The 72,089-nt window shown below is 43.6% G+C and overlaps 1 protein-coding gene across 5 annotated transcripts; it reads right to left on the bottom strand.

The window, feature by feature from the left end:
* Window positions 1-23,641: 23,641 nt before the first annotated feature.
* Window positions 23,642-66,259, bottom strand: LOC140908504 (serotriflin-like). Of its 5 annotated transcripts, XM_073335743.1 has the most exons (10): window positions 66,003-66,259; window positions 65,495-65,526; window positions 61,118-61,187; window positions 36,072-36,130; window positions 32,201-32,323; window positions 31,032-31,122; window positions 29,610-29,755; window positions 28,773-28,867; window positions 26,058-26,146; window positions 23,642-24,270 (listed from the first exon to the last, which is right to left on the bottom strand). In XM_073335743.1, the coding sequence occupies exons 4-10, from the start codon at window positions 36,126-36,128 to the stop codon at window positions 24,143-24,145; spliced, it is 729 nt and encodes a 242-aa protein (XP_073191844.1). In that variant the 5' UTR covers window positions 36,129-36,130; window positions 61,118-61,187; window positions 65,495-65,526; window positions 66,003-66,259; the 3' UTR covers window positions 23,642-24,142. The 5 variants fall into 5 exon arrangements, with proteins under 5 accessions (XP_073191844.1, XP_073191843.1, XP_073191846.1 ...); XM_073335742.1 differs by lacking the exon at window positions 61,118-61,187; XM_073335745.1 differs by lacking the exons at window positions 61,118-61,187; window positions 65,495-65,526; window positions 66,003-66,259 and adding exons at window positions 41,915-42,009; window positions 59,018-59,063.
* Window positions 66,260-72,089: the final 5,830 nt, after the last annotated feature.

Below are 72,089 nucleotides of genomic sequence, written 5' to 3'. Positions count from 1 at the left end.
GCAAGATCTCTATCAAGCGTTCTTACAACTACAATACCCACCTGCTGAAGTGAAGAAACAGATTGACAGAGCCAGAAGAATACCCAGAAGTCACCTACTACAGGACAGGCCCAGCTAAGAAAGTAACAGAAAGCCACTAGCCATCACCTTCAGCCCCCAACTTAAACCTCTCCAGCGCATCATCAAGGATCTACAACCTATCCTGAAGGACGATCCCTCACTCACAGATCTTGGGAGACAGGCCAGTCCTTGCTTACAGACAGCCCCCCAACCTGAAGCAAATACTCACCAGTAACCACACAACAAAAATACTAACCCAGGAACCTATCCTTGCAACAAAGCCCATTGCCAACTCTGTCCACATATCTATTCAAGGGACACCATCATAAGACCTAATCACATCAGCCACACCATAAGAGGCTCATTCACCTGCACATCTACCAATGTGATACATGCCATCATGTGCACCTCTGCCCTGTACATTGGCCAAACCGGTCAATCTCCATGCAAAAGAATAAATGGACACAAATCAGACATCAAGAATTATAACGTTCAAAAACCAGTCAGATAACACTTTAATCTCCCTGGTCACTCAATTTCAGACCTAAAAGTCGCAATTCTCCAACAAAAAACCTTCAAAAACAGACTCCAATGAGAAACTGCTGAATTGGAATTAATTTGCAAACTGGACACCATTAAATTAGGCTAGAATAAAGACTGGGAGTGGATGGGTCATTACACAAAGTAAAAACTATTTCCCCATGTGAATTCACTCCCCCCCCATTACTCACACCTTCTTGTCAACTGTTTGAAATGAGCTATCCTGATTATCACTATAAAAGGTTTTGTTTTCTCCTTCTGATAATAGCCCATCTTAATTAATAGGTCTCATTACAGTTGGTATGGCAACACCCATTTTTTCATGTTCTCTGTGTGTATATATATCTTCCTACTGTATTTTCCACTGCATGCATCTGATGAAGTGGGTTTTAGCCCACGAAAGCTTATGCCCAAATAAATTTGTTAGTCTCTAAGGTGCCACAAGTACTCCTCGTTTTTTTTTTCTGATTCAGACTAACACGGCTACCACTCTGAGACCTGTGATTGGTATGTTTCACACTTTATGCTGTACAAGCCCCACTTTTTTTTTCAAGCTGGATCTTGTATATGAACTTTTTTGTAATGTCTGTGGCATTGGTGAAAACTTCCAGAAACTCAGTGATGATTCCTAGCTGTAGCCTATCCTATATTTGCAGGACAGGTTCAGTACTGTTTGGGTCTAATATCATGTAAAGATCCCTTTCATGATTCCATTCTCATCGCCAATTCATTTTGTACCTGAAACCATGTGAGGAACACTTGGGAAGCTAGATAACAGCAACGGTAAAGTTAATTCCCCTCAGTCCTTCACAAAGCTCACAATCTAAATTCTCCTCTTCTTCTCTCCCCTCCTCATGTTTGCCCTCCCACTTTCCAAGGTGCATCCTGGGAGCTGTAGTTCCTGGACCCAAAGCTACAGGAACCATGAAGGAACAAACTGACCAATGCAAACTGGTATAGATGCAGCTAGATAGATATAACACCAAGTTTTCTGAATACCAACCCCATTTAGGCTGCTCTGCCTCCCCTAATGATGGTCTTCAGAGTAGGAATGTTTGTGGGATAGGTGTTCAGAACTGTCTTTAAGGAAGAAAAGAAGAGAATGGTTTACTTTAAGGGATAATGATATACTACCTAATGGAAATGTTCACTTATGCCCTTTCCATCCTATTAGAAAAGGAGTGGAAGGGGGCGGGAATGAAAGGGAGAGAAATAAAACCCAAACCCAAAGGTGAAGCAAAAAATTTCCATTTGAACTGAAATTAAAATTTTGGTTGGCTTAATTGAAAAAAAAATTAAAATTTCTCATTAAAAACATTGATTTTTTTCCCAAATAAACTCTGTTCAGTACTATGAATATGTGAATTTGGCAATTCCACCCATGTGCATTAGAATGTTTCCGTCCCGATTTCTTAACTCTACTATCCTAAAAAACACGTCTTGACGACAAGGTTTGCTATTGATGTCTTAGTTAAGGAGGCCTTTGCTAGCTCTGAACACCAGCTAGGTCTCTTGAGCTCCACAGGACAGTGGCTCCACCTGTGCAGCTCTATAGCTAAGCCAGTCTTCAGCCCAACTGCTGTTCAGTGAACTTTCAAATACCATTGTGTAATGTGGATGGAGTGTGGCATTTCCTTACTTCTGTCTTCTCGTATGCAGAGTCTTCTCTACTTGCGGTTGCACAGAATTATAATTGTACCGGAGGCGTGGTTATAAAATATGACTGTGGCCCTGCAGCCCATATTCTTCATAGTGATATTATTATGATTATAGCATACCGGTAATTACGATTTACTTAATGCAAGATGAGTCACGTAAGGTGTCATTGGAAAAGTTATGATTTGTAGAATATAATCCTATTTGTATGCATGTATCATTTTTGTATCTGAGGTTATAAATACTGACGATGTATCTGTACTTCAAATGTAGTTCCACCTGGGTAACACCCACTAGACAAGATTCAGGGCAATAAGCCATTAGGGAAAACAATAGGCCTTAGAGGCTTATCTCCCACCTGGTGAGCCTTCCTGAGAACACTCCAGACAGCCTGAAAGTAATGGCTGCTATGACTCTACAAGGACATGTGACCAGGCCACATGGTTCTGGACTCCTTTTTGGGATGTCACTATTTGTTCACAAACCGGTCTGGGAACCAAGTTTTGAAACAAAGGGTTCCTGGCATATGCTAAATCTATATAAGGCAGGGACTGCAATCATCTGTTGTCCTTCACTGCCCACACAAGAGGATTCCTGGAAACATCTGAGGAACAAAGACTGAACTGGGGGAAGTGCTAGATACAGCATGTGAAGAATTTTGGGAGGACTAATTTTGTCAATGCTGTATCTGGGGGAAATCTGCCCCCACAAGGTGGGGTGTCCAGAGGCTCTGACTCCTGAGAGGGACAGCATTCTTGAATGCTGGGTAACCATGGCCACAGATAGATGGAATGTTGTAGGAGATGTCATCATTTAGTCTACATTCAGCCTTTGGCGCAGAAGTCCTTTCTCCTGAACACCATATAAAACTCCTGAGGTTCTTGAAGTTCAGCTGTGGACTATTATTGGTTTATTTTGATATTTTTGTTAGCTTCCTGTCAATAAATGATTGATTTTACCACATCCTGGATTTTAAATGTACTTAAGCAGATGAAAGCCTCATTGACAAACTCATAGGGATATTATAACTACTGCTCAAGGGTGTGTGGAGGATAATCAGTTCATGTTTATAAAAGACATGAAAGATGCTATAATTATTTTTTAAAAAAGATGTAGTGAACCCATCCTATAAAATTCTTTTTACGGAGCAGCTTCATTATATCCAGAAAAATAGTTTGCATGTGGCAGGGATTGGAACAATTCTAGACTTTTATGGTACTCTGAGTTATACAAGGCTAAAGTTCACTATAAAATAAAAGGATCCACTAAAGTTAGATATTATAAAATATGCAGGAGTTGTTTAAGACCACTAGCACAATAGTGGAGAATATATTCAGCTAAGGTGGTTTTGTTCTAAGGTTTTGTACATTCAACCTTATTGCATGCTTTATGTGGAATCTTTACCCTGGAGGATAAATTACTGTGTGTGTGTGTGTGTGTGTGTGTGTGTGTGTATATATGTGTGTGTATGTATGTATATATATATATATATATATATATATATATATATATACACACACACCTCTCCCACTCTTGAAATGCAGCCATTTGTGTTACTGATATATTCTGCTGCTATTACTTGACTGGAGTTTGTTCCCTGATTGCACAGCTCTAGTAGACAGGTACCAGAGGATGGGAGTTCTGTTTTGCAAAGGATTTCAAGATTTTAAAGTCTGGCTTACTTCGAAAGCAGAGCTAAAACTGAAAAGGTCAAAATTTTCCATGAAGGAAAATCCTTCCACCCCTCCTGCCAATTTGTCTTGAGTCATGTTTTTTTGACCAAAAAATCAAAATGTTTCGTTTTGATTTTGACTTTTTAATTTATTATTATATTGTAATTAAAAAATAAAATTCAAAACAAAAAGTAGCTTCCAAATGAACATTTAAAAGATGGCATTACAAAAAAGATGAACCGGGACATTTTGACATTGTCGACATCCCTCTGCAGGTCCCGCCCCCTCACTCCCTCTTTTTAAAACAAAATTTTGGCAAATTGACTTGATATTATAAAGCATTTTGACTTCAACAGACCTGCATATTCCAATGGAATATGGTATCACTGATGTTTCTTCAGCTCTGCTATCTACCATGATATGCTCAAATGTATCCAAAGTGGATATTTATGATCCCAAGCCTGGGATCAAGGAACTTGTACTGGAAAATATGCGGGGGAGGGGGAACCAACAGTTTTCTTTCTCAGATCATTGTTTTTTCTGTTTGTTTGATTTTTGGGTGCGGAGATGGTACAGTCCTAGGTGTATTTTAAAAATTCAAAATGCTCTTAATTGAACATAAGCCATCAGACTTGTAGGTTACTTTAAGGCATATGTTCAAAACTTGACATGTAAAATTCTTATCATTTAAGTGAGTTACTTATTTAGTTTAAGAGCCCACAAAACTTAAGAGCTCTTCCATAAGCTTCCACAGATAAGACTTAGTTTTCTCCCATACTTGCTCTTATCTCTCAGCACATGTGCCTGGTGTAAATGTATCTATAGCCAAAACAGAACTATACAGGAAAGTCTCGGTGCTATTAATTTCTTTGTTGAATCAGGGCCTCATAGGAAGCAGAATTATGTAGTTATAATTTTGACATCTACCAATACATACATCACAGATCCACATGAAAAATGACATGCATGCAGTTATTTAGAAAGCAAATACATAAAAATATAGTAGTAAACAATGAACAGAGGAAAAAAATCCCTGAAATCTAGTGTTTCAAAGAATGTTTTTTTTTTTTACCTTACCTGCCTATGGGCAACTCATATTCAAAAGTATCTAAAGCCTTTTCTGGTGTACAAACGACTCCTGTTAAATGGGCATGTTTAACTTTGCAGCAGATTCATAGTAAGTTTTTTAACAGAGCTACTGGTTTTTAAAAGATGTATTAAGGCCATTCGGTGTAAAGGTGTTTAAAATCCCATCCACAGTCCATTTTGTTTAAAAAAAATTCAAAACAAAGATGTGACTGATTGTTGGTTTAGGAGATACTATGGACTCATTTGTAGAAGGAACCTCTATGTAACTCCCAACTTTAAAGTAGCTTCCTGGGATGTCTTTGGGTGCTTGAGATTGTCATGGTGGGAGGAATGTTTTAAAATGAAACCTATGTTTGTCATGGTCCCTGGGTAGTCTTCCCCTTCTGAGACCCTTTTCCAGGCACCTAAGTGCATCCCTTTCCAGTGGCAGGCCTGTGCCTCCATTTCTCTTTGGTGTGGGTGGGGAGGAGCCTGGAGTGCAAACCAATCACTCCCCAACTGGGTCTCTGTGTTACACCTACCTGGTTGACAACTGTGTTACCTAGCAGGTCCAACTGGGCCTGAACCCTGTGGTCAGTAATAGCAAGCAGTGACACACAAGCAGTTTCTCCACAATAAAGTATGATTTATTTTGCCCAAATGGTACACAGAGCTCAGAAAAGCAGATTTAAAATAACAAGCATACCTATAGACATATTTTCTAACTGATGCTTGTCAGTCCTCTCCAGCCCCTACTTAGACATGACTTAGTCTTGAAGTTACAGCTTGTGTCCAAACCTGATTCTCAACCAGCCAGTCTACCTATCATCCCCACTGCATGCTGACTCTGTCTCTCTGTCAGTTTCCTGCTGAGCTGACCATCTCCCCCATCCCTTCCTGCCAGGGGCACCTTTTCCACCACTCATGGTCTTTTCTCTCAGCCTCAGTCTTGGAAGATAAAAACATCCTAATTTGGATGGAGCCAGGTAGATTCTTCCCCAATGGCCCAGCCATGGTGATCTTAATTCCTTTGAAACAGGGTCATCATTTACCCTTCCTGGCTTTCTTAACCCTTTACAGCTTTCTTTGATTTGACTATGCATTCATAGAGATAATACCAAACTGAACAGGGTTATACATAATATTAATAAAGAAACAATACAGATGCTTTCCCAGTTTGTCAGAATGTTCACATCCAAATTTCACAGTTGTGCCCCTATCTCCATAACAGACCAAAACATAAACCTGAATCTGAAGAACTCTGAATGCAGGGGATTTTCTGATTTTCACAGCTTCAGCCCATCCATACTACCAAAGTCACAATCCAAATGAGAGTAAAGGTAAATAAAGCAGAGCTCCACATGGACCACTTTTTGTCATTGGGTCATGGAGGAGACACAAATGAAATACTAGATTATAGAGTCCAGACAAATGATCAAAAAACCAAGGAGCTTGGAGAGAAAAAGTCACAAATTTTAGAAGCCATTAAGGGACATGAGCCTGTTAAAGTGACAGATGAGATAATAATAAAAAAAAAAATTAAAACATTCAAAACAAAAAGTGGCTTGCAAATGAAAACGCTAAATATTTTATGCCAAAAATGAATAAATGGGACATTTTGGCATTGGCGTCTCTGTTTGTTAGGCTTTTTGTTTGCTTGTAGATAACAGAGTCCAGAGAAAATATCAAAAAAACAAGGAGCTTGAAGGGAAAAAGTCAGACATTTTAGAAGCTGTTAAGTGATATGAGCCAGCTAAAATAATAGATGAGTTGGGTTTGGCCTGAATTGTTTTCTGGCTCAGTTGCTAAAGGATTCATTTTCCTGGGGAGGACATAAAATGTCCAGAGCCATTATAACAGAGAAGATAGTAGCATTTAGTACTATTAAAAGTTATCGGGCATCAGACCAACTGGAATATAGTCTGTCAGTTCTGAAGGGACTTTGCAAAGGAAAGCAAGATTCTCTTTTGGCAGAAGTTTTTCGTAGTTTGTCGAGGACACTAGCCTCCAATGTACCCCTCCCTTTATAAATGAGCACAAGGCAGAAATATCTATGAGACAGTATAGAAGAACTTACCACACAGAATACCATGATCCAGGTGCAGAAGTCCCAGTTAGGAGGCAAAAATCTCCTAGGACGTGAGAGTACCATGGTTACCTACTCCAGGCTGGCCCGCTGCACATAGTAAAATCAGAACTATAATGTGAATATCTTCACACTGCCACGGGCACTCCCAAATAGGCCCTCCTACATACAAGTAAAGATAGAAACTAGATTCTTGCACAGGAGTCCCAAGGTTCAAACTGGGTTTCAGATGGGTAGGATAATCATTGCTAAGTGTAAGCAGCATTATCTAGTGAATAGAGTCTTTTCTGGATAGAGTAAATGACCTTCAAGAAGATACATTAGCTTCAAAATAGCTGAATTTGATCAACTAGAGGGAATGAAAATAATGAACTGAAAAAAAAGTATTCCCCACTGATTGGATTATGCTGTACTTATGTAGCTTTAATTAAGCAATTCAATGCAACAAAATATTATAATCAGGTAGCAATAAACCCAGAACTTCAATTCCAAATAATAGGAAGGGTCTTCTTTAAGATACCAAAGTCAGGGAATTCCAACAAGGTTCACTCTCTGCATAACCTGCCCCCAGGTGCTTGTAGTAGGAACTGCAGCATACCAGCATAGAGAGATGCTGTGGAGATGAAACCTGGATCCCACATGCTTAGATGTTTTTGTATTTGTTTCATCATGACTGGGTTGGGGAAATGTGTTTTTTGTTGGACAGACTTTACGGCATTTTTTCACACTTTCTGGTTTGCAAAGCATGCCTCTTATGTTCCTATTCATTGTCATTCATAGTAGCAATTCATAGTCATTCAAAATGACAATGAATAGTCATTGGGCCAGAGCACACAAGTGAGAACTACTTTAGCTTGGTGGTTGTGGCACTCTCTGGCAATGTGGGAGACCTCATGTCAAGTCCCTACTCTAACGACTATCTAATGAGTTATGGAGTGCAACTGCTCCAACAGGCGAGATTAAGAGAATCTCCCCAGAAAATCCCATAACTCAGTGACGAGGACGCTCACCTATCGTGTGGGAGACCCAAGTTAAAATCCCTTTGTGTTGGGGAGACTCTGACAGTCCCCACATCCCCTGGGAGTGCCCTAACCATGGCCAAAAGTTCTGAGGATGAATCCTCCTCCCCCTCATTTTGTGAATGGCAACTAAGTCCCAAACAAATTTTGGGGACAAAGTATTTTGCAAATTCACATTTTTTTCTGTGGGTCAATGGCCTGTGACAGAAAAAAGGTTCCCCACCCCAGATTCTGCACCCCCAGCTGGAGCCCTCACTCGCCCCCTGGTGCCCCAACCTCCTGCCCCAGCCCTGATCCCCCTCCTGCCCTCCGAACCCCTCAGTCCCAGCCCGGAGCACCCTCCTGCACCCCAAACCCCTCATCCCCAACCCCACCCCAGAGTCTGCACCCACCCCCAGAGCCCTCACCCCCTCCTGCATGCCAACCACCTGCCTCAGCCCAGAGCCCCCTCCTGCACTCCGAACTCCTCAGTCCCCAACACCCTGCCCCAGCCTGGAGCCCCCTCCTGCACACTGAATGCCTCATTTCTGGCCCCACCCCTGAACCCACACTCCCAGCCCAGAGCCTGTACCTCCTCCCACACCCCAACTCCTGCCTCAGCCTGGAGCTCCCCCCCATACTCCAAACCCTTCGGCTCCACCCCTGAGCCCAGAGCCCCCCTCCTACACCCCAAACCTCTCATCCCTGACCCCACCCCAGAGCCCACACCCCCAGCTGGAGCCCTCACCCCCTCTTGGATCCCAACTCACTGCCTCAGCCTGGAGCCTGCACCCACTCCCGCACCCCAAGTCCCTGAGCCAGGATGAGCGAGTGAGTGAGGGTGGGGAGAGTGAGTGACAGAGGGACGGGGGATGGAGTGAATGAAAGCTAAGATTCCCACCTAATCACATGGCTCCAGATGCTAGGACTTCAAAGAAAACACCAAACTTTCCTAGACTCCCTATAAAATCACCACTGTAAATCTAGAATAATTCAATCCACTTCAGTGGTGCTATTCTGGATTTACAGTGGCATAAATGAAGGCAGAATTTGGGCCTATAACTTTATAGAGTAAAAAGAAAAGGAGTACTTGTGGCACCTTAGAGACTAACCAATTTATTTGAGCATAAGCTTTCGTGAGCTACAGCTCACTTCATCGGATGCATACTGTGGAAACTACAGAAGACATTATATACACAGAGACCATGAAACAATACCTCCTCCCACCCCACTCTTCTGCTGGTAATAGCTTATCTAAAGTGATCACTCTCCTTACAATGTGTATGATAATCAAGTTTCCAGCACAAATCCAGGTTTTCTCACCCTCCGCGCCCCTCCCCCCCCAAACTCACTCTCCTGTGTGGAGGGGCGGAGGGTGAGAAAACCTGGATTTGTGCTGGAAATGGCCCAACTTGATTATCATACACATTGTAAGGAGAGTGATCACTTTAGATAAGCTATTACCAGCAGGAGAGTGGGGTGGGAGGAGGTATTGTTTCATTGTCTCTGTGTGTATAATGTCTTCTGCAGTTTCCACAGTATGCATCCGATGAAGTGAGCTGTAGCTCACGAAAGCTCATGCTCAAATAAATTGGTTAGTCTCTAAGGTGCCACAAGTCCTCCTTTTCTTTTTGCGAATACAGACTAACACGGCTGTTACTCTGAAACCTGTCTTTATAGAGTAAGTTTTCTAGAATTAACGATATGTGATTTTACAGGGCTCTCTCACTTTTGCTGATGGGGACAAGCACTGCACAGGAATGATCATACTGTGGTTTATCATCTCATTTGTTTGCTTTGTATGATTTTATTTTTAAAATTTCTCCAGGCACTGATTTTATGCCATCTCCTTGTCTAACAAAAAATTGATTTTGTATTAGCATATGAAACAATGATCTCCTCTGTTTATGATACATTTCCAATCATCTCTAGTTATTCCCATTTTCTGTTGGATGGGCAGAGGTACTAACATTTCCTAGCATTGCAGATCACACACAAAAAGGGAGCAGTTTACAGTGGCTAGAAAGGCTATAGGAATTTTTCCGTCATCTCATTAAACTATATCCTTCCAGCACCTTGAATAGCACCATTAGCTTAAGATAAACACCACAGGGATAATAAAGGATTTGCAATGAGTGTAGTTCACCAGCCTTTGGCTACTAGAGAGCCAGGGTACAACCGCTGGGACACATGATTAGAACTGTGCAGAGTGGGGCTTTGGGTGGTACTATCATGTTGCAGCCAGGGCCCAGGAGCAGACAAGGTGTTCCATGTAGATTAATTCTCCCTTCAAACTCTTGGGAGGGGCATAGAGAGCGCCAACTCTCATGCTTTTATCACATTTACTGCAGGTGGCAGAGAGGCTGCCTCCAGTAAAGATGGCCACTGTCTCCCTCTTCCTCCCTACACCTATCTTGTTCTCCTTAAAACTGAAGCCAAGAATGCCCGGGAGGGGGGGCTCTAAAGTGAGGAACCTGTAAAGAGTGAGGAGACAGTGGAGTGTAAGATGCAGGAGGTAGGAGTGGAGAGCAAGAGGGAGAACTTGGTGGGACATAGGAAGATACTGAGTTGAGATGGACATGTGGGGTGCTATAAGAAACTGGGGACAAGAGAGTGTGAGGAGGACACTGAGGGGGCAGCAGAAGGAGACTGGAAAGAAGCAGCTGATGGGATAAACAAGATGGGTTGCAGGATGTGGCAAAGGGAGTGTGGAGTAGAGAAGGAGACCGATGAACACATCTCTTAAGGCTGAAGATATAGAAATCTGGAGATTTTATGCATACAATCCAATACCCTAATTTGCATAATTAATTACTAATCTGGTTTCATTAAGTAAGGATCCTATCAGTGAATTTTGCACGGAGGGGACATTATCAGGGATTGGACATATGGGGAGCAGCTGGAGACGAGGTGGGGGTTGGCTTCACGTCACTGATATACTCCAGCCCATCACACCAGTCAGAAATCTATACACTATTGCTTTGGGGGAAAAAGGACTAATCCTGTTCTCTGACAGGCCCCAACATTCTGTGTGTATGTAACCCTTCTGCCAGGCCGAGTTGATGGTGGATCACAGGTATCTCCTGAGCACTCTGCGAGCATTTGGCTTTGGACCCCAGTTTGTGGGTTTTCTCCAGTACTGTACGCCTCCGCAGAGTGTCTGGTCAGGCTCAACTGGACCCTGACTGAACCAGTCAGCTTCGGGCGAGGAGTACGGCAGGGGTGCCCCCTCTCGGGCCAGCTGTACACTCTGGTGATTGAGCCCTTCCTCTGTCTCCTCTGTAGGAGGTTGACGGGGTTGGCACTACGGGAGCCAGAGCTGCGGCTGGTCCTGTCGGCATACACCAATGATGTGCTCCTTGTGGTCCAGGACCCGGGCTACTTGGCGTGGGTGGAGGCTTGCCAGGCCGTCTACTCGGCAGCCTCCTCTGCCCTGGTCAACTGGATCAAGAGCTCTGGCTTGGTGGTAGGGGACTGGCGGCAGGCGAGCTCCCTCCCACCCGTGCTTCAGGCCATCCGGTGGAGTGCGGGTCTGCTGCTCTATCTCGGCATTTACCTTTCTGCCACGCATCCGTCTCCACCAGAGAACTGGCATGGTTTAGAGGGCAGGGTGGTAGAGCGGCTCCAGAGATGGACAGGACTACTCCAGTGTCTCTCCCTTCGAGGGAGAGCACTGATGCTTAATCAACTAGTCCTGTCCATGCTCTGGTACCGGCTCAACACCCTGGTCCCGGCCCCGGATTTCCTGGCCAACCTCCGGACGTTGATTCTGGAGTTCTTCTGGTCAGGACTGCACTGGGTCTCTGCAGGGGTTCTCCATCTACCCCTGGAGGAGGGAGGGCAGGGCCTGAAGTGTCTCCACACTCAGGTCCATGTCTTCCGCCTCCAGGCCCTGCAGAGGCTCCTTTATGGTGCAGGTAGTCCAGCGTGGAGCATACTGGCACATGCCTTCCTGTGCCACTTCCGAGGGCTCCGATATGACCGGCAGCTCCTTTACCTCCATCCGAGGGGTCTTCTGTGAGACCTCTCCGGGCTGCCGGTCTTCTACCAGGACCTCCTCCAGACCTGGAAACTGTTCACATCGACCAGGTCCGTGGTGGCCTCTGTGGGGGAAGAACTCCTCGCAGAGCCCCTGCTACACAACCCCCAGCTCCGTGTGCAGGTGGTGGAGTCCCCCTCAGTGTGCCAGAGGTTGGTCCTGGCAGAAGTTACCAGAGCTGGAGACCTCCTGGACTACGACCAGGGAGACTGGCTGGATCCCCTGATGCTCACTCAGCGCATGGGGGCTCTCCAGATCTCGTACTCCCCTGCGTGTACTTCAGGAGGTGAGGGCCGCTTTGCCGCCCGCTGCTCGGTTTTACCTCGACCGGGTCCTATGAGAGGGCACTCCCTGCCCACCCTCCACCCCAGGTCCTCCGGACCTTTTCATCGGGCTCCTGCCCCGTGGACCCGACTAACCCCCCCTGCCCCTTTACCATGAGCCGACTACGCGAGTTGCAGCCGGTCCGGTTCCAGACCGCGCCAAAGAAACATCTTTACACACTCGTGCTCCACACCCTTCACATCCTCACCCTCGCGTCCCGACCTGACACAAAGTGGCGGGACCTCCTGCCACCTCGAGAGGGTGAGGAGCCCCAGTGGGCCAGCCTATATTCCACCTTAGTCCAAAGGCCCGCCAAGGATATCAGTTGGCGGCTCCTTCACGGGGCCGTGAGCACAGGCGTGTACTTGGTGCGGTTCACCCCAATCTCGGACACCTGCCCCTTTTGCGGCGTGAGGGAAACCCTAGAGCATGTCTACCTAGAGTGCGCCAGGCTGCAGTCCCTATTCCGGCTCCTCACGAATATTTTGTTAAGATTTTGATTGCACTTTTCCCCTCACCTCCTTATCTATGCACTCCCTGTCCATGGCCCCACTAAGTCGCGAGACCTCCTGGTCAACCTCCTCCTGGCCCTGGCTAAAGTGGCCATCTATAAAACCAGGGTGAGGAGGTTGGCTGATGGAGTCTCCTGCGACTGTGGGGCCTATTTCCGATCCTCTGTCCATTCACGCTTCCGGGCAGAGTTCCTCTGGGCGGCGTCCACTGACTCTCTTGATGCCTTTGAGGAGCAGTGGGCGCTGTCCGGGGTCCTCTGCTCGGTGTTCCCATCCGGTTCCCTTCGTTTGACCCTTTGACCGCACTCCCGTCCCTGTTGTTCATTAGTTGTCCCCCGTAATTATTTGGTTTTCCAGGTCCTGTGGACCCCCCCCTTAGGCTGGGGGGGGAATCCTTTAGCAGTGGGCGGGCTTCGCCCGCCCACTTCCTGGATTCCAATAAGGCCAGGCCGAGTTGATAGCAGCACGGGCTGGGTTCAGTACATAGGGGTTCCCTCTCATCAAAGCAAATGCAAAACTGGCTTGAGCCCCCACCCAGTGACCTGGGAAAATCTTACACACACCCCTGGGTGCTTCAAAGAGGCAATACTTCCCCTCTCGCAAACACAGAGTCTCGGTGTAGCAGAGAATCTTTAATAACATGAGGTAAATGACATCAGCATTAAATTGGGAAAACACCACAACTAGGGTTCATCAACCAAACCATGCACAAAGACCCACCCCAGCAAATTGGGCCATGTGCTTTCCCTCGGGTTCTTGAGTCCCACAACCCCAACGTCTCTTGAGTCCAGCAATCCAAAAATCACGCAAAGACCAAAAAAAGTCCAACAACCCAAAAGTCCAGCCCCAGAGTTCAAAAGTTCATCTGCAGAGTGTTACTCCCCAGTCTGGGTGAAAATATGCGTTGGGGGGGGGGGAAAGAGGTAAGGGGCACCTTACGTGATCTGAAGCCAACTGCCCCGCAGCTCCATAGGGCTTCACTCCGATCTGCTCCACAAGCCGCTCTGCTCCGCTCTACCCCACCAGCCGGTCCACGAACAGCTCTGCGGCGCTCCGCGTCCCACAAGCAGCTCCCGCTGCCCCATGAACTGCTCCAATCCGCTCTAGATCTTCAGGCTCCCCACTACTTAACACAGTGCTCAGTGATTTCAGCTTGTAGTAGTGGGTGCCTTAGTGCTGGTGCACCATAAGGGCAAAGTGAATTCAGCTCAGCACCTGTAGCTAGACTCTTAATAGACCCAAAATTAGCTCTGATAGTTTACAGTGGAGAGAGACAGAGGTGCAATTGATGTTTCAGACCCTCACAAAGGGGCCCACATCACCAGGTATTAATACCTATCTCCAACCTCTCTCAATTCACAGAGTTTTGGAACCCATGTCCCTTGCCTAGCGAGTGCTACTTAGTTGATGGCGCGTCCCTCCATCATAACAAAAGGCCAAGTACCGTTCCACTGTCCTTGATTCCCATAATCAGGGTAATAACAATTTATTCTTCCTGCCCCAATAACAGGCACTGGGGATCCCACAGCAGCCATTTGGGCAGCTATAGCCTCATTCTAGGCAGGGTGGGTGTGCCTATGCAAATGAGATCAGCCCCTGAAGTTCTTTTCCACAACTTGCCACACCTCACCACCAGATGTCAGGGTGGAGCTCATCCTGACTCTGCTTACATGTACGTGCACATATTTTGGGTTGAACTGACTATGGAATATCAGGAATATGAGTTGGAATATCCTTTGTCATTCCTAATTCTCCAGTTCTTCAGAAGTCTACGCTAGGGTCTCAGTTTCCTACCATGTGAGCTGTTGTCTTAGTCTGATGTGCTTTGTAGCTGTGATTAACCCATCTTCTGCCTACGTAGCCATGTTTAAGGGAGTTATTTTATGAGGAAGGCTGTTGCTGTAGTTTAGAATCCAATTCCTGATTTGATCAGCTAAGTCCTTAGAAGTGGCTCTCTCAGCAATAGGACATATGAAGAGAGTTGGGAGGCATGTGTATTTCCTACTCATCGTCCATATCCTTTATTACTGCACTTTATAATGTGATATGCACAACAGTATTTTGGGGAGAGCAGAGGATTGCTTTACAACTATTTTTCCACATTCTGCTGTGTGTGAGTGTTTTGGGGCAAACTTCTTTGGGGGTTGGCGTATTCTGTTTCAATCTGAAACCCTAACATCAGCATCTAAGAATCCTAGCAGTAGATTTTGCAAAAAGGTGACTTCAGGGACTGGACATCACAGGTGCCGACTTTCCAAAGTGCCAGGGGGTGCTCGACCCCAGGCTCTGCCCAAGCCCCGAAGCACCCACAGAGTCAGAGCCTATGCTGGACATAGGGGAGGGGCTGGACAGTAGGTGGTGTTGGCTGCACATCATTGTTATACTTCTAGCATGTCACTGGGGGGGCATGGATCAGCATTCACATCTCACTCCCTGTCAGTACCTGGCCCAAATCGGGGAAGCTAATGATCCAACCAGCGGTCCAAATTCAGTGATGAATCCTGGTCACGTGCCACCTACGGCACGTTGTGCATATGCTAAGAAGAATCACATCACCCCACCAAGAAATCTATGCAATACTCTTTTTTTGGGAAAGAGGACTAATCAAGTTCTCTAATAAGGCCCAAGCAGTTTACTTGCTGTGTGTATACTGGGTTGAGCTGACTGTATGGTTTCAATATCATCTGTCATTCCTAAACCCCCAGTGTTTCAAAAGTTTATGCTTCAATCTCGGGATTCTGTGGTGTGAGCTATTGTTTTAGTTTCAGGTGCCTCAGAGTTGGGAACATCCCATCTCCTGCCCAATTATCCCATGCTTAGGTGTTATTTTATGAGTTTTGGAATCTGGAGCTCAGCTAAGGATCAGAGCAGTTGAGTTAGCATGGAGGTGTCATGCTCAGCAGTACATTTAGAGAGTTGGGATTTACGTGGTGTTTCCTGCATATCACCTATTTATCATCAGCGCTGCACTCAACCAGGGGATTTACTCAATGACACGTAGGATAAAATGGAGAACTAATGTTTTAGAACTGGGTGGTCACATTCTGCTGGATGAGAATTTGTTGGGCCCTAACTTGTTTGGTGGTTGGACTATTCTGTTCCATTCCTAATTATCCCATTTTCCCACCAGCCTAAGACTAGGCCCCAACATTCTGCTCTACGTTTTTCATTTGTTTTGATTTACCTAGAGCCAGGAGCAAATATTCAGTCTCATTCCTAATTACTCGTTTTCACAAGTCTGCTAATGGACTCTCATATTCTTCTGTGTATTTGTCTTTTTAAATTTGAACCAATTTTTGCTGGGGATGTCTTGTTTCCTTTGTAATTATTCTAATTTTCCAGAAATGAATTTTTATTATATTTTGCCAGGAAAGGCGGCCCCTCCACTTTTGGAATCTTAAACACTTTGCATTGGGGTGACACTACCAAGCATTGGATGTAGCAGGAGCATGTCTGACATGGTATGCTGTCTTCCAGGTGCTAAGATACGGGATGTAGACCTGAGGTTGAAAAGGATCCTAAAGGGAGCAGGAAAGAATCCCCTAATTATCCTTCATGTGGGAACAAATGATACGGCTAGATTCTCGCTGGAAAGTATTAAGGGAGACTATGCTAGGCTGGGGAAGACACTTACGGAAATCGAGGCTCAGGTGGTCTTTAGTAGGACTCTGCCTGTTCCTAGAGAACGGCAACAAAGGTGTGACGAGATTATGACTATCAACAGATGGCTTAGGCAGTGGTGCTATAAGGAGGGCTTTGGGACGTATGGCCACTGGGAGGCATTCATGGACAGAGGACAGTTCTCTCGGGATGGACTTCATCTGAGTAGGGAAGGAAATAGACTTCTAGGATGGAGGCTGGCACAACTGATTAAGAGAGATTTAAACTAGGAATTTGGGGGAGATGGTTGGGAGATGTCCAGGTAATCTCCACGCTGGATTTTAGCATGGAGAGGGAAGAAAACGAAGTAAGAAAGGATACAGCCGTGGGTAGAAGAATGTATATAAGGAGGAAGGGCAGCGTGGATAGCAGTCTAATAGGTTATACTGGCTGTAGAATGACCGTGCCTAATAGGGTACAGAATGTGAGTGAGGCCAAACCGCAAAAATTAAGATGTGAGAAGCCTAGGTAACAAAATGGAGGAACTAGAGCTACTGGTGCAGATATTGTAGGGAGAACAGAAACAGGGCGGAATAGTCGTCATGACTGGACTACAGGTATTGAAGGGTATGTGCTGTTTAGGAAAGACTGAAATAAAGGTAAAGGTGGTGGAGTAGCACTGTATATCAATGATGAGGTAGAATGTAAAGAAATAAGAAGTGATGGAATGGATAAGACAGAGTCCGTCTGGGCAAAAATTACATTGGGGAAGAAAACTACTAGAGCCCCCCCTGGGATAGTGCTTGGGGTGTGCTATAGATCGCCGGGATCTAATTTGCATATGGATAGAGCCCTTTTTAATGTTTTTAATGAAGTAAATGCTAATGGAAACTGTGTGATCATGGGAGACTTTAACTTCCCAGATATAGACTGGAGGACGAGTGCTAGTAATAATAATAGGGCTCAGATTTTCCTAGATGCGATAGCTGATGGATTCCTTCAGCAAGTAGTTGCTGAACCGACTAGAGGGGATGCCATTTTAGATTTGGTTTTGGTGAGTAGTGAGGACCTCATAGAAGAAATGGTTATAGGGGACAATCTTGGTTCAAGTGATCATGAGCTAATTCAGTTCAAACTGAACGGAAGGATTAACAAAAATAAATCTGGTTTCAGAGTAACAGCCGTGTTAGTCTGTATTCGCAAAAAGAAAAGGAGTATTTGTGGCACCTTAGAGACTAACCAATTTATTTGAGCATGAGCTTTCGTGAGCTACAGCTCACTTCATCGGATGCATCGGATGCTGTAGCTCACGAAAGCTCATGCTCAAATAAATTGGTTAGTCTCTAAGGTGCCACAAGGACTCCTTTTTTTTAAAAAAAATAAATAAATCTGCAACTAGGGTTTTTGATTTCAAAAGGGCTGACTTTCAAAAATTAAGGAAATTAGTTAGGGAAGTGGATTGGACTGAAGAACTTATGGATCTAAAGGTAGAGGAGGCCTGGGATTACTTTAAAACAAAGCTGCAGAAGCTATCGGAAGCCTGCATCCCAAGAAAGGGGAAAAAATTCATAGGCAGGAGTTGTAGACCAAGCTGGATTAACAAGCATCTCAGAGAGGTGATTAAGAAAAAGCAGAAAGCATACAGGGAGTGGAAGATGGGAGGGATCAGCAAGGAAAGCTATCTTATTGAGGTCAGAACATGTAGGGATAAAGTGAGACAGGCTAAAAGTCAAGTAGAGTTGGACCTTGCAAAGGGAATTAAAACCAATAGTAAAAGGTTCTAGCCATATAAATAAGAAGAAAACAAAGAAAGAAGAAGTGGGACTGCTAAACACTGAGGATGGAGTGGAGGTCAAGGATAATCTAGGCATGGCCCAATATCTAAACAAATACTTTGCCTCAGTCTTTAATAAGGCTAAAGAGGATCTTAGGGATAATGGTAGCATGACAATGGGAATGAAGATATGGAGGTAGATATTACCATATCTGAGGTAGAAATGAAACTCGAACAGCTTAATGGGACTAAATTGGGGGGCCCAGATAATCTTCATCCAAGAATATTAAAGGAATTGGCACCCGAAATTGCAAACCCATTAGCAAGAATTTTTAATGAATCTGTAAACTCAGGGGTTGTACCGTATGATTGGAGAATTGCTAACATAGTTCCTATTTTTAAGAAAGGGAAAAAACGTGATCCAGGTAACTATAGGCATCTGTAGTATGCAAGGTCTTGGAAAAAATTTTGAAGGAGAAAGTAGTTAAGGACATTGAAGTCAATAGTAAATGGGGTAAAATGCAACATGGTTTTACAAAAGGTAGATCGTGCCAAACCAACCTGATCTCCTTCTTTGAGAAAGTAACAGATTTTTTTAGACAAAGGAAATGCAGTGGATCTAATTTACCTAGATTTCAGTAAGGCGTTGGATACCGTGCCACATGGGGAATTATTAGTTAAATTGGAAAAGATGGGGATCAATATGAAAATTGAAAGGTGGATAAGGAATTGGTTAAAGGGGAGACTACAATGGGTCCTACTGAAAGGTGAACTGTCAGGCTGGAGGGAGGTTGCCAGTGGAGTTCCTCAAGGATCAGTTTTGGGACCAATCTTATTTAATCTTTTTATTACTGACCTCAGCACAAGAAGTGGGAGTGTGCTAATAAAGTTTGCGGATGATACAAAGCTGGGAGGTATTGCCAATTTAAAGAAGGACCGGGATATCATGCAGGAGGATCTGGATGACCTTGTAAACTGGAGTAATAGTAATAGGATGAAATTTAATAGTGAGAAGTGTAAGGTTATGCATTTAGGGATTAATAACAAGAATTTTAGTTATAAGCTGGGGACGCATCGATGAGTAGTAACAGAGGAGGAGAAGGACCTTGGAGTATTGGTTGATCATAGGATGACTATGAGCCGCCAATGTGATATGGCCGTGAAAAAAGCTAATGCGGTCTTGGGATGCATCAGGCAAGGTATTTCCAGTAGGGATAAGGAGGTTTTAGTACTGTTATACAAGGCACTGGTGAGACCTCACCTGGAATACTGTGTGCAGTTCTGGTCTCCCATGTTTAAGAAGGATGAATTCAAACTGGAACAGGTACAGAGAAGGGCTACTAGGATGATCCGAGGAATGGAAAACTTGTCTTATGAAAGGAAACTCAAGGAGCTTGGCTTGTTTAGCCTAACTAAAAGAAGGTTGAGGGGGAGATATGATTGCTCTCTTTAAATATATCAGAGGGATAAATACTGTAGAGGGAGAGGAATTATTTAAGCTCAGTACCAATGTGGACACAAGAACAAATGGATATAAACTGGTCACTAGGAAGTTTAGACTTGAAATTAGATGAAGGTTTCTAACCATCAGTGGAATGAAGTTTTGGAATAGCCTTCCAAGGGAAACAGTGGGGGCAAAAGATCTATTTGGCTTTAAGATTAAACTCGATAAGTTTATGGAGGAGATGGTATGATGGGATAACATGATTTTGGTAATTAAATATTCATGGTAAATAGGCCTAATGGCCTGTGATGGGATGTTAGCTGGGGTGGGATCTGAGTTACCCAGGCAAGAATTGTCTGTAATGGTGAATCATGCCCACATGCTCAGGGTTTAGCTGATCGTCATATTTGGGGTTGGGAAGGAATTTTCCTCCAGGGCAGATTGGAAGAGGCCCTGGAGGTTTTTCGCCTTCCTCTGTAGCATGGGGCACGGGTCACTTGCTGGAGGATTCTCTGCTCCTTGAAGTCTTTAAACTACGATTTGAGGACTTCAATAGCTCAGACATAGGTAAGGTTTTTTGCAGGAGCGGGTGGGTGAGGATTCTGTGGCCTGCGTTGTGCAGGAGGTCAGACTAGATGATCATAATGGTTCCTTCTGACCTTAGTATCTATGAATCTATGAGCTGGGAAGCATGTGGTACATCCTACACATAACCCTTATCCTACCCAGCTCCCTACCAGGGATCCTACTGGTAAATGTACAGTCTCAGAGGTAGTACATATGAATAGAGGTGGGGAAAGAGAGAACGCTTCCTACTCACCAGCCATATTTTGTATTCCACCCTATTTCAAATCAAGACAAGGTGCCTTTCTGGGTGATATGCTTTAGTCAGTCACAGGTTACTGAGTTCCGTACAGGAATAACAAAATTCTGTGGTGAGTGTGTAGCAGAGATGCCATCCTAATGTGCCCCTTCCTGGAGTGCTGATACAGAAGATCTGCCTCAGTTTCCCTACATAGTCTTCAGCCCACTTGCACTGGAGATGTGGCTTAGCCCTCCAGCCAAGTTGCTGCAGAGAATTCAACCCCTTCCAGATTAACTGAGTCCCTCAGTCAAAAACCAACCGAGACACCAGACAAACATAATCTTGACCCCAGCCCAGCTCAGCTCTTAATCCCCTTCCTGGCAGGCAGGCCCCCAGCTGCAACAGCCTGTCCTAACACTTAATAGGCTCCTGGATCTTAAGAGGCCAATGAATCTAGGTCAGGCCCACCCTTCTACACAGGAGCTCTGGCAGGCTGCAATCTTCAGAGAGCTCCTAGACCCAGCCATGTTTCTTGGCCCACACAGGAGCAGCCTGTCTGCTCTCCTTCCTCATCAGGCCCCAACTAGTGGCCTTCCCTCCTTTTAAGTCCATCTCCCAGGCCTTATGCCCAGCACAGGTGGAGCAGAGCAGAGCTAATCGAGTCTATGTCTGGTGTTTAAGCCTTTCCTGCCTGTTTCAGGGTTTGTCAGAGTGTGGTACAGGAGGTCAGGCTTGATGAACTAATAATGGTCCTTTCTGGCCTTAAAATCGATGAATATCTTCGGTATTGTACCCTACCAAAAGCTCTACTCAGTAGCATGTGGTAAGCTGAGCAGGGGAGTAACTGAGTAAAGATGATTAGATTGGGACCAATGTAATTTCTTTCTGTTTTGGGTTGAACAGACTGTGTGGGGTGAATATCCCTTTCTTGTTCCCACTATCCAGCTTTCTGTAAGTCTGTGATTAATTCTCAATACATTTCCATGTGTGCTTTTGTTTTAATGATCAAGTCTCTTCTTCTGTCTTTGACATAAAAAGTGGATGGTGTTAAGTGTCGTGTCTTACTCCTCACCCCTTGGGGATGATTTCTGATCACGTTGGGATGAGATTTTTCATATGACTGGACCCGATGTTCCTCTTATCCCTTAAAACGAGCAGGATGGAAAAATCTGCTATCAGATTTAAGCTATTAGTTTTAGATTCTGGCCAGCATTTTCAAAAGTGACTAGTAATTTTGGGTGTATCAGTCGTTGGGTGTCCAATTTGAGTCACGTTGAAGGGGTCTGATTTTTCAGAGGATAGGTGTTCAGTTTTTCTGATAATTAAAACCTGTTGAGGGAACAGAAGGAGGGTGCCAAACACTGAGGCACTCCAAATCACTATTTGCTTTTGAAAGTCTTGGCCTCTTATCAGAGAAGGTGGCTCTCACTTACATTGGTTTTAATTCAGTTGAGGTCAGTGGAGTTGCTCCTGACCCACAGTGATGTAAGTCAAACCTAAGGGTCGAGTTCCTTCAAACAGACAAAAATCCTTTCACCATCTATTGGTTTGATTTTTGTCTTGGGTTTCAATGTGGTGCTTATCTCCTTTCTGTAGTAGAAAATGTTACTTAGCATGGGGATTATATTTCTCTGGCATCCATTTTATTGTCAGAGCAACATTTTACAAGAAGGGCTTACTTCTTGTTTGTCTGTATGTGGCTCAGCCATTGTATGGAAAAATGGTCTTGAGATTAAGGCATTGGTCTGTGGCTTGGGAGACCACTGTTCAATTCCCAAGCTCATCTCAGCCTTACTGTGTGGCCTTGGTTTAGTGTCTTAAACTTGAGCCTCTCCCACTGAAGCCAATAGAAAGGGTCTCATTGAATTCAATGGCCATAGAATTGGGCTACAAGTTTGTCTAGCCTTCAGTTCCCCATTGTTAAAAAGGGGACAATGATATTTCTTGACCTCAAGGGAATGTGAGGTTCTTGGGTATTATGGTGATGGGGACTAAGATCTCAGCTAGATTTTGTAGAGGAGCACAAACATTGTCCCATTCTAGGGAGCTTGCAGGTGCTAGTTTCCTAGATGAGGGTAAGGTGGATATGGGGCCAAGGCCCTCTCCATACCAGCTTGGACAGCCTATAAGGCACATCAGCGGCCCAGGGCCTGAGCTTAAACTTGATCTAACAATGGGCAAAGTCAATGCACATCCCTGATCTTGGCTGTACAGATGTACTCTGGAAAAGGAGGGTGGAATAACTTAATTTTATCTCCTCTGTGCCCCCTTTTCAGAACTCATGCAGCTCCCATAGCGCTCGAAGAATGTGAGACATGGCGGAAATTTCCAATTGGAAGGAGCTAATCACAGCAGAATCTAAATAACCGCCCCTCATCTTACTATACACTGCTCTCTCATCAAAATACAAATCACTGCACTGCAACACACCCTGCGTATCAGGCATTAGACCCTCAGTGGTAATGGATATTAGAATTTTGGAATACTTCATACTTTAAAAAGAAAAGGAGGACTTGTGCCACCTTAGAGACTAACCAATTTATTTGAGCATAAGCTTTCTTGAGCTACAGCTCACTTCATCGGATGCTGCAGCTCACGAAGGCTTATGCTCAAATAAATTGGTTAGTCTCTAAGGTGCCACAAGTACTCCTTTTCTTTTTGCGAATACAGACTAACACGGCTGTTACTCTGAAATCTTTCATACTTTAATACAACGTGTTTAATACCCATATGTAGGTCTGTAACCATTGCTCAGGTGTAACACTAGCGCCATCTAATGATCAACTACAATATAGTTAGGAGGTGCAGGAAGAACATGAAACATGGATGTCTGATTATTATTATTATTATAATTAAATGTATGTGAGTAATATATGTATTTGTCCTGTTTGCTATTTTTTCAATGGCTTCACATAATCTTTTCGGTGAATCAGTTGCTCTTATGAAGGAGAGGTAATTTGCATAAGTAAAGTTTAACTGAAAGCATTCTTTGGCTTAAATTCTTTGTGAAATATTACCTTCATTGTGGCAAAGAATTACAGGCAAGAATTACTTTGCAATGATGGAGTTAAACAATGCTTTTATTTAGCAGGATTACATTCATTTTATAATCAAAGGTCAGTGGCAAATCAAGTGAAATTTAATGTGCAATACAAAAAAATAGTCAAGTAGATTATGACTCTATTTCCTGTTTAAGAATAAAATTCAGCAGGAGTTCCATGCTCTGAAGTAGACTCATTTAGACTTTCAGACCAGAAGGGACCCATCATGATCATCATGCACATTGCAGGCCACAGAACCTCACCCACCCGTTCCTGCAATAGACCTATGCCCATTAATAGCTAAAATAAGATTTTTGAATAATCTAAAGTAATTATGGAAATAGTTTCAATTACTGAACAATATTCAGGACATATAACACATAATGCAGAGCGGAACTTCATCGTTTTACCCAGAATTCAAGCGGTTATGAAAACATTGAGAATTGTTTTGTTTTATCCTTGGTTCTTTTCTCTTTCAAATAAAACAATCTCAAGGAAGAGAAAGTGATGGATAGCAGGATATTATTTTATTTCAGTGGTGCATTTGCAGGAAGCATGACAACTTTCCTTCACCACAGAATGATTACAGCCAAAGAGGTCTTTTAAGGTGGCACAGTTTGTGTATTTATCCATATACTTGCAAGGGTTGGCTGAAATAAACCAAATGGTAAACAGAGTTAGATGATAAAAGGATAAGTCAGTCCTAAATCAGTTAATTGTTTTCCTTTCAAAATGTATTTTTCAATCCATTGTCTTCATAAACCTATGTAGTCTTGTTTGCCTCTCTGTTTTTAACCTGCTGGGCCGCATTCTGAGCTCAGTTAAACTACCTTCAATGGATTTACACTGATGTAAGTGAAAGTAGAATCAAAGTTGTGCTCAGGCCACGGTAGAATTTAGTCACTGGCATTCACTGAATATCACTTTGAAACAGAAGATCAGCCATATCATACAGTGTAACAAGCCAAAATCAACCATTGTACAAATCAACTGAAGTTAGTAGAGATACAAAAGGACTGAACTGTAAGGTTGTACCAAGAATAGGACAGTTTATTTTCATTTTTGTTAGGAATTTATTGTTCTGAACACAAATCATTGTTGGTATAATAATAAGCACCTTTCCTCTGAAGATCTCAAAGTGTTCTTTAAGCTTTAATAAATTAAGACCCACAACAAAGTACAGTGAAGTAGAGAATTATTCTTTCTCTCAGTTTCAGAGACTAGGGTGGGAGGGGGGTGAATGCAAACCGGAAGGTGAAACTATTTGCACACTTAACCATATACACACTTTTGCTCACACTTAACTGAGGCTTGCAAAGCTCCAATGCATATGCAGAGCTCTGTGCATATGTGTAACCCACCAGCTTGTGTGTGTATTGGGTGTCTGTGTCCCCAAGTGTATGGGGCTGAAAAACTTTAGATTGAATACTTAGTACGGAGGTCTCCAACAGAGGGCACTTCTAGCACTACCTAGATTACACAGATCACTGATGCATGTCTAACGCTATGACAGCACTGATGGGATTTACTTTACCCCTGACTGTTTTAATGTGACTCTGATTTATTAAATATTGCCCAAAATAGCACTTATATCGTTTGAGAGATACCAGAGGATTTTATCGTACAGTTTGAGGAAGAGCAGGGGAAAGTTGTATAAGTGTCTGTTTTAAGTTTCTAAGGGATTATTGTGAAAGAGTTGAGTAAACAACAGATTTCAAAGGGATGAGGACTCTCTTGACAGAACTCTCATCACAATGTTATTCTTAAGGCTATGATTCAGTCAGGAAGGTCACATCAGTCACGGATTCCGTGACTTTACCGGACCTCCCTGTCTTCTTCGGCTTCAGCTGTCAGCGGCTTCAGCTGGGCCTGGAGGAAGGACTGTGCACCCCTGCCCTGCAACTGGGGCCGGAACCAGGACCCTGCAGCTTGCAGTGGGGGCTGCAGCCAGGGTCAGCCCCCCTCCCCCCCTCGTGGCTTCCCAGGGCCGTGTGACTCTCCCCATCCCCCCATGGCTGCAGCTGGGGCTGTGAGCCTGAGTGGCTATGGCTGGGGTTGAACCTGGGATTATGTGCCCCTGCCCCACAGCTGCTGCCAGCTCAGGAGCTGGGGGCTGTGTGACCCCCCCCATGGCTGTGGCCGCTGGAGCTGGGGCTGTGCCCGCCCCAGTGGCTGGGGGGCTCAGCCTGTCAGTCTTCTCCATGGGACTCCAGCTGTCATTCCTCCCCCCCACCTAGCTCTGCCCCCTGGTTATTTTTAGTAAAGTCACAAAGAGGTCAGGGGCTCCTGTGATTTTTGTTTGTTGCCTGTCACCTGCCTGTGACGTTTATTAAAAATAACTGTGAGAAAATCTTAACCTTAGTTACTATCCAAGGTAATCTAGCATTATTTATTTCTTCAGGAAAGATTTGGAAAGAACAAAAGACCATTAACTTACTGCAGAGTCCTCGGTCACAGGCATCAGGGCAATCGCCACACGTTGGTCCCTGTTTGTATGGTTTAGATAAGTCTGCTACATTGTTTCCTCTGAAATTAAAAAGCAACCCAAACATAATATATCCCTTTAAAATAAAGTTAACATACTGTATAACGTAGAACTCATTCCATAGATTGTATGGGAAACCTCCTTCTAAACAATCCTGTTTTAGTTCAAATTATGCTTTGGATAGAGGATGTTCTATTTGAAAGGAAAGAAAGACATACATTTCCATGATTATAATTTTTTTAAATTCAATATAATAATTCGGCCCTTGTATAGAATATACAGTAACACAATTAATCCTCTGCATCTTCCATCCAAAGAGTTCCAGATATGTTTTGGGCAGTAATGAAATAACCCTTATAGCACCCCTTTGAGGTAGGTCAGTATTAGAGGTATACAAATATTAAAATACCCTCTCTCCCTCTGAATATTCATTTACAACTAAATCAAAACTTGCTTTTGAAAATATTTGTGGCCCTCTCCTGTTTGCTTTGCATGAATGTCTGAGCGCTTGAGCTCCGATTCAACTGCCCAAACCTGTTCTGCAAGGCACTTAAACGTAGGCTTTCATTTCAACATTCGATAAAATAAATATTAACAATGTGACCCAACATCAGTGCAGGACTGTTTTAGTTTCACTCCCTTTGTATCGAAAAGTGTTGAGAACATCGATGCTTGCAAATTTTTACCCAATTGAAATAGGATATTTCTAGGATATTTCAATTCTAGGAGCCACTATCTGAGCATGCACCTGCTTCCTTGTTTCCCAGTTTTTAGTCATGTAGATACCTTAGAAGTAGGGCTGTCAAGCAGTTAAAAAAATTAATCATGATTAATCGTGCTGTTAAACAATAATAGAATACCATTTATTTAAATATTTTTGGATGTTTTCTACATTTTCAAATATTTTGATTTCAATTACAGCACAGAATACAGTGCTCACTTTATATTTATTTTTGATTGCAAACATTTGCACTGTAAAAAAGAAACTTCAGTTCACCTCATTGAAGTACTGTAGTGCAATCTCTTTATCATGAATGTTGAACTCACAAATGTAGAATTATGTAAAAAAGAACAACTGCACGTAACCATAAAACAATATAAAACTTTGGTGCCTACAAGTCCGCTCAGTCCTACTTCTAGTTCAGCCAGTCGCTCAGACAAACAAGCATTCAGTGTTGGGGGAGGACAGCAGAGGGGGGAAGGAAGCAACGACTTGTGCAGGAGGAGGGTCTGGTAGGACAGGGGCTGACAACGGGGAGGAGCAAGCAATCACTTGGGCAGGAGGAGAGGGAGGGAGGTGTCTTGCTGCTACTTCTGGAAGGGTGGTTTCTGGTACTGGGCTCTCCTCCTTTTACTGAGCTAGCTGAGCTCCCTTCAGCTGAGTGGGCCCTTGCTTGCAAGGGAGGGTGGCTTTTACCTCAGGGGCTCACCATACTCAGGAGAGGAGAGGCTGGTGCAAGGAGGCTGAGCTCGCCAGGCCCACGTTCTCTATGGGGTACCCCCAGAGCGAGCGACTGGCTAGGGGCAATGGGGCACGATGCAGGGGGGTTGGTCCCGGGAGTGAGGGGCCAGCCGGGAACAATAGGGCCTGGGCTGGCTAGGGTGACGATACGTCCCTTTTTCAGCTCTGTCCCGGCTGTCCCTACTTCTTCGCCAAAACGGGTCATTTGTCCCGGAGGCAAGGCAGAGTGGAGAGAGGCGGATGCTGCCTGCAGGTCAGCTGAAGGCAGCCCTGCCCGCCCACAGGAAAGCAGAGACATTTGCTGCTGGAGAGCAGTGCTGGCTTCAGAACTGACCCCTGGGTGGCACAGAGATGGGGCAGGGGGGAAATAAGCCTCAGTCGGGGGAGGTGCGACGCTTGGGGGTGGGGATCAGGCTCAGCCGGGGCAGCGCAGCACTATGGGGCGATTGAGCCCCAGCCATGGGCAGTGAGAAGCTGTGGGGAGGGTTCAGCCTAAGCTATGGGCGACACAGGGCTCTGGGGTGGGGGTCAACCCCTGAGCTCGGGATGGAGGTCAGTCCCAGCCCTGGGTGGCACGTGGGGGAGGGGTCAGCCCCAGCTGCAGGCGGCACAGGGCTGGGAGGGGGAGACCCCACCATGGGCAGTGTGGAGTTCTGGGGGAGTGGGGGCAGCCCCAGATGTTGGCAGCACAGGGTGGGGAGGAGATAGGCATGGGGAGGGTGGCTCGGGTGAACCCTGCAAGGGGTGGGGGGTGGCCCTGGCATAGGGTGACCAGATGTCCCGATTTTATAGGGACAGTCCCGATATTTGGGTCTTTTTTCTTATATAGGCTCCTATTACCCCCTCCCGCCCCACCCCCGTCTTGATTTTTCACATTTACTGTCTGGTCACCCTATGAGTCTGGCGAGCGCCTGGCCGTCCTGCTTCTACTTAAAAAATGCGGGGATGAGACCTACATTATTTTCTGTAGCCTCTTCTCTTCCCACCCTCTGGTAGCGGCTTGCATTACTGCGCCTGACCAGACAGGTTCTTCGGAGCAGCTCATGAGGGTTTGCCATTAATGCGCGTTTAAAAAAATCCGTGCGTTAATTGTGCGGTGCGTTAATCGCATGCGTTAACGGCAGGTAATTGACAGCCCTACCTGGAAGGTTTCAAAACATCTTACAGAGTGTTTCAACTTAAAGGAAATATATATTGGTACGTACGCGGGACAGTACTGGCAAACATAAAAGAACTGGAACCTATTCTGAGGACAGTAGGCAACTCCACATCCAATCTGGTAAGAACGATACCAAACCACCTGCAGGCATGAAAATAAGTACACTCAATCAGCAAGGTTTCATTTCATTCATGGATTGTCTGAGATCCCCTTCATGGTCTCACAGAGCAGCAGCCCTTCAGTTCATAAAACCATAACATCCCTCTGGGAACTGTAGCAACTGCTTACATGGAAAAGTAATATCAAGGAAATATTTCTGTATATTTAGCTTTTAAAAAAATGCAATTTAGCAGCTGGGAGAAGGAAGAGCCTGAACCATGTGACCAACCACCTTTTGTAGAGCACCTGTATGATTTTTCAGACAAGAAAAGAAATGTTTTGTTTCTAATCAATGCTTTGAAATATGTTGCTTTGACATTTCCAAATCAACATTTTTCAGAAATGGTCATTCCACAATTTAGTATATTATTAGTAATTTAAGATACGTTGACATTTGGTCCCATTTTGGGAAGAAGAAAAATATCATAATTTTCCGCTGGAATATATCTTATTAAATATCTGATCCAGTGCCCTTTGAAGTAAATGGAAAGACTCTGAATTAGTTCAGTGGACTTTGGATCAGGCAGTGAATGACAGATAACAGTAATGATAAGTTTCTAGAGGTGTAGTCTCCTAACTTTCCTTAATTACACAGACACTTTTCCATTGACTTTGATGGAGACACATGGGTGTTCAGATAAATATATTTTATTTCCAGACTGGTATCACTTTTCTTCCTAAAACAATATTTCATTTGTTGGAAATTTGTCATTAATCCCCATACCTGAGTGTAGCCACCAATAGGGGCATTGTTATTGATTGCTCCAGTACCATATTTGAAATTAGCCACTTGCTTATACCAGGATTGGATTGCATCAGACCAAGGGAGCGGATAAGTTGCCTGTAATATATTTTCACCACAGAGGACATCTGAAAATAGAAATGAGGCAGTTTCAAGACAGCATGAGGACAACTAGAGAGACTGTAGGAATAGTGGAGGAGATGTGAGTTACACCCTACAGTTAAGTTAACCACCAGATTTCCACCCTGTGCATTGTCTCTATTCAGAGAGTCATCAATTCCAAGGCCAGAAGGGACCATTGTGATCAGCCAGTCTGACCTCCTGTATAGCACAGGCCAAAGAACTTCCCCACAGTAATTCCTGTTTGAATTAGAACAGATCATTTAGAAAAAAACATTTCATCTTGATTAAAAATGTCCAGAAATGGGAAATCCACCACAATTTTTGGTACATTGTACCAATGGTTAATTAACCTCACTTGAAAATTTACACCTTATTTCCAGTCTGAACAAAGCAGTACCTATAAGCCTGTACCTCTAAGAAGGGAATTATTGACCTGATCCAACCCCAGTGAAGACAATAGAAAGTGTCCCATTAACTTCCATAGGCTTTGGGGCAGACCCTGTATGCCCAGAGATGTTCATTTGCAGACTTTTTAAACTAGAAGCATCTCATTAAAATACTAGATGAAAAGGGCAGATTAAAAATAATAACACTGATTTCTAGTTAAAAGATACCATCTGTTCTTGGATTAACAGGCTACCATTAAATATTAGATGAAAATAGTCTCCCCCCCCCAATAGCTGATTATGGTGTACATACCACCTGTGCAAATTTCTTTGTAAAATTCATTCCTGTGCAGGAGACTCACTCAAAGCTTGTGCCTCACTCTAAGACCCACTTTACTAATTATTTGTATTACAATAGCATTTAAAGGCCCTAACAGAGATTAGGGTTTAGTTGTGCTAGGCACTCTAATGACATAGTAAGAGACAGTCACTTTCCCAAAGAGATTAGGGTTCATGTCTCAACAGTCAAGACATGGCACACAGAATTAATGGATTCCTCCCCCTGGTCCATAGAAGATGTCTGGGTTTTTTCCCCCATGGATTTTGGTGGGGGCAAATGGGAAGGAAAAAAAAGTTTGAACCAATTTTTTCCATGGTGAAGAAAACATTCACTCTCTGGAGGAGATTGTGTGTGTCAAGTTTCAACTCAGGTGGATTTTTTCCTTTATTGCATTGTTGGCCCCTAACTATATGGATTTGGAAGTGAAATCTCAACCTGTCCCATATCAGTGCTCCTGCTCTGCTAAAATAACACTTTTGCAGTAATATGGTTGTACCTGTAAGTCTCCAGATGGTTATTTCAATCATTCATAATTTATAGTTACTCTTCACTTACCATTGACAACTCTCTCACTTCTAGGACTGATGGACATTTTACACTGATCTGCCCATCTCTGAGCATTGTCCGCAGCTTCGGGACTCCAAAACTCAAGAAAACAAGGAGAGACATCATATTTACCTTTTGGTAAAACCAACCCGCAATAGTGAATGTAGAACTAAATACAGATCTGGAGATTATGGCCTGGCTATTCAAGGGGTGTCAGTCAGAATAGGCCCATGGAAGTCACTGTAGCTAGGCTGGTTTATACTAGCTGGGGATCCTGAATGTTATAATGTCCTGAAGATTTCTTCTGCCTATTTGAAGTGGATTGTTCCCTTAAATGAAAAATCCTCAGCCCCAGAGCCTAAGAGGTGACCCTCTTGTCACCATGAATGAATAAACCAAAATCTCTATAGTTTAGAGCCTAGCCCTGAAAAGTGCCATGGTTTGTGATGGTAGCAATGTTTGGACCAATGGAAAGGTCAGTAAACCAGTTTCCAATCTGCTTTAATAATGGTTTGGCAGTCATAAAGGACAGGAAACCTGTATTGTACATTAGAAATATGTTGAGGCAAACCTTTTTTGAACAGTTCCAGCACACAAAGATCCAGGAGCTGGAAATCCCTGCAAAGGGGGCCTGGAGGGACAGCATCTGCTATTCCAGGCCTAGGCACCACTCAGGCCTTATTTTGAGGGCTTAAATGGGACATAAATGGTGCAGAGCCCATGTACTAGACTCCTGCACAAGAATGGGAATTTCTCTCCTAGAGCTCCTTCCATTCAAAGATCTCAAAGCAATTTAGAAATGCTATTGATGTAAGATTCCCGGTGATCCTTGGAGGTAGGTGAATATTATTAATTCAGTTCAGCAGATGGGAAAACTGAGGCACAGAGGTTAAGGGTAGGATTTTCAATAGCATTTGGGCTTCTAAGTCACTTCAGTGGTTTTGAAAAAATTCCTCTGTAATTGACTTGCAGCAGAGCAGGAGCAGATCCTGGCCTACCAGTGCCTAGGCCAATGGCCAACCACAAGGACATGCTTCTCTCCCACTCTACTTACATTCCCACAGCTTAGCAGGAAAGTTGCACCTTATCATGGAAAGGATTCTGACGGCCAAGTTTGCCACTCTGTGACGATGGGAAACATTTCAGATCTATAGGAACAGCAATACCACGTAGCTTACCATCTTCAGCATGTTTCTGGCAGTGGGATTCACCCCTCGCCGAAGGTCATTGTGCTTGTCAACGATCATCTTTTGGTTATTCTCATTTAAATTGGACAACTCAGAAAAACCCAGACCTGGATTCTAAAATGAAAATCACAGGGAAAGTTTCGTCTCATTTTTGTTTGCCAAATCCCACCACACTCAATGCATTAACCTATGATCCCAGTTGACTATTTTAACAACCACTGTTTGATGATTCATAGAATATCAGGGTTGGAAGGGACCTCAGGAGGTCATCTAGTCCAACCCCCTGCTCAAAGCAGGACCAATCCCCAACTAAATCATCCCAGCCAGGGCTTTGTTAAGCCTGACCTTAAAAACTTCTAAGGAAGGAGATTCCTCCCTAGGTAATGCATTCCAGTGCTTCACCGCCCTCCTAGTGAAAAAGTTTTTCCTAATATCCAACCTAAACCTCCCCCACTGCAACTTGAGACCATTACTCCTCGTTCTGTCATCTACTACCACTGAGAACAGTCACAACCCTTCTGAGCAAAAGGCAATTAGTGGCCCTGCATACTTGGATGACAACAGCCTCACAGTGGATTTACCAACTCCAAATTGATTCCCCACTGACCGGTAGCAGTCTGGCATTGCAACTTTCCACACAGTGATCATCACTCGCTTCTCCACTGTCAGAGCAGATTTAACTTCAGTGTCACTGCACTACAGGGCTGAGGAGAGCTCTGCACACATTTCCTGGAAAGTAGCCTTGTGCATATGGAACTTCTGCCGCCATTGCTGCTCATCCCATAACTGCATAATCCCACCAATCAGTGGGTGTTTCTCGGGACCAGAAACGGCGCTCACCTGTGTTCAGCTGCCGCACAGCTACCAGCAGCACCCGGGAATTGTTTTGTTCTACAACTTCCTGCAGGGCTGCTTGAAAGACACTGCAATGTTCCGCCCCACGGCTTTGGAAATATTGCAGGATAAGGAGCGTGGTGTTTGTAATGCTTGCAACAACGGTGCACAACTGAGTGGGGTCCATGCTTCTTGGGATATGGCCTATGCATGGCTATGCCAGTCTTTTGGAAAAAAGGCATGAAATATTATGGGTTCCAGCTGAAATCAGGGAAAGGAGGGAGAAAGTGTTGAAGCCATGTTCCCAGTCCCCCCGGAGAGAGAGAATGTTTTGGTGCCATGGAGGCATTGCAGGCCCTTCCCAAAAACCCCTGTGGTGTGTTGCACTGTGGGATAGCTACCCCCAGTGCACTGCTCTCTGCATCGATGCCAGCACTGCTAGTGAGGACATCTCCACTGACATAAGCCATGTGGTGTGGACATGCACTACCGACTTAATTACTGTGGCAGCTGGATGTCAACTTAACTGAAGTAGACTTAAGTTTGTAGTGTAGACATGCCCTCTGGCTTCTCCAACCACCCGAGCGGGTGCTGGGGGTGCCTATCTAATGTGGCTTCCCAAAGAAGGTATGGGAAGCTGAGCCACTGGAGCCATCTCCAGGGAATAGACTTAGAGTGGAAGGAACCCAATCTGTGTCTCCGCCTCCTCTCTCACCACAGCTGTTTGAACAGCAGGCAAAAGGATTGCTCTCCTGGTATATACCCTACTTCTCTTCCTACTGGTTGGGCTCCTCCCAAAGGGGAAAGAGTTGCAAGAGCCAGCTCCTTTGTTAAAGTGCCAGTCCCAACCCCCATCTATAAAATGGGGATAATGAAACTTTCCTGAAATTCCTCCCTTTACAAGGTGCTTTGTGACCTATGAAGTAAAAACCCCATAACAGAGCCAAACATTTATAGTTTAGTCACCTTAATCCTCACACTAATAAATTCACACCCAAGTGAGAAAGTTCCTGTGGCTTACTATGGTATATGCAGCCATGATTATACTGTACTCATCATGTTCTTAGGATTTGTTTAACTGGCTCTCACTGGTGTTGGAAGCATACCCTTGGGTTATGGAGCACTGTCAGTAAATGGCTCTCCTTTTTAGTGAGTAGCAGAAAACCCATCTCGCAGCATTCAGCCCCCCACTCCTCCATTTAGTGCCTTCCCTTCTGCTTCCCCAGTCAGTAGGTACCCAAACTCCCTAGCTGTCTCTTGGTACCCCAGTCAATCTCTTCTGACTCTGCCCCCTCCCACTGTCCATCCTAATATGCATATATTTGGCTTCTTCTACCTCCCGCTTTCCTGGCTTTTCTGGCTTTCCCTTCCATTCAACCAGTTCATCAACTCCCTGCTCCTCTTTGCTCATTGCAATTTCCCTGGCTGCTTTACACTGCTCCTTTCCACTGATACTTCTATACCATCCATCTAGTCACCTCTGTCTGCCACTCCCACTGGTTAGCGTCATCCCTCCCATTCCCTTAGCATGCTATTTTCAGTGGTCCCCATCTTGCTGATCCCTCCCCTTCTACTTCACCAGTCAGTGGTGACCCATTTTGTTTTTATCTGCTGGTGAATTCCCTCTTATTCCTACAGCCACTGAAGCCCTGCCCCTCTCCCGTTCCTGTTCAATTGACCCTCTCAATCTGAGAGCTGGCTTTGGGAATGCAGAGATGGGCCTGAACAACATCCCCAGATCCAAACATCCCTGAATGTTTGGAAAGCACGGATGTCGATCCAATATTAAACTTTGCAACTAGCCTCTGTCTCTAGAATGGGCTGAACAAGCTGCTGGGGCCCAAACACTTCCCTACTTTGGAAAAGCTCATGTCTGGATCAGCACTCAGTGGATTCCTGGCATTTAAGTTAAATGGCTTTAGAGTGAAACCAACTTATGACCTGCCAGGGAAAGGTTTGTTGTCAGTACATCAGTGAAGAGAAGAGTATGGCTCACAACTAATAGGGAGAAGTATCAGAAATTTAATTTTAAAAGATGTTGGAAAACTGGAACTTTACACGTTTTTGAATTGAAATATCCCAAAATGGGACCCTTAATTCTCATAATCTCTACTGTACAGTATTTAGTATATAGCACTGAGATCAGAGCAATCAGAGATTTGTTCTGTAGCTGCTGATGTCAATGGAGATCCTGTGTGCATCTGTCTACATCAGTTTCAAAGAAAGAAAAACGTTTTAAAGGGAAAAAAAGTATTCTATTCCTGAAGGGACAGTGCAGGTAACAAAAGAGCAATGAATGAACCCAGTTTGCTATGGATCTCATTGTGGCCTGCATTTTTTTGTTTAATCTGTGATTAGAAAACAGTTTTATTGAACAAAATAGAATTGGAGTTGAATATCAGGAGGATGCTGAATGCATGCAAATGATGTTTCAGATCATTGTGGGAATTTCCAATGTAATTAATAGGTGTCAGAGGACATGTCAGGGGACATGGACAACAGGGAGTTTTGGATAGCGGAGATTCAGATAAATGAAGGTGCTCTGTATGTGAATAGCTATGAAGTGTCTGTCCTCTGTGAACAAGCAGTGCCTTTAGAAACAGCCAGCACTAAACCACCTGCTTTTCCACTTGTTTCCATTAGGATGGCAAAGTGCCAGGAAGGAGTTCCAGAAAATAATGGAATCACCACAGCACCAGCATTTCCATACCAACAAAGTTTGATTCTCCTCTTGCTTGCACCAGTTTAAATTAGATATAATTCCATTGAACTCAGTGGAATTACACCAGTATAAGACTAGTGTGAGAGGAGAAGCAGACCTTACTAGTGGTGAATATTTACATAAACAAGGGTGGATTCTTTGAAGGGGAAAATGTGGAAATGCTTAGAACACATGCTGAGGTAATGGGTACTGGTGGTCAAATACCATCTGTACTTATGGAACTCCAGGCAACTAACTATTTTGGAGGTGGCTTAGTACAAAACTCAGTCCATTCCTATTCCTCTGCATAGAAATAAAGGTACATACCTGTCCAACAGCTTGGTGCAGTGCAGCAAGGCACACGATCACAGTTAGCAAACCCATCTCTGTGAAAAAATAAACACCGTGTCATTTAGTCTCTTTTCTGTCAAAGCTTTTGGTGCACTTGCAGAAGCAGCATTTTTGTTTGTGGAATATATTTCTGGAGCAAGATGGGGTGATTTGGGATGAAGGCAACTTGGGTTCTAACATTTTAATGGGAAAAAAATCTTCTTTTGTCTCCATTTCTCTTATTTGAAATAACTTGAACATGCAGCAGTTTTCTGCCTGTCTTCTCCCCACTTTATTAAAGGAGCCTGCTTTGTTCATTGATGCAGTAGATCAGGATCTCACCACTGCCCTTCTCAAAGAACATAGCATTGAACAACTGTGTGCAGGAGAGAGGGGCTGTTTTAACAGATGCTGCACTGAGATGGATATGCTAGTCCTCAGTTCCTTGCCCTTCCTCGCCCATATCAACCCCACACTCATTCCTCCCACAGGTGACCCAGTCCTCTACCAATTTACACATAGACTCCATTCCTTGTTAATGTTTTTCCACTCCCTTCTCCTGCCCTGCTAGTTGCCTTTTTTCTGTATTGCTTCCTCACTGCTGATTGCTCAAACTCCCCACTGTTTCCCAGCTTGGCCCTAAACCATTATGTTTGACTTGCCTCCCCTAACTCTCAAGTCAGAGATAAGAAGCAGGGAGGGGGGTGAGGTGTAGAGCTGGTCAAAAATAAATCAGAATTTCTGCCCTATGGGAAGTTCTGATATTTTGAATTCCGCCCCCCCAAATTGGGTAGAAAAGTTAGAATATCAACATTTCTTATTGAACAGAAAGCTACAAAAAATTCATAAATGTTGAAACATTTCATTTTAGTTTATTTCAACACTGAACTGAGTCCACCTGAGCTTTTGCAGTGCCTCGTGGAAGTTTTAGTTCCAGGGTGTCTCATCCAGATTCTCCTCTCTGGACTGGGCTTCCTGGCTGGACTACACCTCCTATGATGCACCATGGCAGTTCAGAGGGGAGACTGGGATACATGATGAGAGATGTAGTCCAGCCAGGGAGCCCAACCAACAGAAGAGAATGGGTGTGTGCAGCACCCAAACTACAACTCCCTTGAGGCAGTGCAGCATCTTAAGTGGACATAGAGGAATGTTGCATTGACCTGAAATGAAACTATTTGATTCGATTTGACAAAGCAAAATATTTTGATTGGGGTCAACTTGACTCAAAAACAAAATGCTTCTTTGATTTTCCTGACTGAAAAAAAAATTAAGGCACAATTGATATTTTCCTGCAGAAAATGTTGATTTTGTGGAAACTGCATTTTCTGTCAATGTTTTTTTCACAAAAAATTCTCACACAGCTCTAGTTATGTGTTGGGGGGGAAGGGGAGGAGGGTGTCATATCAGAAAGCAGGCAAGAAGATCAGGTCTCTACCCTCCTTGTCTCCCCATTACTAGATATTTTCCCTGATTGCTTAATTAGCTTGCACTGGTAGGGAGACTGGCGAGATGACGCCTGCTGAATCTTTTCCATGTTTAGATTCTATGGGCCTGATTCTGCTCTCACTCTAATGCGACTGAAGTCAGTGAAATTATACAAGGGTAAAACTTGTGTGAGGAAAACCAAGCTCTTAATATCCCACCATCTCCTGGATTTGATCAGCCCTGCTACATTCACACATTAAAATATATATTTCTAGTACTGAGTAGGGATACCCTGAATACAGGTGCCATGAGTAGCACAGGTTACCAAGTTAGGAAACATAGCCTCATTTTTCACACCAGCTGACTCCTTGGCTATGCCAGGTTTCTCCATGGTTCCTGCCATGGCAGGCCTGCAGAGCAGCCGTTCAGACTTTTCCGGGAAGTTGGGTTTGGGGTTGATAACTTCTGCATTATGGTGCTGAAAGCAAGGGTGTATGTGTCTGTGTGTTTGTTAGTTTTTTGTTTTCTGTTGTGACCAGAATTGGAGTGAATATTCACAGAAGTGGTTTTTGCAGGATTTAACAAAGCTCTATTCACCTTCATATGGATGGATTATTCCCTCTGTGCATTTGTATAATACATCCATCCATACATAAGGTGAGATTATTTTTGCACTATTGCTTTTTTAGTTGGTCAATGTATTTGTTGGAACTCTTGATTGAAACTGGGTCATAAGGCCAGGTTACTTCAAACAGATAACACAGTACAAGGTCACTGTGATACCAGAACATATTCATGGGGTAAAATTGCTCCAGATGTTGAGAGTTAAATAGCAGATGCCGCTTGCCCTCACAGTGCCCAGATTATGAAAAGAGACTATTGTTCCTTGGGCTGATAAAGTGACTTCCATAGGACAATAGCCAATTGAGAGAAAATTTCAGCTCATAGAGCAATATTATATATAACAATAAATATTAGCTTCAGCCTGTTGTATAAACACAGAAACTAGGTAAAAAGAAAAGGAGTACTTGTGGCACCTTAGAGACTAACAAATTTATTTGAGCAAAAGCTTTCATGAGCTACAGCTCACTTCATCAGATTCATGTAGTGGAAAATACAGTGGGGAGAGTTTATATACACAGAGAACATGAAACAATGGGTGTTACCGTACACACTGTAACAAGAGTGATCAGGTAAGGTGAGCTATTACCAGCAGGAGAGCCGGGGGGGGGGGGGGGGGGGCGAGGGACAGGCGGGGATGGGGACGACCTTTTGTAGTGATAATCAAGGTGGGCCATTTCCAGCAGTTGATAAGAATGGTGAGGAACAGTGAGGGGGTGGGGGAATAAACATGGGGAAATAGTTTTACTTTGTGAAATGACACATCCACTCTCAGTCTTTATTCAAGCCTAAGTTAATTGTATACAGTTTGCAAATTAATTCCAATTCAGCAGTCTCTTGTTGGAGTCTGTTTTTGAAGTTTTTTTGTTGAAGAATTGCCGCTTTTAGGTCTGTAATCGAGTGACCAAAGAGATTGACGTGTTCTCCAACTGGATTTTGAATGTTATAATTCTTGATGTCTGATTTGTGTCCATTTATTCTTTTATGTAGAGACTGTCCAGTTTGGCCAATGTACATTGGCAGAGGGGCATTGCTGGCACATGATGGCATATATCACATTGGTAGATGTGCAGGTGAACAAGCCTCTGATAGTGTGGCTGATGTGATTAGGCCCTATGATGGTGTCCCCTGAATAGATATGTGGACACAGTTGGCAACGGGCTTTGTTGCAAGGATAGGTTCCTGGGTTAGTGTTTTTGTTGTGTGGCGTGTGGTTGCTGGTGAGTATTTGCTTCAGGTTGGGGGATTGTCTGTAAGCAAGGAGTGGCCTGTCTCCCAAGATCTGTGAGAGCGATGGGTCGTCCTTCAGGATAGATTGTAGATCCTTGATGAATACATACTAACAGATGAACGCATCATCAAGGATCTACAACCTATCTTGAAGGACGACCCATCACTCTCACAGATCTTGGGAGACGGGCCAATCCTTGCTTACAGACAGCCCCCCAACCTGAAGCAAATACTCACCAGCAACCACACGCCACACAACAGAACCACTAACCCAGGAACCTATCCTTGCAACAAAGCCCGTTGCAAGGATACCATCATAGGACACCATAGTTTCATGATGTGACTAACAGTAAAATCAGTATGATGGTTACAGTTCCCTGCACTGCAGACATGAGTGATACCATTGACTGTAGCATGGGAAATGCCAGACCAAGTGGGAGGCAAAGGTTTTAAATTATTTTCATTTAAAGTGCATTTCTAATATTAAAGTCAGCTCATAGGACAAGCTCTGCTTGCTGCATTTGCAGAAGTAGCTACACTGAAGTCAAAATTTCAGTTTGTATGAGTGAGGCAAGCAGGATATGGCCATGTGTTGTAGCAATGAGAAGATGTTCCATCATCACGGAGTAGCCAGGGTCTAGGCACTGGGGAAACATTGTCCCCTCCCCTACCAGCCAATGGTATATTTATGGAGCCACTCATGCAGGCTCAAGCACCTCTAGTTTAGCTTGGCTGTGCTGAGGGGAGACCAGAGGATCCACACTGTCAGAACCTCTGCCTGGGCATGCTCTATCCTTCCAAACTCCATGTATCTTGCTACATAGGGCCCACACAGCACCAAACAGGGCATAGCTCATGTGCCCCCCACACCAGCTCAGACAGCCTCTTCCCCATTGTTACATAAGAAAACCACAGCAGGGGTTTGAGACTGTGCCCAATAAAGCTAGTGGCAAAGCTGTCATATAATGCAGGCTGAGTCTGAGTTCTGCAGAGGGAGGGAAATCTTTGGGTGCAGAGGTATTGTCTGGATTTCCCTCTGAGAACATACATTATCTTCACTTTTAAAAAGAAGACAATCACAGAATATCATGGTTGGAAGGGACCTCAGGAGGTCATCTAGTCTAACCCCCTGCTCAATGCAGGACTAATCCCCAATTTTTGCCCCAGATCTCTAAATGGCCCCCTCAAGGATTGAACTCACAACCCTAGGTTTAGCAGGCTAATGCTCAAACCACTGAGCTATCCCTCCCCCCAAGGGAGGCTGAATTTTTATGATGATTCAAGGCTTGATACAAAGTTAATTCTAAGATATTAATGTATAGTGCTTGAAATTCCCCAGATAAATGTATGTTAAGGGCTACAAAACATTTCTAGCCTTAGTAATAAATTAAATGTTTGTTTCACAAACTTAAAATATTAATACACATTTGCACTCAATAAGATCTGACAATCAAGCCCACCCATATTAATAAATTGGTCCGTATCAGACTATATTATCCAAGGTTTTGAAACCTGGGCACTGAAGGTAGATTCTTAAATAGATATTTGTGCTCCCAAATACAATTTTATACCAAGTAAATGGGATTGATTTCAATGGAGTTAGGTGCCTAAACACCTTGAGGGATCTGAGCCTTAAGTGCTCTTGAAAATTCCAGTGCTAGAAGTCTAACATCAGGCACCCAGGTTTGAAAATTGTAGCCATTTTATGCAAATTGTAATCATACATTAAAAATTCCTAATGGTAAAAAATCTATTAAACTACAAAGTTAGAAACAAATTCATACATTTGCCTTTTTACAACCCAACACAATTTTTTTCCTAGCTGAGAAATTTTTCTGACCTGTTTTTAATGCTGGGAATTTTCTGATAATTTTGTGACTACCAGTCATTGGTAGGGTTTGTTTATTCAGTTTACATTGTAATAAATTATTTTCTATCTTTTATGTGTTTTACATTTATGTCTTTTAGTTTTTTTCCCATTCACTAAGAATATACAATTAACCTGTTTTTCACTGCAATATTTAATATACAGTCTAATATACTGTACACAGGAGCAAGTTGTTTAGTCTCTCTAGAGGAGAAAAACCTGTGCTCAGATACCCTGGTTTACATCAGGGGTAATTCCACTGAAATTACATCAGCATAAAATCAATGTAAGAGAGAGAAGAATCAGTCTTTCAGTGACTGAGCTTAACCACCTGCAAAGCAGGATAATAGATACCCACTGTGCAAAGTGATTTAAGATCCTTGCATGGAAAATGCCTTGAGATGATGGGCCAGATTTGGATCTGGATTACAATGGTGGGAATCAGATTAACTCCACTGATTTTTAGGAGAGTCATTTTTCATTTACACCAGCACAATTTAGATCAGAACGTAGCCTGGTAAACAGAAAATATTATTTATTAGTGTAGTTTCCCTGTGGGATTAGTGCATTAAAAGTGTAAAATTAAAAGTAAAGACATTTTGGTACTATTTACATTCTCAATAAAATACCATTGTGAGACAGTGCTGAATAAGTGTTTTCTCCAATATAATTTCTGTTAAAAAAAATTAGTTACCTTTCTCCAGTCTGAGTCTGTCTACCTTTGGAAGGGCTGTAAGTGTTTGAAGTTATCTCCACTCTAGAGGTGTGTATATATAGCACACCTACTTCCTGTTTTATAAACACGTGGTTTAAAAAAAATTACAATATCAGCACAGTGCAGCATTCTTTAAAAAGAACTAACTTTAATCAGGGAACAGCTGACTGAAATTCAGCTAGTCCACCTGTGGTGTTCTTGCCTTTAAAAAACAAACAACAACAACAGAACAAAACAAAACAAAAACAGAAATTGGCTCTCCTAACACATGCCAGGCCTGGGAAGGTCAGTCCTTTCACAGAGCAGGTGAAAATTCTTTGCCAATGTTCCACAAAGCTGACCTGTAGACACTTCTGCTAAAGGGGGAGGTGATGTAGCATTGATCCTCACAAAAAAGAAAGAAGGGTTATAGTGGCAATGACTGCTTTGTAAGTCTCATTTCCAGCCCTAGTAAAATAATGGAATAAATATTAAGGGGGGGAAATTACTGGGCCAGCTCACCCCTCTCTAACACAATAGCCTCCTTGCTAAGGAAAACTCTGTGCTAAGCCCACTTAGCGTTTTCCTGGAACTGTTTCCTATGTTAAAATATCTTTATTATGCTAGCTTCCAGAGGTGAGACTGGGGCCCCATTGTGCTAGATGCTGTATAAACAGAGAGTAAGAGAAACACGGATTGTGTTTGGAAAATGTCCAGTACATAGGTGCAAGTGTGTTTGGTTTGCACCTTTCCCCATGGAGCAGGACTCTAAATTCCCTTCCACAGCATGAAAAACTTTTCTACTTTATCACTGATTATTGCAGAACACCTTAGGGCATCTCACACCTCTGAGGCATTAAGGGTCCATAAGAAACAGCAACAAGACCTGGAGTAGCATTTAGAATTCTGATGAATGGAGCAAGGGGCTGAGCCAGTCACACTCTCCCCAGAAAGTGCCCAGGCTGCCAGCCCTCCTCCCTACAAGCAAATGGAAGAAGTAAATGGAAGGGGTCTAAGTATCTTCTACAGGGTTAGGACAGGACATGGGTCAGATAAATCCTAGAGTATTATGAGGAATAGGTCATTGGGCCTTTCCTCCTTCTTCCCATCAGAGCAGTGGTTCCCAAACTGGGGTTCGTGAACCCCTAGGGGTTTGCGAAATGTTACAGGGGGTTCTCGGGGAAAAAAATCCCTAATGACGGACAGAGCTGTCCCTAGGGACCCCGGGCAGCACAGGGCCAGCAGCCCGGAGCCCCTGGACTTCCAAGAGCTAAGCAGATCAAAGCAAGCGTATCTATCACACTGAGGAGATTTAAACTTCAAGACTCCTTATAAGAAATGGAAAGGGAGGTGGATATTTTTTGCCGTTTTTAAAATTAAATAGGCAGCTAGTATTGTTTTTAAAATTATTATGAAGAACAGGTTTAAGCTTTGTTGTCATGTGCGTTGTTTGCCTGGACTGCTCAAGACCTGAAAGCTTGTGTAGCAGTTGGCTTCTTAAGGGCAACAAAAATGATTAGGGGTCTGGAACACATGACTTATGAGGAGAGGCTGAGGGAGCTGGGATTGTTTAGCCTGCAGAAGAGAAGAATGAGGGGGATTTGATAGCTGCTTTCAACTACCTGAAAGGGGGTTCCAAAGAGGATGGCTCTAGACTGTTCTCAATGGTAGCAGATGACAGAACGAGGAGTAATGGTCTCAAGTTGCAGTGGGGGAGGTTTAGATTGGATATTAGGAAAAACTTTTTCACTAAGAGGGTGGTGAAACACTGGAATGCGTTACCTAGGGAGGTGGTAGAATCTCCTTCCTTAGAGGTTTTTAAGGTCAGGCTTGACAAAGCGCTGGCTGGGATGATTTAACTGGGAATTGGTCCTGCTTCGAGCAGGGGGTTGGACTAGATGACCTTCTGGGGTCCCTTTCAACCCTGATATTCTATGATTCTATGATTCTAAATATCTTCATGCTGTTTCACATCTGATACTCCTTGATAAAACATAGGAGCCTTGTCTTATAACAGCTTATTCAAAGTGATACAAGCTACGAAAGTGAAATCTTGGAAGAGTGTTGCCGTTTTCATAATGTAATAAAAATACTGTAATCATAAATAATAATAATAAATAATGTGTAATAAGCATGCCGTACAAACAAATGTTATGTTTCCAAGATCACTGCTTTTATAATTTATACGCAGGTAAAGGAGAAAATCCCCGGAAATATTCATTTTTAGGAGGGGGTTCACGAGACTTGACATTTTATTGAAAGGAGTTCACAGGTTGTTAAAGTTAGGGAACCACTGCATCAGAGGACAATGCCAGGCAAGAAGTGAGCCTGTACTCTGTAGGTGAGGATGCTTTGTGAGAAGACCTCGATCTATGGGGTTATGTCAAAAATTCTGCCACTCAAACCCTCTCTAAGAGTTCTGAATAGTTCAGATGAGCTTTGCATGAGCAATGTGCATATTTATTTTTGGATGCTTATCTGAACCTTTTGAAGTTCGTTCATCTAAGAGGCCTCACATTTCCTTTCATGCTCTGAAGTAGGAGCACAGAGGCTCCTGATTTCTGAGTCACTTGAGCTGCACTAGCTCTCTGAAGAGACCGGCAATTTTCCTTCAGGCACAGCACATTCTCCCAGGATACCAGGTGGGGAGCAGGAATGATCTAATATTAGCTCAGACCTACACCCAGGTAGCACACAATCCTTTCTGTGTGGGGAGGAACACTTTCACACGTCTAACGAGGCCCCTATTGAATATGAAAATACACAAGCCACAGTATGATAGATGTGAACCCGACATTCAGATAATCTGCAATGCCAACAGCAGTGCATTTATGTAAAACTATATTTCCATAAACCAGAAAGCAAGGGCCTGTATAAAGAACAATATGCTCACAAACATTCCTTTACAAAATCCGTACTTGTATATACAGGCACATCCCTTTGGTGTACAGAACATTTTTTCCCCACAGCACTTTATAATTCATTACCCGGGGATGAAAGAAGGAGGAAGAACCCAAAGACCAATACACATGATGTCTGGGACTGAGGTACAGAAAACAATTTGGCACGGTAATTAGCTTATCTTGAATAGGGATAAGTGAAGGGGCGAGGCATTGGATACCAAACACTGTCATCAATTCCTACTGATCATTGCTAAATGTGGGTTGTAAATTGAGCTTTATGTATTTTGGACTGGGTCTATAATGAAGTGCTTCCTTCCCCATCCTACCCATAAATCATAATCACCAGAATCTGATTAGAATTGAAGTACTAGGGGTGTCATCTTCGTGCCATTAAAGTTAATGGGAGTTTTGCTACATTTTCTCTTAGGGTACGTCTACCATGCAGTTAAACACCCATGGCTGGCCTATGTCAGCTGACTCGGGCTCATAGGGCTGTTTCATTGCAGTGTAGACAATTCAGGCTTGGAGTAGCGCATGGGGTCTGGCACCCTTCCTCCTGGGGGTCTGTGAGCCTGAACATCTACACTGCAATTAAACATCCTGTGAGTGTTTAATTGCAGTGTAGACATACCCAGAGCCTGCCTGGTCCACCTCCCATTGAAGTCAATGGAAGAGTTCTAACTTCAGTGGACATTGGATTAGATCCCCGTCAGTTGAAGGGAAATAATGATGTTGTGAGGATTAATACATTGACCCTTGTGAGCTGCTCAGATGCTCTGGCAATAGGGGACATACAAGCACTCAGATCTTGCTAGGGAGCATAGACCCTGCTCCCTTCTGGTGCCTCAGAAGATGCTAGTTGCCAGAAAGGGGACAGGGTGGGTATAAGGCCATTCCAAACTAGCTTGTAAGGCACAGAGGAGAAGCAAGCTGCACTCTTGTATAGTGACTATGCAGGAAATATAGAACTTATTAACAGTAGTAATGCTAGAGACACCCACCCACCCAGATTAATATCTTGGCATAATTTAACCCTAAACCGTTAAAAAAACAGGAGATGCTCTTTCTGTGTTTAACTCAGCTTGAGTAATCACAACAGCTAACTGCCTAGGTAACCACAATCTCTTGCTAAATTGTGAAGTAACTTCCTCTTTTATCTTTTTCTTCTATTTTATATGCTTTAAACTTTGTAATAGAGATATAAGATCTCAAGCTATGCTAGTTGATGCAGTTTCATAAGGCATAATATAGATAGATACATTTAAAATGTGTTAATTACAATATCATAAAATTAAAGCTATCTAAAGTGATATATAAGAGCTAGGTATTTTATTTTATTTTTAAAGGCATTCTCTAGCAGACCCCTTCAGTTTGAAGAAGCTTCATCGCCTAGGCAACTTGATTACAATGTATTGCAAATAGTTCAGACCGTGTTGTCTATTTTAAAATAGAAATTGATTAGTAAGATATATAACTAATCTTTAACATAAGTATATCTAGCAAGGTGTTTATTTTGTATCAAAGAAGCTGATAAATTTAAATGGTATGTTGAGAAACCAATGTGAAGTTAAATCTTTAAGGTGAGTCAAAATGTTTTAAGGCCTAAATGATTGTAAGACCTGATTGACTGCATGATTGGCAGTTGCACAGAGAGAAAGTTCCATATATGCAGCAATCCTACAGACTATCACTGAAGTATAGGGAATAATCAAATACTGGTGCAGAAGTTTGCATTGCTCTTTTTGTATGATTTCATTAATTGTTATGTTTCAGAGTAGCAGCCGTGTTAGTCTGTATTCGCAAAAAGAAAAGGAGGCCTTGTGGCACCTTAGAGACTATCCAATTTATTTGAGCATAAGCTTTCGTGTGGTGTGGTCTGGGTGAAAGCTGGAGGCATGTAGGTAGGAATAGCGGTCAGTAGGTTTCCGGTATAGAGTGGTGTTTATGTGACCATCGCTTATTAGCACCCAGACCACACCACACGATCCACTGTCTACAGCCAAGCTCTATGATACAACCGCATTTGCTCCAACCCCTCAGACAGAGACAAACGCCTACAAGATCTCTATGAAGTGTTCTTACAACTACAATATCCACCTGCTGAAGTGAAGAAACAGATTGACAGAGCCAGAAGAGTACCCAGAAGTCACCTACTATAGGACAGGCCCAACAAAGAAAATAACAGAACGCCACTAGCCATCACCTTCAGCCCCCAACTAAAACCTCTCCAACGCATCATCAAGGATCTACAACCTATCCTGAAGGACAACCCATCGCTCTCACAAATCTTGGGAGACAGGCCAGTCCTTGCTTACAGACAGCCCCCCAACCTGAAGCAAATACTCACCAGCAACCACATACCACACAACAGAACCACTAACCCAGGAACCTATCCTTTCAACAAAGCCCGTTGCCAGCTGTGTCCACATATCTATTCAGGGGACACCATCATAGGACCTAATTACATCAGCCACACTATCAGAGGCTCGTTCACCTGCACATCTACCAATGTGATATATGCCATCATATGCCAGCAATGCCTCTCTGCCATGTACCTTGGCCAAACTGGACAGTCTCTACGTAAAAGAATAAATGGACACAAATCAGACATCAAGAATTATAACATTCATAAACCAGTCGGAGAACACTTCAATCTCTCTGGTCACTCAATTTCTGACCTAAAAGTGGCTATTCTTCAACAAAAAGCCTTCAGAAACAGACTCCAATGAGAGACTGCTGAATTGGAATTAATTTGCAAACTGGATACAATTAACCTAGGCTTGAATAGAGACTGGGAGTGGTTGAGTTATTACACAAAGTAAAACAATTTCCCCTTGTTTATTCCACCCCCCTGCCATTGTTCCTCAGACGTTCTTGTTAACTGCTGGAAATGGCCCAGCTTGATTATCACTACAAAGGGTTTTCTCCCCCCCCCCCACGCTCCTGCTGGTACTAGCTCATCTTAAGTGATCACTCTCCTTACAGTGTGCATGATAAACACCCATTTTTTCATGTTATGTGTGTATATAAATCTCCTCACTGTATTTTCCACTGAATGCATCCGATGAAGTGAGCTGTAGCTCACGAAAGCTTATGCTCAAATAAATTGGTTAGTCTCTAAGGTGCCACAAGTACTCCATTTCTTTTTATTAATTGTTATGTTATTGGAGACTGACCAAGTGAATAATTCAAATGACATGATAGTGCTGCATGATAAATTACTAAACAAAGACAGAACCATCCAGGAGGGTGAAGACACTTTACAAAAAACCTCTAACTTCAAAATTGATGTTCCTACAGAAAGCTTACATTGCTGATGGAAAGAACATGGAATTGTGCAAGGTTGTCCAAGGGAACACACCACATAGCAGCCCACACAAAGTAATTTGTGGAAGTAGGTTACTAATGAGGGCTAAGGCAAAAGAAGTTCAACATATGGCCCAACGTGTCTTATAAAAATTGGCATGGCACAAAAAGTTTGCACAAAGATATGGGAATCTTCCAAACAAAGTTGCAAGAAGCCATAACGAGACACTCTGTTTTTTCACTGAGTCATGAGAAGGGACACAACTTGCATTCTGGTTGGACATTTCACATTTTTACCAGAAGCACTGGTCACTTTCCAATAGGCAGACATCAGCTTTGCCAAGGAAAAGAACGAGGCAATGCAGCCCTGTAGAAAATGTCTAAAATGTCCTGTGTTCTGCATATTGCTTGTTGAAGCTGAAACGTGTGGATGAGTGAGCTCACCTCCTCCTTGGAAACAACTAAGGTCTTGTCACTGACAAGCACTCAGTTAATTCTGTCTTTTAAAGTCCTGTGTTGGGAGACTGCTGCAAAACATTGAAAGAGAGGAGGAATTCAGCTATCATAATACCTTGAGCTAATCACCTGAATTAATTCTTTATCTATCTCGAGAAACTAGTAATTACAGTTTTGCAACTGAACTGGAGAACCAATCTTCCTGCCAGCTCCAGTTTATAAGTAGCAAAAGGACTTGTATTGTTTACTCATGTGTCAACTTGGTTATGTTAAGTTAAATGCTTCTCAGAAAGTACTTACGTGAGTTAAAAGCCTCTGAATAACTATAATGCACCATACGTACTTGTATTTCACCAATAAGTTTAGTCTCAGTTGTCTAGAAGTTATGCTAAATCAATAAGAATTGAGAATATTAAGGCTGGAGAAACTCCTTGCACTAACCAAGCCTAATATTGTTTGTAATAGGACCCTGTGCTACACTACAGCACAAGTTAGCTGTGAGAAATCCTGAGTTTTCTAATAATTCAGTTTAAAAAAATTTAAAAATCACAGATTGTGTGGTCAAGAGAATTGACAGCTTCTTAGACAAAAAGAGGAAGAAGTTTTGAATTGACTAGTAAGCTACAGATTTTACCACTATTTGAACCTTTGCTTAGAGTGGCATAAGAGTTTATAGCACTGGTGAAATAGATTGATAATTAAGGAACTTGTCCCAAATATCTAAATCCTACTTTGGAACTGTTCTGGTTGAAGTGACATGGGCAGTGACATCACTCCATTGGCAGATAAGCTTGATTGGAAGTAAACAAGTATCTATGTTTAGGATCAATACTTCTGTGTTGATGCTGAAATCATCTGCCTAGGCTAGGGTAAGATAAAAGTTGGCCTTTGGGAAAAGACTGTAATGAAACCTACAATTAATTGAACTGATTTCTTGTCTCTTGAAAATTGTAACATCCTGTGTTGAATTCAATTTGGACATTGTGAACACTATCATCTAACCAGCTTAATTTTTTTCCCGTAATTTCTCATTTGCTTTCAAAGCTATTTTGGCTAATTAAGATTTATACATTCATAATTCTCCAGTCTGTACTTTAACAAAAGAACACAGACCCAAAGAACTGCAAGAAATCTAGATGAGGTAACAGGTTATACTACACACAGTGGGATATAATTTAGTTAACCAATCTTTCTCAACCATTCCAGGGGGTCGGTTAACTGCCCTACCAATAGGAAATCTGGCTGAGTCAGACAGACTTCCTCTCAGAGATTCCAGGTGCAGCATGTCCCATATGCATCTCTGAGGGCACAATCTAGCCCGTAATATAGAGAAAGACTAACATACCAGATGTCACTGGACCAATGATTTCTGGGAAGGTATTTCTTTGATATATTGGGCTGCCCTTTAGGCCAGCTAAAGAACATGACCCAGATTATGCCAGCATGTGTAGGGCTATTTGAAAAGGATTAATACTATGAAGACTTTCTCCTTTGTTCCAGACCCTAGGTAGTACCAATAACCATTCTAGTGGGGTGAGGAAGGGAAGCCTAAGGACATTTTTTTTCCAGTAATGGATTTGCCATTACAATAAAGCTAAGCAGTTTAGATATTTATAATGATTTCCTAAATCTTTGTTCAAGAAATTTAGCATGTTGTCTTCTGTGAAGAGGTGACTGCTGAAGAAGAAGACAACCAACGAACTGTGAGGGCCTCCAGCTGAGTTAAGCAAACTGGGTCAGTGCTAGACTTATTTTCGTTCTACCAAGTAAAGTTTAGTATTTGTGTGTTTTTTTAAAAAGTTTTCTTTGAGTGATTTATTAGGATTTTTTCCTCCCTAATAATTGCATACTTTGAGAGACTCTATCTCTCCTTGTGGGAGGAAACCCGCTCAAAATAGAAGCTGAATGAATGCAAAGGAGAAGTATGAAATGTTCCAGGGTCAAGATGACATTATTGATTTCTTTAATTATTGCCTAAGGTCACTTCATTCTGGTCTGACAGCCTGATACTGGCTTGGTCCATTATCTTCTGTGGGAACTTTGCTACACAATCATGGATAAATCTCCTGGAAACATGCTTTTTATGTCCCACTGCTCACACAAAGATCCCAGAACCAGATTCTCATCTGGCTTAAATAACAATGGACTGAGAACTGGTTTACTGATGAATTTCAAAACACAATTGTTAATAGGGATCCTCAAGAAGAGGTGGTATTTCTAGTGGGATTCCACAGGGATTGTTTCTCAGCCCAAATCTAGTCAATATTTTTATCAATGATTTTTAAGAAAATATAAAATAATGGCTGATAAATCTGCAGATGATATAGATCAGAGGAGTGGTGAATATTGATGATGGCAGACCACTGACACAGAGCAGTTTGGGAAAATGGGCACTGCGAAAAAACATGCATTTTGTTGCAACCTAATGCAAAGTTTTTATTTATTTTATAGGAAAAAAATAATGTACTTACAGAATGGGGGATTGTATCTGGAAAGGCAGTGACTCTGAAAAGGACTTAGAAGTCATTGTAGATAACTAAATGTTCATGAGCTCCCAGTGTGAGGCTGTGGCTCAAAGAGCTAATGTGATCTTTGGTTGAATAAGCAAGGAAATATTGAGTGGGGGTGGGATAATGGTATTGGCTCAGTATATGGCATCAGAAAGATCAATACTGAAATACTGTGTCCCATTCTTGGTGTCTACACTTTAGAAGGATCTAGAAAAATGGGAAAAGGATTCCCAGAAAAGACAAAGCTGTGCTTTGAGGTCTGGAAAACCTGTACAGTGAGAAAGACTGAAGGGATTCAATATCTTAACTTGTAGAAGTTACTTGATCAGTCTTTGAGTACAATATGTGGAGAAGTGATCTTTAGTGTAATAGACAAAGGCATAACAAGATCCAGTTGTTGGAAACTGAAGCTACTAACATTCAAACTGAAAATAATGCAAACGTTTTGAAGTGAGGGTAATCAGTCACTGGAATAGTTTATCAAGGGATGTGGTAGATTCTTCATCACTTGGAGATGTTAAATTTGGAACTCCTTTCTAAAAGTTATGCTCTAGTGTTTTAATCACAAGTGACAGAGCTCAGTTCAGGAGTCACTGGGTGAAGTTCTTGGACCTGTGTTATTCAGTGTTGTATGCAGTGTTGTAGTAGCTATTGGTCCCAGGATATTAGAGACACAAGGCAGGTGAGGTAATATATTTTTATTGGACCAACTTCTGTGGGTGAGAGAGAGACAAGCTTTAGAGTACACAGAGGTCTACCTCAGGTCTGGGAAAGGTTCTCATAGGGTATGTCTACCAGGGCCGGCCCACAACATTTTGACACCTGCGGCAGGGAGCTCAAATGACACCCCCATGCCCTCTCGCTTGGGCCAAAACTTTGAAAGTTCTCAATTCTGCCTTCTTCCTGTTCTACTCCTCTCATGATACTGCTCTGCTACCTACCTCAATAAAGGAGAACTAACAACTTAAAAAGAAAAGGAGTTCTTGTGGCACCTTAGAGACTAACAAATTTATTTGAGCGGATGAAGTGAGCTGTAGCTCACGAAAGTTTATGCTCAAATAAATTTGTTAGTCTCTAAGGTGCCACAAGTACTCCTTTTCTTTTTGCGAATACAGACTAACATGGCTGCTACTCTGAAACCTAACAACTTAAAATGCCTTGTTCAAAAATTTTAAGTAACACTCAAGTTTCAAACGCCTGAACAGCAAATGTAACTTTTCTTGTCTGCATAGTAAACACTGGCATTTTTATCCATTTGAATAATCAAAGCGGTGCTTTCCGTGCTTTCTTGGCTAGAAAGATTTGAACTGCTTCCTTCTGAAGGTCCACAGTCTGGGCCAGCTCATGCTCTATTGAGATGGTTGCAAGGCCGACCAGCCTCTCCTGTGTCATTGTGGAGCGTAGATGTGTTTTTATTAACTTCAGCTTGGAGAAGCTGCATTCTCCACTGGCAACTGTTACAGGAAGTGTTAGAAGCATGCGCAGAGCAACAAAAGCATTTGGAAAGAGGGTGGTCATCTTATTTGTGCACATATATTCCAGAACAGCCTTTGGAGTTGATCCTGCTGAAATGTATCTTGAAAGGGCTTTCAGTTCATCACCTAAATCACTCATATCAAATATCACGCATGTCATCATGTGTTAACACTGTCTTTAGTGCCCTGCATAGCTGGTGTAGGTCTCCTTCAGGTATAGTGAGGAGTTTTGGAATATCATACAACATCCCAAACATACTGCTGTGTTCCATGAGCTTCATGAAACATTCTTCAACTGACTGTATTGCACAATCTAGCACCTGGTTAAAGAATTCAACTTTGAATTGTTGTTTGGGGTTTCTTATGGGATTATCCCGTGCCTCGTAATCAAAATGTCGTCTCCTTTGGTGACTCTTGTATTCTTGAATGGATGGAAAAATAGCTTCAGTGTGAAGTTCCTCTGCCAACTTCTGTGCACTCTTCAGAACATTTTGAAATCCCTCATCTGACCGGTAAGACTGTAGGTATGACTTTGCTTTGTCCAGTTATTCCATTGCTCCAGATATATCAAGGTCAACACCTTGGAGTCTCTTGCTTACAACATTTATTTCAAACAGTATGTCATGCCACAACACTAAGCCACACAGAAATTTGAAGTTATGTATGTTTCTGGTGATTCCATTTCCCTCTGCCACTGTTCTCCCACGAACGGTTCCTGTCATAGCATTATCCTCCATAATGGCAACTATGGCATCATCTGTCTTCCCAATTTGGTGTCTGATAGGCTTTATCGCTTCCACTTGACTTTCCCATCATGTGGCACTCAGTGGTTTCAGTGTCAGAGAAGATGTTCTCAGATGTTGCTTCGCAATTCCCATATCTTCCAGCTTTTTAAGAAGCACATTTGTCATATCCGCTCCTGTAGTATCATCAATGTCAATACATTCTAGAAAATGCTCTCTGACAGTCAGCATTGCAGGGACATTTTCACTAGGTTCTGTTGTTGTTACAAAACGCACCATTAAAGTCATTTGTTCCATATGGCTGATGTCAGGTGTGCAGTCCAGAATAACAGAGGAATATCTTGCTGACTTCAGATCTGCCACAATCTTCTGTTTGACTTTTGTTGCCAGTAACTGTATGATCTTATTTTGAATTGTTTTTCCAAGGTAGTGGTGTGTGTACATTTCTTGGGTGGTGACTATTTTTTTATATGCTCCTGGAGTACAACATCAAACTCAGCCATCAGCTCCACAATTTTAAGGAAGTTTCCATTGTTTGGCACATACAGCTGTCTGAAGTGCCACACAGTGCTAGGTTGTGCATAGCAAGCATTCTCACAAATGCAATGAGCCTTTTCAGCACATTTTGCCAGTAAAGAGACTCTGATGCAATCTTCTCTTGATGCTGATCATCTATGGTGGCCTTTAACCTTAGTCTCCTCTCAAGCTCTTTCCACCTATGGAAAGCTCTCTGGTGATTTGCTGCTTTCTCATGGCATGCCAGATTTCAAGCCAGATTTTTCCAGTCCTTTGTTCCTGTAGAACCCAATGTGGCTGGAACATTGGACTGGAAGAGTTTGCAACAAAAACAGTATGCAGCATTCTGGGTTTTTGAGTACATAAGCCCTGGCCTCTCCACTTTGTCACCATTGGGGATTTCACCCCAGTAATGTGTTGGATGGAAACTTCTATTTTCATTTTCTTTGGGGAACATGAAGTTTTTCACTTGTTGTGGCCCATGCAGTACAAGGAAGTCCCTCAGGCTACTGCTCAAGTGGGTCCACAGTCCTGGATCATCTAGACTTAAGGAACTAAACTCAGCAGCACCTGTTTCTTGCGCCCCACCACACTCTTCTCTGAACTACACTTTTCTTCAGGAATGTGCATGGTTACATCCATTTGAGATGGAGATACGGATGCTGCAGTAGCTGCCAGGTCACCTGCACTCTGACTAACTGGAAGATCAGGCATCTCCTCGCCACTCACATCCTCACTGGGGCCGGAAGGCTCACCGTGAACATTTGTGTCTGTATCTCAGGAGAGCTCCTTCCTGCTTAGATAGAAAAACTTCCTTTGCTTTCTCTCTTTTTCTGAATGCTGCCTCTTCTTTCACTCATGACTGCTGTTCTGTGCCAGCTAGAGTGGCTCTCAACACTCAGTTGAAGGGGACAAATAAGCAGGCTGGTAGCAGGGCCTAAGTGAGGGAAGACATCGGCGTCTTAAGGGCCTAACTGGCTCCTACTACTTCAGTTGACTGCCTGTTCTCCTCAAGAGGGTTCAGGGAAGCAGCAGGAAACAAGGAGGTCCCTGAGAAGCTGGTGTCAACCAGTCCAGGCTCCTGGGGGTGCTAGAGAGGTACATAAGAGGCTTCTCCTCCTCTCTCTCTCTCTGCAGCTCCTGCTGCTTTCTGTTGTTCCCTCTCACCTTTTCTCCTGCCTGCCTGTTAGGTCTCTTGTGCCCTCCTTCCTCCAGCACAGCACTCCACCATCTCTGTGCATTGAGAGCAGAGAGAATACAGATGCACCAGCAGCAGACACAATTTTCTACACTCTGGGTCCTAGTGGCGCCCCCGCACAGTCTGACACCTGAGGTGGTCGCCTCAGTTCTCCTCATGGTAAGGCCCGCCCTGATGTCTATACAGCAACTAGACACCTATGGCTGGCCTGTGCCAGCTGACTTGGACTCCTGGGGCTCAGGCTGTGGGGCTGTTTCACTGCTATATAGATGTCTGGCCTTGGGCTGGAGCTCAGGCTCTAGGACCCTGTGAGTGGGAGGGTCCTAGAGCCTGGGCTCCAGAGACGGGGGAGAGCCAGAGATGTAGGAAAGGCTCAGGGGAAAAGCAGCAAGGCCTGGACCTTGGCTACTGATTAGAGGGTCCCTGAGCTAGACCCCCAAGCAGAGGGAAGGCCCTGGTTCTATTACAAGGTATTGGGGAAGGGGTAAGCCCAGGCAATGGAAAATGGAGTGCCTGGAACCGTTTGCCCTGAAAGATCTTGACACCCCAGAAGGGGGCAGCATGTGTAATGATCTGGCCGGAGGGCCAAGTTGCAAAGACTTGGAGTTGCAGAGATGGGTGAAAAGCCTGTGAGATGAGGGTGCAACACCTGAAGGAGCTAATGCCGAGTGGCCAGGAGGAGGTATCCCAGCGGTGAGTAGAGTGCCCCGGGAAAGAAGCACTTCAGTATGTGCTTGAGACACACATTTTGGTGAAACTGAAGCAAAAGCTTAAAGCTAAGCATGTGCTTACCTGGCTTCCTGTGAATAGAGATGGGCTAACATATATGCCTAAATGTTTTCCTTACTCAGGGTCTAAGGGCTTCCTTAGAAGTGTGTGAGTAGGGTCTTAAGGTAGCCCTGTGTCTTCCTACATGTCTGGTTCTAGATGAATAGTCATGCCTTTACTCTGTTTCCTTACAATCATTTTTTCCTTGAAAATAAATTTTCCTTTACCTCTGATTTTGTTTTCCTCTCCACATCTTAAGTCTCTTCAACAGGGTCTCTATTAGATCAGTGTCTCAATGATCACTGATTAGTTTCTTCTTAATAGCTCTTTATTGCACATGTTGTTTTTTCAGAAATCTCCTTCTTTCTTCCCTTTATAATTGGGCAACAGCAGGACTTCAACAACTTCCCTGTTCACTTAGCCATTGAAAAATATGCTTTCCTCTTACTCTGACTGCCTCAAGTGCAGTTGTACATACCCACACTGGTCCAATATATCATGTAAATTGCCAGATTGCAGCCAACTGGAAATCTCCTATTTCCTTTCCAGAATAATTACAAGTTTCAGAAAGCTTTGTCTAATCCAGTCTTTGGAAAATGAATCAGAAAAGAGAAAGATATTTACACAGCACTATGCTGTTTGTGACCATTTCAACAAAAACACCCTTTCCCCCTCTAAACACTTTTAAGCATCCATAGATTTCCCACAATTAACTTTTCATGTTCTGCTCCTCATTCATTTCTCACTCTAGGTTTACAAAATGCTTTCCATATACTCTTCCCCCTGTTCAAGCTCACTGGTGGCAATCTAGTGATATCTGACCTTTTTATTAAAGCCCCAGCTCCTGGACTCATGCTTATGAGAATTTCAGTTTTCATTTAAAAAAAAAAAAGGAGGAAAAAGGAAGTTTCTAGCCCTCATGACTGCAGAGAAAAAGCATAGAAACAAGAACTTTAAAGGATTGAAAACTAGAAGGCAAATAACCAGACAATCTGCTCATATATTTATATATTTTTCAAGTCACTTGATTTTGGGGAGCTCTGACTCGTGATTTTGAACAATTAAGTTTGGCAGTGCTCACGGGGCTCATCTCACTTGGAATTTGTAATGCCGATGGCTGAGTTGTCAGCAGTGGCTTGCATGTTAATTTGCTAGCCACTGTCTCAGTCTGGTTAGATGATTTCTCCCCTTTTAGAAAAGTGCATTGTGGAGTTTAATGGTTCATAATTTGTTTGTGTGTATGATTCACATGCTGTGTCATTTCCTGTCTTTCTGTCGTTTATGCACGTTGGTATGTCTATACTTACAGTTAGAGCAAATCAAAAACTTTTAATTGAAAGCAGTTTTCCATTGGAAAATGCCATTTTGCCTAAACCAAAATTTTTCGTGAGGTAATACCAATTTATCCAAAACTTCTTTTCCAAAAAAGATTGGTAAAACATTTCGAGAATGTCACAGCAGCTCAATCTGACACTTTCAGAATGGAAAGTTTTGATTTTTTCATTTTGCAACTACTTTATTTTGTATAAAAAAGATCAAAATTGAAAAGATTGACCCAAACAATAATATTGTGTGTGTGTGTGGGGGGGGGGGGGGGGATTCAACTTAAAAACAATTTTAAAATGTTGACTTTTTTCCCAATTAAGGATGGTGGAAAAAATGAAACCTCAAAATATTTTGCAGGATAGAAAATTCCTTTTCCAGCCAGCTCTACCTATAGTCATCCTTCTGCTACAGTTCTAACCAAACATTATTCTCATACACCGTAGCAGTGAATGAGTGTGTGCACGTGTGCTCCAGGGGGAGCTTGGGAAGGGCTTGCCTCTTGCAGCTCTAAGGAGGATGATGGCAATTGTTGGGATTGTACAGGACATTCAACTTGCTTCTGGCCATGACCTCATCTTCTTCCCTATCCCTCCCTGCCTGGCCTTGCTGCTCTGCATCCATCGAGTCCATCTCTAGTGAGAATCTGTTTGACCTAGGCAGTAGCAGGAACACACACAAACAATTCTTGAAATTAAGTCATAAATGTTTGCCCAGGGAGAGACACTTGTCTGCAAATATAAATACTTGGATTCTTACCTCTGCCCATCAGAAACATGGGCTGGGATAGGACTAGGAGACCTGATTCTGTCTCATCTTGCAAATATCAATTCTAATATTATTGAGTCCATATTCTCCAGAGGAGAGGGGCAGAGAAAAACAACCATGGAAACAGGGCAAGTGATGAGAGGCAATGAGCTCTGACAATATTATTACCTATTGATATCTTATATGATTCTAGCTCTGGACATTGTTGGGCTAAGTTAATGTCTTCTCCTATTGCAGTTTCTATTGCCCATCTTCTTTTGCTAAGTCTCTTTTGTTACATCTACCGTTGCATGGTAAAAGTATCAGGGGGTAGCTGTGTTAGTCTGTATCCACAAAAACAACAAGGAGTCTGGTGGCACCTTAAAGACTAACAGATTTATTTGAGCATAAGCTTTCATGGGTAAAAAACCCACTTCTTCAGATGCATGCATGCATGTGGGGTTTTTACCCATGAAAGCTTATGCTCAAATAAATCTGTTAGTCTTTAAGGTGCCACCGGACACCTACCATTGCATGTGTCTTGGTTTAAACAGACTTAGAACAAGGCCTGTCTTTCTATTGTTTGTCCAGTGCCTCATGCAACAGAGGACCTGATAGAATATTAATACAAATAATAAATTAAAGAAAGAAACTGAGTGGGCAGAGGAAGACAGAGGGAGAGAGCTGTTCTAATGAAAACACAGATACAGCCTGTAAACAAAGGATCCATTGTTACCTAGCAAAAACAATGAGGAGTCCCTGTGGCACCTTAGAGGCTAATAAATGTATTTGGGCATAAGCTTTCGTGGGCTAAAACCCACTTCATCAGATGCATAGAGTAAAAAATACAGTAAGCAGTATATATATTACAGCACATGAAAAGATAGGAGTTGCCTTACCAAGTGGGGAGTCAGTGCTAACGAGGCCAATTCAATTAAGGTGGAAGTGGCCTACTCTCAACAGCTGATTACTTTTGTAGTGCTAATTATTACCTAGAAATATGATTTTTTAAAAAATCGAAACACTCTTAGAAAAACCCGTGGATTTAAATTATTAAACCTGACCAAGCATTCTCTCTGGGTGGGATACTTTTTACACTGTCTAAGCAACGTAGGTTTTCTAACAGTAGTTGCACAAGAGGAGAAAAACTGGCTGTACCTGGAGGAGGAGGAGGAGGATATGCTCAGGATAATAACTGTGCTGATGCTGTGGGAGGCAGAAAATGTTCTGATATTGTTCAGTTCTTGCCCAATCATCATCATGTTTTGAGGAGGCAGCTTGATACCAACTCGCTCCTAGTGGCATAGATAAAACAGAGAGCAGGATTCTCCTCTGACACAGCTGTACAGCAGAAGTAACTCCAATAAAATCAGTGGAGCTGCAATGTGTAGTAAGAAGAGAGTTAGGCCCAGAATCTTTTACTGCCTTCACTCCTGTAGTAAATTTGTTAGAATCCCTTTGTCTCTTTAGCACATGTGTGTGTGGTCAGCGGATTTGGGCTCACCGTGCCCTACCACGAGTATCCGGGGGAAATTCTGCCTCCCACTGCAGCTGCAGAGGCCTGAAAACCAGCAGGGCTGCTGTGACACACTGTAGCTCTTGCATGGAGCTTCCTGTGCAAAAAGGAAGTGAACTCTGCAGGAGCAGTTCCCAACCAGGGGTCTGGAGCCCCTGGGGTCTGTGAGCAGGTTTCAGGGGGTCCACCAAAATAAACCAGAGAAGAGCACCAGCATTAGACTCACTGGGGCCCAGGGCAGAAAGCCGAATGCCAAGCCCTGCTGCTCGGGGTTGAAGCTGCAGCCCGAGCCGCTCCTCCCTGGGCTGAAGCCCAAGCAATTTAGCTTTGCTGGGCCCCTTATCGCATGAGGCCCTGGGCAATGGCTTTGCTTGCTACCCCCTAACGGTGGCCCTGGCTTTTAATCGACTGAAAACCAGTTGTTGTGGTATGTGTGGGCTGTGGCATTTTTATGGGGGGTTGGGGAAGGGGCCTCAGAGTTGAGAACCCCTGCTCCACAGCGTCCCACATCTCGGCAGCAAAGAGAGGGGAGTGGGCATGGTGGGTGGGGCAGGTCCATATGTGGTTGGTCCATGAACTGCAGGGATCCACTGGCTCATAAAAGCCAGAGAGTGAGGGTGGCTATCCATGTTTGCTACCCCCGTCTATGCCCTGCTGCAGTGGACTGGGGTCTTTCTGTGCTTGTTGCTGCAGGTTAAAGCTGAGGACAGACAGCTTCAGTGTCTGCCTTATCCAGCCCAGACTGTGCATCAAGTGTGTTTCCCAAAGTATAAGTAAGACTAGGACCTTGAGAAGCAAGCCAGCTGAGACTCAACATTGAACTGAATTGAGATCATGAGGGATCCATAAGAAGAGCTACATTGGGTCAGACCAATGGTCCATCTAGCCCAGGATCCTGTCTCTGACAGTGGCCAGTGCCAGAAGTTTCAGAGGAATGAACAGAACAGAGCAATTTTGAGTGATCCGTCTCTAGTCATCCAGTCCCAGCTTCTGGCGGTTGGAGGTTTAGAGACACCCAGAGCATGAGGTTGCATACCTGACCGTCTTGGCTAATACCCATTGATGGACCTATCCTCCATGAATTTATCTAATTATTTTTTAACCCAATTATACTTTTGGCCTTCACAACATCCCCGGCAATGAGTTCCACAGGTTGACTGTGTGTTGTGTGAAGAAATACTTCCTTTTGTTTGTTTTAAACTCGCTACCTATTCATTTCTTTGGTTGACCCCTAGTTCCTGTGTTATGTGACGGAATAAATAACTCTTCCTTATTCACCCTTTCTACACCATTCATAATTTTAGATATCTCTAGCACAGGGGTCCCCAATGCGCGGGGCATTTTTGTGCGCCCGCAGGACACCCCGCCGCCAATATGCTGCCGAGAAGTGTTGCCGTTTCTTGGCGGCATTTCGGCGGCGACGCTTATTGCCGCTGCTGCTTGTTGGCGGTGGCATTTTGGCAGCGGAGTGTCTGTCGCCCGCCACAGTCTTCTGGGAATAGCAATGTGCTCTAGCAGGTCTGAGGTAGCAGATCCCTTCTATGACCCTCATTGTATGGGAGGTAGTAGAATCTTGTGTCTGGTCAGCAAATTACCATAAGAGGAGATACCTCACTCCAGTGAACACTTGTGTGTCCAAAGAAATGCAGTCATACCACAAGGAGGAAGGAGTGTGTATAGATTTGGAGCATTTGCATGCAAACAGGACAGGATTATTTAGTTTGACTGACAACATATCTTACAGATCAGTGTTTCCCGGGAGGCACCTTACTCCTGACTATGACTCCTGAGGCTTCAGTGATTCCAGAGAACCTGAAAAGAGGAATATTGATTTTGTCTTGCTTGCTTAGGGCCAGACTGATCACCCGCTGTGCAGGTGTGCAAGGTATCTTGCCTGCTTTGTGCAGCCTTTGATAGTTCCTACAATGACGTGCAGGGACTGCTTCTCTAATGGGTCCCTGGGGATATGCAGGACCTCAAAGGGGACAGGAATGAGGCAGCAGTATGTTTCCCCTCTGCACTAGCCCAGAGTCCTCCTCTCCCCCAGTGCCCTGGGTTAATGGGGCCTACTCAGAGCAGTGGCTAAACTCTCCATCCTGTAAAGTGATGAGCAGCTGGATCCCAATCCAGCAAAGCCCTTAACCAGTTGCTCATTGAATTCAAAGGGTTTATTTCTGTGCTTAAAGTTAAGCACATGCCTATATGTTTTGCTGATTCAAGGCTAGTGTTCAGCACCTTCCAGGATCGAGCCCTTCATGTCAAGATTGACCCTTAATTTTCATTTAAGACTTAGCAGAGTCTGAATTGTCTCTTGTAAAGAGACTGTTTAATAGCTGTATCTTTAGTATTATTTTTTAAATTCTGTCTGGAAACAAGAACAAGCAGATTGTCCTCCACTCATGTTTAATAAACACACTTGGAATTTCTTCTTTTTCAGTATTGTTTTTCCTACCCTTCTTTTTTTATTAGGTTTCCTTATGAGTAGCTTTCAGAGCCTCTATTCATTTAGATTTAGGAGAGGAACTGATGTAAGTGGCAACATTTGTATTTATCTTTGAGAAGATATGAAAGGTTTATAAACTTAATATTCACATTAATTGACACTGTCAGGTTAAACATGCATGAGCCAGAACCTCACCTTTTGTAAATTCCTTGAAATCAATGGGCCTATGTCAATTTATACCAGCTAGTATAACCTTTAAAAAACAGTTTCCTTAATTACATTACAAATAGCACCTTTAAACAGTGAAAACAGAATTCTAAACGTCTAATTTAATTATACTATTCTATTTGGTTATCCTGTGCCTTTATTTCTTCTTGGATACTAGAAACAAACCAATTGCTAGACAATTACATTTCCAGCTTCTTGTGCTGTTGTACAATACTGAAATGTTTGGATTGAAAGCACTGAAGTCTAGCATTTGTTGATAAACCATTTCCATTTAAAGTATATACACATGCACACACCTTGAGGGCATTTTTATTAAGCTCAGGCTTTGTAATTATCTTGCTGTGTTGCTGGAGAACATTTAAAATATGTCTTGTTAGCATGCAATAAAAGTGTCATGATTCTTAGTCATCATGCTTGCTTAGCTGATAATCATTTCATAAACTGATTTAAAATCCTGGGGAAGAAACTCTCACCGAGTTGGAGAATTTCAAGATTACCAGAGATTTCAGAAGCTGCATCTACAGAAGCCCTCGGGTGCAGCCTCTTTTTTCCCTCTGGGGCTGAATGCAATTAACGTTCTAACACTGCATTTCAAGGCTTAACTCTGACTAGCTTGTATTTACTCACACAAGTAACTTCCATTGTCTTCAGTAGGATTAATTGTGTGCATTCTCGCCAGCAAGAGTAAGGAATGCTCAGTTGTGACCCTAGTGAGTATACAACTGTGCATGGAAGATGAGAGACAAGGCAGGTGAAGTAATATCTTTTGTTGGACAAACAGCTGTTGGTGACAGAGAGAAGCTTTTGAGCTTACTTAGAGCTCTTCTTCAGCTGGAAAGCTTGTCTCTGTCACCAACAGAAGTTTGTCCAACAAAAGACATTACCTCACCCACCTTTTCTCTCTAATATCCTGGGACCAACCAGGCTACAGCAACACTGCGTAATGGAAGATGAGGCAGAAAAAGTTTTGCCCCGAGAAAAAGTTTAAACAATCAAGGTTGGTGAGATTTCTTCTTCTGTACTGTTTCCAGCTCGGGATTCCATTATCTGTGTTCACTGTTATTTCTCTTTTAATATTTGTTTTGTTACTCCATTAGGAATAAATGGTTGATTCTTCTGCAGCATGGGCCGTGGATCACCTTATGGGATCATCTGGGCATATCCGTCAGGTGTGAGGCCCTCAGCTGTGCCTGCTCAGTACTTCTGATGCCCTAACAAGCCTAACATCCACAGCCATGGACACTGTCTCCCTGTGCTCATCTCTCCAAGCTTTACTTCTCCACGGCTCCAGCCCAGATCCTGCCCTGCACCCAACCTTGTTCCCATTCTTGCAGGGGCATTGGGTATTGGTGGTGCCTTGGTTTCTCCTGTGGCACACAAGAATTTAGGGCGTGCCTATACTGCAATTACAGGGTGTGGTAGCGGCTACGTACCCAACCTAGCTTTAGCGGCTATGTACCCAACCTAGCTCTAATTAGCTCAGGTACTGAAGCACTGAAGCTACAGCATCACGTGCTTCAGCATAGGCTAGCTCTGCATTCTGGGCGGGCTTGTTGAACCCCCACTGAAGACCAAACTGCTTGTGGCTTTGCTACTCTGATCTCTGAGCTAGCTAGATTAAAGCTACCTCCAATATGTCTACACGAGCTACAGTCACACCCTCTTGTTGCAGTGTAGACATACCCTTTGTCTCCTGAAGACTGAACTTTGCTCTAACTAGAGTCATTGGGCCTAATATAGGGGAAACTGGCTTGTGTTACTCAGGAGATCAGACTAGATGATTTAATAATCCCTTCTGGCCTTAAATGCTATGAAAAGTATGGGTTAATTACCAAGATCACTCTTCTTTCTTTCTTTGAAAATTGATACTGCTTTTACTTATTTCCAATCTTTGGTATAGCCCAATTAGTACATAATTTTAAAAAATGTGTTATTAGTATGCCCTAAGTTGCATATGTTCAAATTTTGTATGTATCCGTTAACCTGCTCTTAAATTATTACTTTTACAAGATCTTTTCCTTACTTGTTGTTCAGTTTTAGCTTTTATGTTTTTCTTGTTAGAGACTTGTTGGGAGAAGTTCAGTCTCAATCGTCTCTGGTGGGGATCAATGAGATCTTTGCTACAATTAATGGGCCAGTTTTCCTCTAGTACAACTCTGAATGCTTGGAAGAAGGATATTGGGCAGCATGGCCAAGCTCATGATATATCTTCAGGGGAGGACCTTTAGTGGTATGAACATTAACATGAAAACAAAGGTCAGAAATAATGAGTGATGCATTTTTGGTTGCAACATACAGGGTACTGTTATACATTAGGCAAGAATAGTATTTGCATCAATATTACCTTCAGTTTACAATGAACACACAAGTTAGAATCCACCTGTGTGTTATAAAATTAAGCTGGAGATTCTGTGGAACTGAACTATCCGGTGTGAATATCAGTGTACTAACATTTACAGAAGCCAGTGGCAGTAGTAAAGAATGTGTAATTATTTTATAATTCTTTGGAAAAATCTGCTCTTAAATATGCCCAATTCCAGCTGTCAGATAGAACATTGCAGAGTTTAATTGTTCATAATTTATTTGTGTGTATGATTCACATGCTGTATCATTTCCTGTCTTTCTACCATTTATGCACATTGGTCTGTCTATGCCTGCAGGTCGAGCTAGCTGAAAACTTTTAATTGAAAACATTACATTTTACCGTGCTGACCAGAAGGCCCACCCAACCCACAAGCTTCCTTTTTACTTCGAGATGGATTGCCAGATCTTTATCTGGAGTAAGCTGGCATAGCATTACTGACTTCAAAGGAGCCATGCTGCCTTAAATCAGCTGAAGAGTTGGCTTGGAAGGCTTCAGTGAGTGGGCGGATGCTGAAGCACACTCAGAAGATAGCCAGGTTTTGGCCTGGTCTTACCTCCTTCATTGGCTCACTCCAGTGTTCTTCATTGTTCTGCTGATGAAACGTCCGTGCTGTTGAAATTTGGACCTCAGACATACATAGTGGGGTAGTCAGGGCACAGGCGCATATGGAACAATGACATCTTTAGCTCCAGTGGACAAACAAGACGTTATCTGCCATTTCATTGAATGGGAACTCCCATGCCAATACAGAATGGGCATGGAGCAGAGTTTACAGTGCAAGCACAAGGGACTAAGACAGAAGAGAGTTAAAAAGAATTTTCTTATCAGGACTTGTGGGTTTTAAACAATTTGTATCAACTGAGTGCCAAGTTAGTGACACACCTACCATCTCAGATAGTATTTGCAAAATGACACTGTTTACACAAGGACTTTTAAAGAAGCCATATGTATTTAAATAGCCTTATTAGAAAGGCGAGGGTTTTTTTTATGAGCTGAAAGAACAATTGCCATATTTCACTGGAAAACATTAGGTTCCTGTCAGCTGATTAGTAGTTTGATCAACTGAATGTTACATATATTTACCTTAAAGGGGCACCCTCAATGTGAAGTATAGTCTGTAAAAAGGAAAAGATAGCACTAGTTTCAGGTAATACACATGCCCCTAAGTCCTCCTCCAAAATCCCCCCTCCCCGCCCCTGCTGTTGTGAGAGTGACCCAAGCAAACAGGCCAAACATAGCCCAGCCCAGTGGTCCTTCTAGCCCAGTGCCCTGTTTCTGACAGTGATCAGTACCTGCTGCTTCAAAGGAAGGTACAGGGAACCCCTTTGTGGACAGTTCTGATTTAGTATGAAACTTTCCCTCTGAGAAGGTTAACTCTCATCAGTTAGTGGCTGGTTTTTACCCTGAAACATCCGCTTTAATTTTCATTTAATCCCATGTATTGTAACAGTGGATGCTCTCATTATCCCTATATTGTCTGATCCCTTTTTCTGAATTGTAGTAAATGCTTTGCTTCAGTTATATCTAGTGGCAATGAGTTCCACGGGTTAATTATGCATTGTATCAGAAAATGATTTCTTGTGATGCTCACCGTAAATAAGCTTAAGGCTTGATCCCAAGCCCCTATGGCAGTCAGTGGGAGTCACTGTGGACTGGAACAGTCATAAAGCAGTTTAGAGCACAGCAGGCAGGTTGTGTTTGATCTCTGCACAGCCCTTTCCTGGAGACCCAGCAGGATCAAGTGGGGAGCTGAAGAGATCTGTCTCTGTTCACTCTTCTCCTAAATTCTGTTCTGCTGCGTCGCGTTGTTTGCATCCTCTCTTGCTTAGCCCAGAGGAAAGGGGAACAACAACAGGCTGTGAGAGCAAAGGTCTCTCCATTCACAATGAGCATTCTCTCGTGGTAACACAAACCTTCACTGACAGGCATGAGACACACCAGAAGGGAGGGGCTACACTTAAACCATTAACTCTTATGAATTTGACCTTCTACGTGGCACATCAACCCCTTTATTCTATGTACTTTGAAACACTTGCTAATATTTGCATGACCTTAGTGAGTATACAACTGTGCATGGAAGATGGGAGACAAGACAGGTGAGGTAATATGTTTTGTTGGACAAACAGCTGTTGGTAACAGAGACAAGCTTTTGAGCTTATTTAGAGCTCTTCTTCAGCTGGGAAGTTTGTCTCTGTCACCAACAGAAGTTTGTCCAACAAAAGACATTTCCTCACCCACCTTTTCTCTCTAATATCCTGGGATATTAGTATGCCCTAAGTTGCATGTGTTCAAACTTTGTATGTATCCCTTAACCTGCTCTTAAATTATTACTTTTACAAGATCTTTTCCTTACTTGTTGTTCAGTTTTAGCTTTTATGTTTTTCTTGTTAGAGACTTGTTGGGAGAAGTTCAGTCTCAGTCGTCTCTGGTGGGGATCAATGAGATCTTTGCTACAATTAATGGGCCAGTTTTCCTCTAGTACAACTCTGAATGCTTGGAAGAAGGATATTGGGCAGCATGGCCAAGCTCAAGATATATCTTCAGGGGAGGACCTTTAGTGATATGAACATTAACATGAAAACAAAGGTCAGAAATAATGAGTGATGCATTTTTGGTTGCAACATACAGGGTACTGTTATACATTAGGCAAGAATAGTATTTGCATCAATATTACCTTCAGTTTACAATGAACACACAAGTTGGAATCCACCTGTGTGTTATAAAATTAAGCTGGAGATTCTGTGGAACTGAACTATCCGGTGTGAATATCAGGGTATATCTACACTACGAAATTAGGTCGAATTTATAGAAGTCGGTTTTGTAGGAAGCGTTTTTATACAGTCGATTGTGTGTGTCCCCACACAAATGCTCTAAGAGCATGTAGTCGGCGGAGTGTGTCCACAGTACCAAGGCAACCGTCGACTTCCGGAGCGTTGCACTGTGTGTGGCTATCTCGCAGTCTCCGCCGCCCATTTGAATTCTGGGTAGAAATCCCAGTGCCTGATGGGGCTAAAACATTGTCGCGGGTGGTTCTGGGTACATATCATCAGGCCCCCATTCCCTCCCTCCCACCATGAAAGCAAGGGCAGACAATCGTTTTGCGCCTTTTTTCTTGAGTTACCTGAGCAGACGCTATACCACGGCAAGCATGGAGCCCGCTCAGCAAACCATCACCGTATGTCTCCTGGGTGCTGGCAGACGTGGTATTGCATTGCTACAGAGCAGCAGTTTATTGCCTTTTGGCAGCAGACAGTGCAGTATGACTGGTAGCCGTCATCGACGTAGTCCTGGGTGCTCTTTTAACCGGGCGCCTGGGCAAACATGGGAGTGACTCAGCCAGGTCATTTCTCTTGTTTCGTCTTGTGGCAATTCAGTCCCGCACTGTCTTTTAATCTGCAGCTAGCAGAAGATGATGGCCAGTAGTCATACTGCACCCTCTTCTCCCGAGCACCCAGGAGATGACGATGGCTAGCAGTCGTACTGCACAGTCTGCTGCCAGCAAGATGTATAAAGATAGATGAAGTGGCTCGAAACAAGAAATAGACCAGATTTGTTTTGTATTCATTTTCTCCTCCCTCCCTCCCCCTGTGAAATCAACGGCCTGCTAAATCCAGTTTTGAGTTCTATCCTTGAGGTTTTGAGTCCTATCCTTGAGGGGGCCATTCAGTTTCTCACAAAGCCACCCCCTTTGTTGATTTTAATTCCCTGTAAGCCAACCCTGTAAGCAATGTCATCAGTCGCCCCTCCCTCCGTCAGGGCAACGGCAGACAATCGTTCCGCGCCTTTTTTCTGAGCAGACGCCATACCACAGCAAGCATGGAGCCCGCTCAGATCACTTTGGCAATTAGGAGCACATTAAACACCACACACATTATCCAGCAGTATATGCAGCACCGGAACCTGGCAAAGCGAAACCGGGTGAGTAGGCGATGTCAGCGCAGCGACGTGAGTGATGAGGACATGGACACAGACTTCTCTCAAAGCACGGGCCCTGCCAATGTGGGCATCATGGTGCTAATGGGGCAGGTTCATGCAGTGGAACGCCGATTCTGGGCTCGGGAAAAAGCACAGACTGGTAGGAGCGCATAGTGTTGCAGGTCTGGGACGATTCCCAGTGGTTGCGAAATTTTTGCATGCGTAAGGGCATTTTCATGGAACTTTGTGACTTGCTTTCCCCTGCCCTGAAGCGCAAGAATACCAATATGAGAGCAGCCCTCATAGTTGAGAAGCGAGTGGCAATAGCCCTGTGGAAGCTTGCAATGCCAGACAGCTACCCGTCAGTTGGGAATCAATTTGGAGTGGGCAAATCTACTGTGGGGGCTGCTGTGATGCAAGTAGCCAACCCAATCAAAGATCTGCTGATATCAAGGGTAGTGACCCTGGGAAATGTGCAGGTCATAGTGGATGGGTTTGCTGCAATGGGATTCCCTAACTGTGGTGGGGCCATATACGGAACCCGTATCCCTATCTTGGCACCGGAGCACCAAGCCGGCGAGTACATAAACCGCAAGGGGTACTTTTCAATAGTGCTGCAAGCACTGGTGGATCACAAGGGACGTTTCACCGACATCAACGTGGGATGGCCAGGAAAGGTACATGACGCTCGCATCTTCAGGAACTCTGGTCTGTTTCAAAAGCTGCAGGAAGGGACTTTATTCCCAGACCAGAAAATAACCTTTGGGGATGTTGATATGCCTATAGTTATCCTTGGGGACCCAGCCTACCCCTTAATGCCATGGCTCATGAAGCCATACACAGGCAGCCTGGACAGTAGTCAGGAGCTGTTCAACTACAGGCTGAGCAAGTGCAGAATGGTGGTAGAATGTGCATTTGGACTTTTAAAAGCGCGCTGGTGCAGTTTACTGACTCGGTTAGACCTCAGCAAAACCAATATTCCCACTGTTATTACTGCTTGCTGTGCACTCCACAATATCTGTGAGAGTAAGGGGGAGGTGTTTATGGCGGGGTGGGAGGTTGAGGCAAATCGCCTGGATGCTGGTTACACACAGACAGACACCAGGGCAGTTAGAAGAGCACAGGAGGGCGCGGTGCGCATCAGAGAAGCTTTGAAAACCAGTTTCATGACTGGCCAGGCTATGGTGTGAAAATTCTGTTTGTTTCTCCTTGATGAAACCTCCCACCCCTTGGTTCACTCTACTTCTGTGAGCTAACCACCCTTCCCTCCTCCCTTCGATCATCACTTGCAGAGGCAATAAAGTCATTGTTGCTTCACATTCATGCATTCTTTATTCATTCATCACACAAATAGGGGATAACTGCCAGTGTAGCCTGGGAGGGGTGGTGGAGGAGAGAAGCACCAGGAGGGGTGGTGGTGGAGGGACGGACAAGGCCACACAGCACTTTAAAGTTTAAAAGTTTAAAACTTATAGAATGCCAGCCTTCTGTTGCTTGGGCAATCCTCTGGGGTGGAGTGGCTGGGTGGCCGGAGGCCCGCCCACTGCGTTCTTGGGCGTCTGGGTGAGGAGGCTATGGAACTTGGGGAGGAGGGCGGTTGGTTACACAGGGGCTGTAGCGGCGGTCTGTGCTCCTGCTGCCTTTCCTGCAGCTCAACCATACGCTGGAGCATATTGGTTTGATCCTCCAGCAGCCTCAGCATTGAATCCTGCCTCCTCTCATCACGCTGCTGCCACATTTGAGCTTCAGCCCTCTCTTCAGCAGGCCACTTACTCTCTTCAGCCCGCCACCTCTCCACCCGATCATATTGTGCTTTCCTGCACTCTGACATTGTCTGCTTCCACGCATTTGTCTGTGCTCTGTCAGTGTGGGAGGACAGCATGAGCTCAGAGAACATTTCATCACGAGTACATTTTTTTGCCTTCTAATCTTTGCTAGCCTCTGGGAAGGAGAAGATCCCGTGATCCTTGAAACACATGCAGCTGGTGGAGAGAAAAAAAGGGACAGTGGTATTTAAAAAGACACATTTTCTAGAACAACGGGTACACTCTTTCACGGTAAATCTTGCTGTTAACATTACATACATAGCACATGTGTTTTCGTTACAAGGTTGCATTTTGCCTCCCCCCAGCGCGTGGCTAGCCCCTCCACCCATCCCCCTCCCCGTGGCTAACAGCGGGGAATATTTCTGTTCAGCCACAGGCAAACAGCCCAGCAGGAATGGGCACCTCTGAGTGTCCCCTTAAGAAAGCATCCTATTTCAACCAGGTGACCATGAATGATATCACTTTCCTGAGGATAACACAGAGAGATAAAGAATGGATGTTGTTTGAACGCCAGCAAACATACACTGCAATGCTTTGTTCTACAGTGATTCCCGAGTACGTGCTACTGGCCTGGAGTGATAAAGTGTCCTACCATGGTGGATGGAATAAGGCTGCCCTCCCCAGAAACCTTTTGCAAAAGGCTTTGGGAGTATATCCAGGAGAGCCACGAATGCCAGGGCAAATTAATCATTAAACATGCTTGCTTTTAAACCATGTGTAGTATTTTAAAAGGTATACTCATCAGAGGTCCCTTCTCTGCCTGGTGGGTCTGGGAGGCAGCCTTGGGTGGGTTTGGGGGGTACTGGCTCCAGGTCCAGGGTGAGAAACAGTTCCTGGCTGTTGGGAAAAATGGTTTCTCCGCTTGCTTGCTGTGAGCTATCTACAACCTCATCATCATCATCTTCCTCGTCCCCAAAACCTGCTTCCGTGTTGCCTCCATCTCCATTGAAGGAGTCAAACAACACGGCTGGGGTAGTGGTGGCTGAACCTCCTAAAATGGCATGCAACTCATCATAGAAGCGGCATGTTTGGGGCTTGGACCCGGAGCGGCCGTTTGCCTCTCTGGTTTTCTGGTAGGCTTGCCTCAGGTCCTTAAGTTTCACGCGGCACTGCTTCGGGTCCCTGTTATGGCCTCTATCCTTCATGCCCTGGGAGATTTTGACAAATGTTTTGGCATTTTGAAAACTGGAACGGAGTTCTGATAGCACGGATTCCTCTCCCTATACAGTGATCAGATCCCGTACCTCCCGTTGGATCCATGCTGGAGCTCTTTTGCAATTCTGGGACTCCATCATGGTCACCTCTGCTGATGAGCTCTGCATGGTCACCTGCAGCTTGCCACGCTGGCCAAACAGGAAATTGAAATTCAGAAGTTTGCGGGCCTTTTCCTGTCTACCTGGCCAGTGCATCTGAGTTGAGAGTCCTGTCCAGAGTGGTCACAATGGAGCACTGTGGGATAGCTCTCGGAGGCCAATACTGTCTAATTGCTTGCCCAGTACCCCAAGTTCGACCCAGCAAGGCCGATTTCAGCGCTAATCCCCTTGTCGGGGGTGGAGTAAGGAAATAGATTTTAAGAGCCCTTTAAGTCGAAAAAAAGGGCTTTGTCGTGTGGACGGGTGCAGGGTTAAATCGATTTTAACGCTGCTAAATTCGACCTCAACTCCTAGTGTAGACCAGGGCTCAGTGTACTAACATTTACAGAAGCCAGTGGCAGTAGTAAAGAATGTGCAATTATTTTATAATTCTTTGGAAAAATCTGCTCTTAAATATGCCCAATTCCAGCTGTCAGATAGAACATTGCAGAGTTTAATTGTTCATAATTTATTTGTGTGTATGATTCACATGCTGTATCATTTCCTGTCTTTCTACCATTTATGCACATTGGTCTGTCTATGCCTGCAGGTCGAGCTAGCTGAAAACTTTTAATTGAAAACATT

This window comes from Lepidochelys kempii, chromosome 3 (assembly GCF_965140265.1).
Source record: "Lepidochelys kempii isolate rLepKem1 chromosome 3, rLepKem1.hap2, whole genome shotgun sequence".
Taxonomy (NCBI): Eukaryota; Metazoa; Chordata; order Testudines; family Cheloniidae; genus Lepidochelys; species Lepidochelys kempii.
The sequence above is the reverse complement of the archived record's forward strand: the minus strand, read 5'-3'. Positions and strand labels throughout refer to the sequence as shown.

What these genes read in the sequence shown, in the direction of transcription:
- LOC140908504 (XM_073335743.1), bottom strand. Translation starts at nt 36,128, where the DNA reads ATGGGTTTGCTAACTGTGATCGTGTGCCTTGCTGCACTGCACCAAGCT. An exon ending in CCAGAAACATGCTGAAGATG is followed by an intron (nt 31,123 to 32,200) that starts GTAAGCTACGTG and finishes TGTTTTCTTGAG; the next exon opens with TTTTGGAGTCCCGAAGCTGC. An exon ending in GTTTGCCAGTACTGTCCCGC is followed by an intron (nt 26,147 to 28,772) that starts GTACGTACCAAT and finishes TTTTAATTTCAG; the next exon opens with AGGAAACAATGTAGCAGACT.